This window comes from Cibotium barometz, chromosome 34, assembly GCF_041138505.1.
Source record: "Cibotium barometz isolate CiBa-2024 chromosome 34, ASM4113850v1, whole genome shotgun sequence".
NCBI classification, from domain to species: Eukaryota; Viridiplantae; Streptophyta; class Polypodiopsida; order Cyatheales; family Cibotiaceae; genus Cibotium; species Cibotium barometz.
Window position 1 is genome coordinate 26,602,793 of NC_141079.1, and position 72,089 is coordinate 26,674,881.

Sequence of the window (72,089 nt, forward strand, 5' to 3'; positions counted from 1 at the left end):
GGGATTGCAAATCTCAAAGCTATTAGAATTCCACCATCTTATTTGGGCGGCCAATTGGATTGTTTGATAATAGAGAGCAAGGGACACACATAACACGGTTGCAAAGGATAGCAATGCTCAACAAGCTCAAAGTGACAGTGAAGGGCACCACACGGTTCACCTAAATCAAGACGAGGTTTGATCGCTATAATGGTTATGGTTTTTCTTTTTTCGATACATTTTTTATGAGTACCCCCAAGATCTTCATGATTGATCATGGTCCCTTGTTTCCTTTTTAATTTCTATGAGAAAGGCACACAAAACAATGGAATTGATGAGGGGGTAAGGGTGAGCATTTACTAATTTCACCTCTCTACTTTTTCCTATGCTCACTATTTATGGTCATTTCCTTCGAAATTATTGGCATCGATAGCCCCACAAATGACTTCTTCTTCTATGATTACATCAATCATGAGCACCTCATTCAAGATCTGGTCTGCTTCTTGATCCTTATATTCTCTTTCGGGACCTGAACTCTTGTATGTTTTTTCCAGACCCATTCCATGATATGACTTCAGCCTATAACCATTTATCATCTTTGTAGTCTTGTGACATCTAGACTTTCCAATTCAAAAGTTCTTCTGTATCTTTCCAATAGATTTTGTATGGTCCATCCCATCTCATTTTTAGCTTTCTAGGTGTGGTCCCATCCTAGGATTGAACAATAGGACTGCATCGCCTTCCTTATAGATTTTAAATTTTGAGTTCCTATCCACTTGGATCTTTCTTCTTATTTGAACCACTTTAGCCTATCCAAGCATTAAATAGCCCTTTATCTTCTAGTTTTAAGAGGTTTCCTAATCTATGCATCTCCAAATCCTCCAAAGGTAGCCTTTTTGCTCTATAGCTACTCTAAGGCTTGGGACTAGAAACTCCATTGGCACAAAAATCTCTAACCCATACACCATAGAAAAGGGTGTAAGACCTGTGGTGTTGTTATAAACTATCCTAAACCCACAATTCAAAATGCAACTTTGTGTCCTAGTCCGTCAGGTTTTTATTCACTATCTTGATTAGTATTCCCTTAAGGATTCTATTTGTGGATTCTACTTGCCCATAATACATCTTGATCACCATGTACTACTCTATTAGTTTTTTTAATCACTTCATTGAGGAAGTGTGTCTCCCTTGCTAATTCACCAATTCAATTAGCCACTCACCAATTTAATTGGACATCCAAATCTTGTCATTATTATCACCTCATAAATACAAGAACTTAGCCAATTCAATTGGGCACATCCAAATCTTGTCATTATCACCTCATACAAAAATAGGACCTTAGCCACAATATTTGGATGCCCAATTCAATTGGGCAACCAAATCTGATCATTATCACCTCATACAGGAACTTGGCCACAACACTAATGCTACTTTGTAATCCATCATTGCCTTTTCTTCAACCCACTTTATTGATTGCACTAGTATCTAATTATGGGTTTAAAGGTTCCTACAAAATCTAGGCTCCATTTTTTGGAAAGGCTTGAGAGATAGGACAAGATCTAATTATTATCTATTCTTTGGGATGTTCTTTAGGCTATGGGTTTAAAGGTTCCTACAAAATCTAGGCTCCATTTTTGGAAAGGCTTGAGAGATAGGACAAGATTTAATGGCATTATATCTTATGCATTTGTTTGTCTCATCCTTAAACACATATCACATTCTTTTACAAACTTGTAAGCATCCTTGAGTGTTGTTGGCCACCATAGCCCTGCTTGGACACCTTGCTTCTTATTATCTCTTCAGAGAACTATGCCCCACTAACCCCTTGATGTGCTTCTGCCAACACAGCTAGCTAGTCATGTTCCAGAATGCCCTTTCTTCTGAGTTTTTAATCATTGTCCAAAAATTGTAAAGTTGCCTAGTCACCACCATGAATGAGATACTCATGAGTGTGAGCTTCTTTTGGTCTTTTGACATATACTCCGAAAACGACAAATCTAACTAGAAGTGCAGCATCTCTTCATACCAAATTAACTTCTCCCCATGCACCCCAAAGAGTTGTGCATTTAGGAATCATCTTCTACTCTTGTTGGGGCTTCTCTATACTCAAATCTAGACAATAATTTTACCACTGCATGTTGATTACTTGGTGTGTGCTTAATGGTGAAGTCGAACTCTTGAAGCAACAACATCCCTCATGCCAGCTTTCCCACATGATGAAGTTTGTTTTTATCAAATATAGAAGTGCCTTATTATCCATATGAAGTTGAACTCCTAAAACAACAACATGCATCGTGCCAGCTTTCCTGCAAGATCAGGTTTGTTTGCTAGATAAAGAAGTGCCTTGTGATCCACATGGAATTCAAACATGCTTCCTACCAATAGCGGATAGTTCCTGAACTTTTTAATGGAGTAGATCATCCCTAATGACTCCTATTTTGTGGTGGAATGTTTCCTCTCTTCTTTAGATAACCTCCTACTTGTGTACTACATTGGTGGTCAGAACCATCCTTTCCTATGCTTCTTGCATCAGGGCACTTCCTATGGCCATATCTAAACCATCCACAAAGACATGGAAAATGAGGTTATAGTCAGAGGATGGGTGTGGAAGCATTGTAAGACTGCAGCACATCTCTATACAACTTCCCATGTATAATAGACATCCATCCTTGGTCCGAATCTTTTTTTTTTACTGTGTGTCCTCTAACAAGCTTAGCTAGGGAGGCCTTCAATTTCTTCATGAAATCCACTGCATGCTTCTTACATTTCTTCTTCCAAGGTTTTCACTCCTCTTTGGAATTCAACTCTGAATCGTAATCTGTGTTAGAAGTGTCTTCGTTTGATTTTGACACTGAAGATTCTTCTTCTTTCTCCTTTCCTCTCTTGTATTTCTTTTTCTTCTTCTTAGGTTCTTTCTTGTTTTTCCTTAAGATCCTTTTTGCTCTCATTACTCTTGCTACCAGTTGTTTAAATGTCAGAGTTTCTAGATCAGATGAGGCCACTGTTGCTATTTACATTATTGTTCATAAACTACATAAACCATTGGCTTAGGGTAGTAGTTATTGTTGGCTTGTCTGCTTGATCATGTCTCATCAAGAGTGCTTTGAACTCAATAGCATAGTCTTACATAACTATTGTTGGCTTAGGGTAGTAGTTATTGTTAGCTTATCAGCTTGATCTTGTCTCATCAAGAGTGCTTTGAACTCAGCAACATAGTCTTCCTTGAGTCTTTTCTTTTGTGTGAGTCTTTGGCAGCTTCACCAACACTTCTATGGTGGTCTTTTCCTTCCAAAATCTCTTCAAGAATGTACTTTTGAGTTCCTCAAACATCCGGAAGTGCTCCAAACCATTCTATGTACCAACTGGTAGCCTTTCCACTCACAGTGTTATTGTTGCAAAGAACTCTATTTTTTGGGTTATTAGAGCTCTTGTAACTAGAAATGTGGTTTCAAATGAGAACATGTGGGAATCCAAATCTTTATCAATCTTTTCCTTGAACTTTGGGTATTTCAATGCCATTGCTATTGATTAGAGTTCCATTACTTCCCTTTGATCTTCTTGCCCTCTATTTTAATGCTCTAGTTCTTCTTCGTTGTTGCCTTAACTTTCTTGAGCTTTTTATTTTTCTTGAATTCCTTGTTCTTGCTCCTCTTGATCTTGGACCTCAACCTCCCTCACAGCTTCGTTGCTCTAGAACGTGTAATGCAAGTCTTCCCCCTAGAGTTGATGAGCATGTTGTGGCTAGCACCATTTCTTCGTGGTCCCGTTTCTCTGGATTCATCCTCCATGCATCTTCCATGTGCATAGCTTGTAATAGTCCCTTGTTGTTGGAGCACGTATTCAGATACAGTGACCTTACTTTCTTCACTATTGGTCAGGCTACCCCTTTGAGTTCTTTCTAACTTCCTCGCTTCTAATTCATAGTAAACTAATTTCTAGCAATCATCCTCTCAGCTAGATAATCCCTCTGAGAGAGCCAAACTGAACATATCCCCAGCAAGATCATTAAAAGTGTCTCTGTCTAGTTAAGACTCAACACTTTAGTAGTTATAGACCACTTAGCTGACATCGCCTAGCCAATCTATCCAACTATGACCTATAGAGTACGGGGTATGAATTGCACGTATCGACTACATTTCAGGGGAATGTTTGGAAGGTAATCCAAATGACTAGGGTGTAAACCAGTGATCCAGATAGGGGAGTGAAAAACACCTTCCGGAGAAACTACTACTAGAAAAAGCATACATATATACTTAGTTAAATGAACTTAACAACACAGCACTCCAGAATTGATTGACCATTGCATTGTTAATCAAGATAGTACATATATGGTAGGAATAGCATGAACACCAAAATACAACAGTATCTTTTCAGCTAAGCATGAGCTAAGTATCTTTTCAGTACATATATATGCTTCTCCTACTAAGCTCCCTCTAATCTCCCCCCTCTCTGCCTAGCATTCCTCCCATGAAACCTGTTTGGAGAAGTTGGCATTGATTGTTACAAACAAGATTGTTGGCTTGTGCTCATGATGCTTCAATTTTCAATCAAGAAAAACATCGATTCTAGATCCAAGGACTCCAGAACTAGCTCTTTTTGGTGCTTTTTAATAATGGTTACATGTTTACTCACGAAATTTGGCAAGATTTGAGGTTCCTATGATAAGGTCAATGGCAAGACCAAGGCCTTTGTTGGAAAGATCTAAGGTTCATTTATTAGTTCTATGATTGGCTCTAGGATAGGGTCAGGGATATGCTCAAGTGGGGTCCGTCGTCTCATTGAGTGGCAAGTTCAAGGCCTTTGTTGGAAAGATCTGAGGTTCATTTGTTAGTTTTATGATTGGCTCTGGGATAGGGTCAAGGATACACTCAGGTGGGGTTAGTCATTTGTGCTCGACCACTTACTCAAGGATAGGCTCAAGTTTTAGCATGTACCTTCCTAGGTTCAATTTTTAGGATGTACCTTCCTTTACAAGATCTTGGGCTTGTTTCACACTTGTTCCCTCTCCAACATGGAGCTGGGATACTCTTTCAATTTCTTTGTGGAGATTTTCCTAGTCAATGGGTTTTCTTTTCATTGCTCGTGAAGAGTTGGCTTGAGAGATCCCCCAAGGGATGTAGCTTCAGAGCTCTTGGTGATAATCTATCGGTTTCTTTCCCTCATGAAGAGCTGGCTTGAGCAAGAGATTCACCAAGGGAGCAAACTCTCATCCGAACCACTTTCAATGGTCACGTTGTAGTCATTTACAACCAACCATGCATTATGCTTTTTCATGCCTCAACATCTCCTCCTTTTGGACCTTTGGTTCTAGTCCTTTAACCTTTTCCGGGGGGGTGGGGTTGCTCTCTCCACCATGGCTTCTTAGCGTCTTGCTTCGAAGTTAAAGCTTTATTCACATCCTTGGGATGTTCCCTTAGCTGCAACCCTTGTCATGGCTTGGAGCTTTGTGATGTCATTAAGGGGAACTTTATATATGAGTCCTCCTTATACACTCACCAAGTTAAGGCTTATCAAAGTGGTTGATGCTTCTGCCACCATTGGGGTAATTGTCACTCTATTGGGACAATCCTTCTACCACCACTGGGGGGGTGGGGGGGTTGCTCTCCACCACGGCTTCTTAACTTCTTAGCGTCTTGCTTCGAAGTTAAAGCTTTATTCACATCCTTGGGATGTTCCCTTAGCTGCAACCCTTGTCATGGCTTGGAGCTTTGTGATGTCATTAAGGGGAACTTTATATATGAGTCCTCCTTATACACTCACCAAGTTAAGGCTTATCAAAGTGGTTGATGCTTCTGCCACCATTGGGGTAATTGTCACTCTATTGGGACAATCCTTCTACCACCACTGGGGGGGTGGGGGGGTTGCTCTCCACCACGGCTTCTTAGCTTCTTGCTTCAAAGTTAAAGCTTTATTCACATCCTTGGGATGTTCCCTTAGCTGCAACCCTTGTCATGGCTTGGAGCTTTGTGATGTCATTAAGGGGAACTTTATATATGAGTCCTCAACAAGTTAAGGCTTATCAAAGTGGTTGATGCTTCTGCCACCACTGGGGTAATTGTCACTCTATTGGGACAATCCTTATAAGCATGTTTAAATTTGTAATTGAAGCATGTGCCACCATAAGGAATGACATTGGGTTTAGGCACAAGATTCATAGTGATTGCACTCGGGCGACTTGGTGTAAGCAGGTCCTTGTAAGGACCATGCACCAAGTCCCGCACCATATTATGGAGTGTCCTTGTTGTGAGGACACTCCGCAATATAGTGTGGCATTTTGCATAGACAAAGCATACCATATTGTTGAGGCCTCTCGCTCTTTGCTGCACTATGGCTTAGAATAAGGAGATGTTTTAATACACTATCATCCAGTTGTACGTCATTGACTTCAAAAAATCTCGACCTCAACTGCATTAACTTGATTGGTTTAAAAGTGAACCTATCCTTCTCAAAACTCTCACCCATTTATGCCATAGAGATAATCCCAAAAAATTTATGTTTTTATAATTTTACATGTATAAAATGAACCTATCCTTCTCAAAAACTCTCACCCATTTTATGCCATAGAGATAATCCCAAAAATATTATTTTTTTATAATTGTACATGTATAAAATGAATTATTTGACGTTTAGCTACACTTATCTAACGCACACACTTCCAATGGCATGGGTACAAGTGGAAATTGTACCTCATAGGTGGTAGTTTTGTCTCCTATTGATTTATGGGAAGCAAATGTATACAAAATTATTTGTAGGACATATTAGATAAAAACATGTAAAATGATTTGTTGTGGGTTTTTCATTTTACCAAGCCAACAATAGGTGGGCAACACTCATGGAGAGAGTGCTAGCTTGTAATGGTTTGTCTCTTTGTTATATTCACACCAAGAAGCTCCAAGAGAAGTGGGGACCTTGGGAGAGCTCTTTCATTGCGTAGATGGAATTCACATAACTTAATGATAACATTTTCACACAAAAGAAAAGAGAATGCCCTAAGTTTAAAGCATGTACTCTACATGCAAATCTCTATCTAAACATGCAAATCAACACAAACTTTCAAGTGATTGAGAAAGGGAAAGTAAAGAGTGAAAGAAAAAGAGTTCACAAGATTGAGAGAAGGGGAGAGTAAAAAGTTGAAAGAAAGAGAGTTCACAAGATTGAGAAAAAGGGAGAGTAAAGAGTAAGACAAAGAGAGTTCATAAGCTTATCTCAAAGGGAAATGTTACATTATCTCAAAAACATGAGAATGCAAAAAAAAAAATCTCTACAAATTTTTATTATATACATGAAGTTATTTTCACATTTGATTGACTAGAATTAAATAAATAGTACTACTATCACCTTTATTGAAATATAGTGAAGTCAATTGACTTCCCCATTAGCCTTTAATGTGAGGCTACTTCATAGTTCTAAAGATAAAAAAATTACCACTAGACCAATTTTTTGTTGCTTTTATTAGCTCCTCCAACCTATGTTTATCAATATCATATGCATATAACATGACAACATGAATTATCTCAGAGTCACTTTAGTTCATTTATTTACATATAAATGTCAAGGTTAACTATATTGATCATATAAATAGGAGAAGTAACATGTGTGAGTGTTTTAATTAATGTACCTTTAAAACAAACTAGTTAGACTTGGCAAGGTTAACTATGTTGATAATATAAATAGGAGAAGTAACATGTGTGAGTGTTTGAATTCATGTACCTTTATAACAAACTAGTTAGAGTTGGATATCAAAAAACTTCTCTTTGTTTGCATTATCCTTCACAAATGAAAAGAACTTTGAGATGTTCAAACACTCTCTATTTGAGTCCATCTCTCTCTCTCTCTCTCTCTCTCTCTCTCTCTCTCTCTCTCTCTCTCTCTCTCTCTCTCTCTCTCTCTCTCTCTCTCCCATGTTCTTTGTAAATTGAATGAATTTAATAGACATAAATACCGTACCTAAACTGTTCCTTATTTTACAATCTCAACTCTCATTCCCAAAAGATACAGAGACAAAAGAACTACCTATGGTAAGTATATATTCTTTCTACATGCATTAAATCAAATTTAAATACTTTCACATGAGTGTTGCGATACGATTTTAAATGAATATTAGCAAGTAAAATGGATCATTATACCATTTATAAATTTTGTTTAACATAGTTGGATATTTCTCCTTTTGAAGTAAATACATTCCGTACTCTATTGAAAAACTATTGTTTGCTTGAATTTGGTTGCATTCACTTTTCTTTATTTAAAATAGTGTATATTATTAAAATAACCATCAGAGAAGAGTAAATCCACAAATTAAGCCCAATAAGAATAAAATTCATGTGTACTACTACCAAGCCACTAATTAAGAATAAAATTCATGCATATACTGCCAAGCCACTCTTTAGGTCTACATAAGCAATACATCCCATGGATGTTACGTTTTGTTGAAAGGCATGATTTCTTTAAATTTATTCTTTCAATTTCTATAAGGCTAGATTGAAGTATTTTAGTATTAATGTTTAATTTGAGACATAATCAATAAATGTGTATATCAAATATGTGTTCAATAAATTTCTTAACATAAATATTTGTTATGAAATCTCTTTCTTACAAGCCATATGTGTAAAACCTCCATATGGAAATAAATCAAGGATGCACCTAGTATTTGCTTCAATTCACTATATTGTCCATTATTCATCACAAAGCCAATTTAGTTTCTTTATTTCCTCATTCTTCTTCTTGGTTTTTGCAATATCATCAAGTACCCACATAACATATAAAGATATTAAGTATTAATCCACATCTATATAGAGAGAGAGATATCAAGGTCTAAGAAATGAAACAAAATGTTTGTTAGGGCCATGGGAGCACAAATCTATTAGTACATAGCTAAATCCCAATGATGGAATAAATTAGAAAATGTGGTACATGTTTCTCTAAGTTTTAAAAAATAAAATTTTAACATCAAGAAACCTTAAACTAACTTTTTCTATTTATATACTAAGTTAGTCAAAAACATGTTAATAATTTGATGATAAAGAAACATGTTTTCATTATCTACACTCTTGAATCCTAAATTGAAATTTAAAAATGACCTTCATCAAGTTATGATCTTTTCAATTTGTGATGTGATCATAATGCTAGATCCACCATCAAAAGATACATGCTCCTTTATTGAATTTAGAAGGACGGAGTATGTTGAGAGAAACTCATAAACAAGTCTTCAAAAATATGTGAAGTTATAAAAAAATGAGAAATAGAGGGAAAATTAAAGGAATAGATTGGGAGGAAATGGCTAAAATAGAGTGAAATAGCATATAGAGTGGAAACAAAGAGAGATAGTGGTAAAAGAAGAGATATGGAAGGGAGATCATGATAAAAATAGTGGTAAAGAAGAGATATGGGGGAGAGTGTGATTAAAAAAACAAGAATTAGAGTAAAATATGGTGAGAAAGAGTACAATATCAAGTTCTATAACAAAAAATATCAAAATATTTTATTTATTGTTTAAAGTGACATTGGTAAGGAAGAGATATGAAATAGGAATTTTAAAAAAAGGTTTGAAATTTGGTGAAAATATCCACACACACACACACACACACAAAACAAGATTTGGACAAAAAAAAAAGCAAGAAACAGAAAGTTAGCAAACTCTATATATATATATAAGCAAGAAACAGAAAGTTAGCAAACTCTATATATATAAGCACCAAAAAAAAAGATAGTAGTAACATAGGTAAGGAAGAGGATCGAAGGACTCTATGAGTAGAAACTCAAAACATGTGAAATTTTAAAAAAGAGATTTGGAGTGTTAATAGCAGGTAATGGTAAAATAATGAGTTACATCAAAACATTAAAAATTGAAGAAGCCCTTACCAAGATAGAAAACTTGGGGCACCACCTTTTCATGGAAGATATCCTCTTGCAACCATTTGCCAAGAACATTAAAAATTTAAGTTAGAAAGGGGGAAAAACATTAAAAATTTTAAGTTTAGAAGAGGACAAACATCAAGAATATTTAAAAAATTAAGTTTATATACAAAAACATCAAAATATCAAAAAATTTAAGAAAAAAATATATAAAACTTTGAAAAAGATAAAGAGTGCAAAAAAAGCATGTTGTTAAAAAAGTGGTAATAGCTTGCAAATGTTAACTTTATTTCATTCCTCTATCATGTGGACCAAGACGCAAGGATAAAAGATATTAAAGTGTTATGAGGATAAAGCAAGGAAGAACCAAGGACAAATCATGTCCTTGTAAAATTTATATGGAATGTAAGTTTCATCAATTACACATCATTGGGGATTTAGAGAAATGAACAAGTACAAAAACAAGGATTAAAGTCCAATATTCATTTCTATAAATATATGTGTTGTGTTTACCATTTGTATTACAAAACATGTTACATTATGTAACCTTCACACTTAAACAAAGTAAAGTCATAGACATTATTGGCTTTTTCTTCTACATTATAGATGATAAAGTAACAAATTTTGGTCTTGTTTGATGGCCATATGAACGTTATAAGCATGATTCCTAATATATTTAACATACAAACATGAATACGGCAAGATTTGTAGAGGATGATAATGAAGAAAAATAATAATGATAATATAGATGATGATTTCATGAGCACAAGCTTTGAGAAATCAACAAGGATTTCAAAAAAATGACAATGCTAGTATATTTTTTTCATTGATGATGGAAGATTTCTAGAAACCATTGCATGTTGGATGCAACCTATAGATTGGCAGATTGTGCTTCATGGAAACATGCTGATAATAAATGGCTTGATGTAGCTCTTGAACCACAAAATGTTTGTTTGAGAGTAGAAATAGATAGTTTTAATCAATCTAAAAATCCTAGTGCACATGGCCTATCTTAATTTATTTGCTATAATTTTCCTCCTTGGCTTATAACAAAGGAATTTTTTAAATCATGCTTCTGTTATTGTTCTTGAATCCTAGTTAAGTGAAGCCAAAACATATTAACATCTACCTATAAGTACCATATATATTAATTGTTGAATATGAATATGAATTTATTGAATTGTTTTAAGATTCATGAATAGGTGTAAGATCTTTAATCATCATTTGGTAAACTAGAACGAATTTTGATCCATGCACTTGTACATAGGTTGTTATTGATGAGTTATAAGATCTATGGAAGAATCTTATGGTATCAGTATAGAGAGAAGAAATACCTTAAAGGGAATTTCAATATGGACAATTCATGACCTTTTTGCTTATGGTCTCATTAGTGGTCATAGTATAAAGGGTAAGTTAAAGTGGATACTATGTCTGTTAAATAAACATCAAGAAAAGATGGTATCAATGGTTAAGAAAATGTATATATAAAGGGTTAAAGTGGATACTATGTGCACGAAATAAACATCAAGAAAATGTATATTTATTGATTTTTTTTTTCACACAGTATCCACTTTAACCCTTTATATACATTTTCTTGCTAATGGTGAACCATAGGTTTCAAAAGATGCAAAAAGCATATTTTGAAAAGGCATTTGACTTTCCTCTATGTGACACCATCAAATACAATGCAATCTTGTGACAAATAAATCACAAATCCAAATCGTATAAAATGAAAAGATTCTACAAAGAAACCCCCTGGAAAATACTAAGTGCTTTTTATTCATTGCCATACCAAAAGATGCACTTTATTTTTAAGTATCCCAATACAATTGATATAAATCATGTGGGGAAAAGGACTTTTGATAATATTTTAAAAACAATATCAAAGGTTGGAGACAAAGATACAATGATAGTAAGATCGAGAAATCAACGTTTACCTATGACTTTTACCAAGGTATGTGAAAGGAAAAATCTTCTCGTAGCTATAGCATCCTATATCTTCACTAAGGAGATGAGAAATACTTCTTCCTTACGTCAAAAGCTTTTTTGTACCATTGGAACATAGTAGCTAGATATAGTATATTTATAAAGAAATGAGTATCACGCAACAAGCTTTTTAGAATAAAATTGCATGATCATTATAATTTCATAAAACATCTTCTTTTCCTTGTCTTCTGGCATTTGTTACTCTCCAAGGACTTGATTAGCAATAATAAGAATAAGCAATCCCTTAAGAATAATCCCTACAAAACTCATTAACTCGTCAAGCTTTGATATATTGCAAGATGTCGCATAATTCTAGTCTTTTAACATATCCCCTATTTTGTTTTACATCTATCTACTCATTATTAAACACAATTTACGTGGGAAGAAAAAGGGAGAAGGAAAAAGAAGGATTTTTGGATCTTTGAAATTTGAAATGAATGTATAATTTTTCACGCTTGGCTCACACTTGGGAAAGTATTTTTTGTTGTATAGCACAACAATGCCCAAGTCACCTACTTGTACAATACACTTGCCCAAGTCACCTACTTATACAATACATTTATCACATACTTATACAATACATTTACTTATTTACATGAGGACAAAATAAAGATTTGTGGGCTTTTCAAATCATCTATCTCTTTGGGCAAAAAATGAAGAGGATAAAAAAGCTATGTCAAATTCCATATAAGGCATATTGCAAAAATATGCTATGGAAGAAGCACTTGGATTCTCAACAAAGTATTGGCACGAATTTCAACAAAACACAAAGTATGAGATACAAAGAGAAAATTTGATGGACCTTCATATAAGGAAGATTTTAAAGGAAGGTGTGTTGAAAATCCAAGAAAGCACAACTTTGTGTGTGAGAACTTTTAAAATCTTTCATTTTTTAATATCCTTTCATGGGCATAATTTTATTTTTTTGTGCTTGGGCACAATGTAACATGTGATTAGGATGTTTGATTATGGGACAAAGTCATAGTAAATTATTCCACTGACTCGTATTTTCAAAAATATTTTTCTAAATGGTTCTTTCCAAAAGCAAGTGAAATCCACATATATAGTATTTCATTTGTTTATTCTCATAATAATAAATGTCTCAGTTACATATTCTTCAAGTCAGTGATCTTTTAAAAGTGGATAAATTTGTTGATCCTATGCTATTTGACATTAAATGAGGACCCATGGAATTAATGTATAGTCACTCAAATTTTACCATTAATGATATCATTTGCAAGCACACGTTGTTGCTAACATAGGCAAGGTCACACAACATACTTGTGACTTGGACAATGCCAAGAATGAAGACATAATGAAAATTGCTTCTATGATAAATCTCTTTTAAAAGAGTTTATTATGAATATATTCAAGGAGGTTTCCGATCTATCTTCTTTTTGACTTCAAGAAGCAAAAAAAATGATCAAAGGGCTGGTGTGACATCCAAATCCAAAAAAAGAACATTACTTAGCTTTAGCTCTAGCATATACTTATGCAGTAGGTGTACTAGAACACTCTATATTGATGATACAAGGTCACTGAGTTGTGTACTTGGAACATACTGTATTCACGTTACTAAATTGAACGCTACACCTTGTACATGCAAGGGACACATATAGGCAACTCCTCAGAACAAAACCACTCTTACTCATGGGGATTTATCCATGTTGACCACAACTCTCAAGGGTGAGAACAAATACATGGGACTGGACCATTACATTCCTCGGCATTCTCTTTCAGGTTCAAGAGGGCTACGTAAATATAGGCATACACAACCAAACTCACAGTACATGTTTCGCCACCATAGACACAGCTAGTGTTCAACAACAGGATCCTGGATTTGCCACAATGACAAAACACAAGAGAGTCTCATCCAACCAAAAAGAGCATACATTAGCATTGCAAGTCAGAAACAAAGAAAGCATTCTGTGTAGTAGTGCAAATGAGCATAAGAGGAGAAAAAGATAACATTTCAAAATCTCAGATCAAGGCATTGACTTTGTCTTTAGACCACCTACGATAGGCTTGAACATAAAGACTAGCGAACTCAGGTTGCCAAGTTCGCCTTCTATTACATATCAAATAGGAAATCCGCTATTCCCTGAGCTGCATCAGAGCAAAAAGTAAGGAAACAATGCATACAAGTCACATATAAAAATCCTGGAGTCTTTGAAGGATACTGACAAGGATACAGACACAACACAAAGCTTGTGACCGCCTCCTTGAGCCATAATCTCTACTTGAAGGTTGCAAATAGAAATTAACTTACAGAAAAAGAATAAGGGAGAAGAAAAGTGAGTGGAGCTTTCAAGGATACTGACGAGGATACAGACACAACACAAAGCTTGTGGCCGCCTCCTTGAGCCATAATCTCTACTTGAAGGTTGCAAATAGAAATTAACTTACAGAAAAAGAATAAGGGAGAAAAAAAAGTGAGTGGAGCTTTGAAGGATACTGACAAGGATACAGACACAACACAAAGCTTGTGGCCGCCTCCTTGAGCCATAATCTCTACTTGAAGGTTGCAAATAGAAATTAACTTACAGAAAAAGAATAAGGGAGAAAAAAAGCGAGTGGAGCTTGGAGGATACTGACAAGGATACAACGTTGGAGCACATGTTCCTTCAGCCCAAAGACCCCGCTGCCTGCTGAACATTAGTTCCAAGGAGGAGGTAAAACCTTGAGTACATAAGAATAACAGCTGACACCTTCCATGCCCACTGTGTCTCCATCACATATGAGATTGTAGTTCACGAGTTCTACTGCGGTGCCTGCCGTAGTGCCGCTCATCACCATGAGAGCTCTTATGTCCCACCCCCCCCTCCAACTTGCTCTCCCATCTGCTGTACTTCCTGTCAGACTCATATTTGCTATCTAAAGGACCATCATCAGGATTCGGCCTCCGATAATCATGCCGTTTTAGGTAATCTGAATCACCCTTGTAGTGATCATGGTGGCTCCGACTGCTACTGTTTAAGGGTGCTGAGACAGATCCATGTCTATCCCCCCTGCATTTTCCATCTAAGTACTCAACTCTGCTTCCAGATCTTGAATATCTGCTGTAGTCAACCTGAGGTTTACCCGATTCTCTGTCTCGAGCTTCTCGACTGCTACACCTCATTTCTTGAGCAGTATCAGTACAGTCCTTGGTTCCTGCAAAAAACTGCTTATCAGCATGAAATGGTTTTCTATGCTTGGAAATACTGTTGTAAACTCACTTTTACAGTACAAAGCCTGATGTGGTAGACCTATTTCTGATGGCTCAGTCTCTGATTGTGAAAGCAAATCTCCTGGCTTTCGACCAAAGGAACCAATTCCACCAGCAGCAACAATCTCCTCCATGTGGCCTTCAATTATGTCCTGTAAAACCTGCAAGAAAATAAGATGTTAGAAGGGAAATAAAAAGAGACCCCCACACCTGCAAAGACACACTAAGCATAAAGACCATCATAGTAACCATAGCTCTGTCCAGAACACCACCAAGCCTGAGGCTAGACCAACATCGGGCCATGCACCCTGGCATCTCATACCACCAGAGCCCACTATCCGAGTGCATGGCTTAGAGCACAACCAAGGCCACGCTTGAGTCTCTGTTCTCTGGGAATCTTCCCATGGGGAATCCTCATTATGAGCTAATGACTCATAGGCAGTGGGTTACAATAAAAGCACACCTAATGATGATTAGGTCCTTTCACACTTGTCCAAGATCAAGTAACCAATAAGTCACTTACAACAGTAGATGTCCCTATCAGGGCCATCCCTAGGCCTAAGTCCAAAAGCTGCCCATGTTATGACCTTTAGGTCCAAACAGGAAACAGCAAGGCACAGCATGCATGAATTTGATTGAAATTTTGTTTTACACTACCTGTGTGGGAGTCCGCTTAACTTTCTTTCCACGGTAAGACATTCGGCGCCGCTTGTAATCTCTCTCCTCAGCTAAAATCTCTTCTTTGGTCTTGTTTTTCTTGGACTCCTGCAGAGGCATGAAACAGAGTTATATACATATATATATAGACAGAGAGAGAGAGAGAGAGAGCTCACGTGGGCACACATACACCCAAAAAAATACTCCAACCCCCTAAAAATAGTATGTAAACTTGTTGGACCTTGTATAACCAACACACGGGCACAGTACATACAGAAATGCATGGCTTAAGGATATTGAGTAGCTGTATCGATTGAAAGATCTTTAAAAAGCCTCATCATTTCTTGTCCTCTGCCCTTCAGGTTCATTAGATATTTTAAAACAAGTCACTCATTGGTTCTAAAAGTTTCCATGATCTTTAGGTTGATCTGATCTTCTACACTACATTCATAGCTACTGAAAATTATCAATCATGCAAAGCTACTTAAAGCTAACAAGATTTGATGCTTCAAATGGTACAGCCCTTTGGTGGTCCACTAGCATCCCATGGCAGCAATGAAACTAGGCGCCCACAGGCCCGGTTCCTTTCACTAGAAGGTGGCCAGAAGTGAGGCAGCCAGGTGGTGTTCATGGGCGGCCAAAAGAGGGGTGTGTGCAGCCAGAAGGGGGTGTTCATAAGCAGCCAGAAGGTGCATAGGGCTGGCCAGTCATGGATGATGAGGCCCAGTCATAGAGAGACAGCTGCACTAGGAAAAGCACGCCTTAAAGCAGATCCATATATGGCTTGGATGATCTCTTCTGGCTGCTGCTTCTCGTCGTTGGAGGTAGAAGAAGTGGAGTTTGCAAAGTCTTCACCAGCTTTCAGCTTTGCAAGCCTCTTCCAACACTCTTCGACGTAGTGCCCTAGCTTGTGGCAGTAATGACACTTTCCTTTCTTCTTCTCGGTGTTACCCCGTGACGAGTCCACTTTGCCTTTGTCCCTAGAGAAGCAGGCTTGGTCTGCTCTGCTTGCATCACCCCTAGATCTGCTCTTCCTTATCTGGTCCTCATGGAGAAGTAATCCAACCAGCACATCAAAGGATATAGGATTGCCTCCTCCTCTCATAGAGAGATTCAGATAAGTATGGAAACTCTCATAGAATTCAGGTAAGGAGTTGAGAATGGTGGTGACCATCTTTCTGTTATCAACTACCTCATCTATATTCAGCAACTGTTCTTTTAGGTCTATTACCTTGGTGAGATGATCTACAATGGAATCACCCTCGCTCATGGTCAAGTTGTCCAACCCTGCATCAGGTACATGACTCATGCTTCACTAAGAGACTGGAACATAGTCTCAAGGGCCACCCAAGCAGCCCTTGCAGAGCTCTAGGATCGGATGCGAGGAACAATTGATTGCTTGACTGAAAGAGCAATCATGCCATTGCTTGAGCATCCCGGGCATCCCATCGTCTTTGATCTTCAGTGGGTCCAGGTGTCACCAATTGGCCGACCATTTGGTCCATCTCCAGATTTGTGTCTCGTTCACTTGAGGCCAGGCCAGTGTCTCATGTGAAGGGGCCAATATTTTTTGCATAACATGGACGGGAGCCAGACTGGTGCCACCCATGTCTTAGCAGGATGGTGTCATATGGATAGGAGCAAGATTGGTGCCACCCGTGTATGACCTGGACTGTGTTCTATCCATGGGATTGTCACGCCATGGAAGAGCCAGTATTTGTGCCGTGTCTTGCCTATGGGACTGTCACTCCATAGGGAGGCTCGTGCCTCGATCTGTGTCTTACCTATGGGACTGTCACTCCATAGGAAGACCGGGATTTGTGTTTTCTGTCGTGCCATCATTGTGCTCGACAGATGTTTAGTACTTGTTCCATGAACGGGAGATATGTCCATGATACTGTTTGCACATGCATTCATGTTTTGCATGTTTGGAACTGTTTTCGCATGACTTGTATTTTTGTGTTTGCCTGTTTGATGTGCCACTTACTGAGCGGGGACGCCTGCCAGTGAGTCGTGAAGTTTGCTCTGTCTTCTGACGAGTTTTGTTGCGTGTGAACAGGTGATAAGTGTATTGCACTTGTTTGTTTTATAGTTTTCTTTCTAACCCTTATTTTTTTTATAAGGTTGTAAGTTCACATTCATTTAAGAGTGGGCACCCTCCCTAATAATTAATGATGTCCTTGATAGGGTGGGCACCCACGTATGGGCCAAGGTGGGGAGGAAAACCCCACTCTTAATCCTATGTGTGGGGGTGGGTGCATGGCCACCTGCCCACACCCCACCTTGGAACTGGCCGCCTCCATGCAAGCTAGGGGGCCGGCCAGCTGTTGGACGTATGCCTTCTCCAATACCTTCATATTGGCGACCACCTCACCAGCTTGGATACACACGACTGTGCAGGCGATCATATCTCTCCGCTTGCCCTCAAGTTGCTGCACGTTGGTGGCCTGCGTTCTCTACACAGGCATCTACGCCTCCCCTCTGCTGCAGGCGGCTGCGCTTCCCTTCCATAGGCGGCTGCACTCTCCTCTACAGGCTGCGTGGGGCTGCTCTCTCCTATACAAGCGGCTGCATGGGGCTGCGCTTCTCTTCCACAGGCGGCTCTGCGCCTCCCCTCTTCAGGCGGCTACGCTCTCTACACAGGCGGTTGCGCCTCCTCTTTGCAAGAGGCTGCGCTCTCCTCCTCAGGCGGCTGCGCCCTCTTCCACAGGCGGCTACACCCCCAGATCTCCACAGGTGGCTGCACCCAGGCCTCCTCTCCATTCAGCAGTCGGCTGCGCTCAGAACTCCAGGCGGCTGCGTGCTCTTCCCTCTTGCCAGTAGGCTGGTGCGCCTTGGTGTCCATCTCTAGTAGCTGCACCTAGATGCATCGGGTATTTGTCTTCTACTAACGGGCTACAGGTAAGTGGATTGAGATTTAAGTAAAGGACTTTGATGTAAATCTGATAAAGGTTACTCTCTGCTGCTAACACCCGTTCGGTGCCCGGTAGTCCAAGCTTCTGGAGAACCACGTCCATGGGTGCCGAGATCGGGAGAGCCAGGTGTTAGTACGGGAGCGCCTGTTTGTGCGTGGTCCTGGAGCACCAGTGGGGCACTCTCTACGGATTCCAGTGAAGGCACAGGACCGTAGAGACTAGACTACTCAATTGGGTTGCTCTCCTTCGAACGTCTACTTCGAGTCTCTTATTTGGTAACTGTATTCATCTCAATTGTACATGGACATTATCTGGTTCATTGAACCCATGGAGCATTGTATCTTTTAAATACTCCCAATAATATATCATATATAGAGGGGGGGTCGGCTCGTTCCGGTCCCAGTGCTGGTTTCCATTGATCAACATTTCATTTCCTTTTAGTTTTCAGTTTTGTTATTAAGTTGTCCATTCAAATTGTGATATTTAAGTTGTGCTATTACGCGTGTGGGTGTCCAACGGAGTCTATTCCCACTTGACGGGATCGATTTCATTGGTATCAGAGCATGGTTAGTTCCCTCTTCTTAGTGGGGAAACGAACCTGTGTATTGGACACCACGCTTCTAGCACACTTAACACAATGGACAGCCAAGGCAACCCTTTGGAAGTGCCTGATTCGAGGGGCCCATCAAGTGCCTCGCATGGTTCTGATGCTTTACAAGGAAGGCACAAGCCCCTTGAGAGGGTAAATGATAGTGATTCAAGGGGACAACTGTCTCGAGGAAAGACAGTCATGCAAAAAGAAGAGCCTGATGCAATGAGGGCTGAATTGGAGCATATGAGAAAGCTTTTGCAGGCACAAGAGCAAGAGCTGAAATTTTTGCATGAAGATCCCCATGTGCAAAGTGCCATTGAAGCAACGAAAGCCGATGCAATGGTAGACGTGACTTATGAGTCCATGGCATGGGAAGTGGGCAAGAAGCCAAGGGAGTTGGCACTTACCTACCTCCTCCGCAAAGGTGATATCAAAGAGGGTGTGACATGAGAGAGCTTATGACCGTAGTAATCACAACCTTAGTCTGACTAAACTGCACTTAATGATGTTTAAGAGATAGACAGATATGTGTCAATGCAATGCAGCTATATTATATGAATGAATAATGTTACAATGAGATCCAAATGGATCTGTACTGCTGAATATGCTGCCTATATGCTGAATATGCGGGATGAACTGCTGTCCACTCTTTCCCTTGTCTCTTGGGAAGGAAACGCTGAAGGGAGACTTTGGAACAGATGCTGAATGCTGATGGGATGATGAAACGCAGACCTGATGGCTGAACTGAGCTGAATGATGCTGCGTTTGCTGAAGATGATGCTGATGGTGATGCGTTAACTGATTATGCTGATGCTGATGATGATGCGTTAACTGAATGCTGCTGATGATGATATGCTGAAACGCATGATGATCCAGAGGAGGCTGCGTTTGCTAATTATGCTGCTGAGGATGATATGCTGAAACGCCAGATGATGAGGATGCGCTTCACCGATGAGCCTGTATGGCTGAATGGATGAGGCGCCTGAATATATATGTGTGAGAGCTGCTGGTCGGCCAGATGTCAGAAGCCCACGACTGGATAATAGCATAAATGCTAGTCGGCTGCCCCAAAAATGCCTATTAAAATGCATAAAATGCCTGATGATATCTGTGATGCTAATATGATGCCATGTCACTGTACACCTGACTGGTGTGCACGTGACAGAGGGGGAAGATGGAGAGCTGAAATTCAGAAATCCACCTCGCTTGAAGCATGGAGATCCCGCATCTCAAAGGTTGAGGTCATTTATGCAAAGGGAAGAGGTGACAGTCACCTCTCGTCATGCATCTTCTCCACAAGGCACAAAGGCTGACACGTATACGTATGCTAGTGCTCATGGAGGGCATGATGGTCACATGCATTCAAGACATGTATCCCATGGAAGGGGTGACAGGTCTGCCACTAGAAGAGCTTTGCCTACTGAGTTGTCTCATGCAGAGACATTCCCTTATGCAGGAAAGTCACATGCATCTGATTCTCAAGTTTGTGGAGCACATGCCACCGTGCTTCATGAAACTTCCGTGATGGCCCATGGAGCCCATGCAGATAGGGCTGCCCCGTTAGAAAAGGGAAAAAGAAAAAAGAGAGGACCATGAGCCTCATGCCAGAAAGCTCAAGGAATTTAAAGCAGGAGACAAGTCCATTAAGTTTGATGTTTTTCATGGAGAGCATGATGCTTCCAAAGTGTTAGCATTTGTGGCACAGTTTGACATTGCTTTTAGCGATGAGGACTTCACTGAGAAGTCTAAAGTACGCCATGCTAGCATGTTCTTGAAGGGGACCGCTGCTCATTGGTGGATCACTGAAAAGATCACCAAAGACCCCATTTGCACCTGGAAAGAGTTTAAGGACAGATTTTATGCTCAGTTCTTGCCACCAAATGCGGAGCAAACTCTCACCCAAAAGTGGAATAGACTTGAGCAAAGAGATAATGAAAGTGTGCAACAGTATGTCAATAAGTTTTGGAAAGTGTTGCTTGAGGTAACTCCTTTTATGCAAATCACTGAGGATGAAAGAAAAGAGGAAGTTTCGCTCCGGATTGCAACCAGCTTATCGTTCGGGCATTGAATCGCACCCGAAACATACTTTGCAACAGCTTATAGCCTCTGCTCTTGCTACGGAGCAATTAGTGCTCAAAATTAAGCAAGATCAAGGCGGTTCAAAAGGCATAGACAAGGCTGTCCCAAATCTGCAAAAAGGTGGACAGCCACCTAAAAAGAACTTCTAGGAGACCCAGAAGGGAGATAAAGCTGAAAATACCTCATCTAAAGATCATGGGCCGAAGAAGAACAAATTTGGCTTGACCCCCGAGCAAAGGGAGCAATATGCCAAGGAGGAAAAATGTTTTTCTTGTGGCAGCAAAGAGCACATGTTTCACAATGCCCTGACCGCAAACCAAAGCATGAGGATAAGCATACCAAGGCTAATGTGCATGCAGTTCCCGATGTGCAGGGAAACACAAAACATGATGCCAAAGAGCGGATGGTATGCAAAGCATGGGGTCAAATCAAGGATCAGCCCGCCTTATTCATGTTTGATGATTGTGCAACCGATAACTTCATCTCTATTCAAATGGCAGCTGCCTTGGGTATTGAGGTTGAGAACATGGGACCTCAGATTGTAGCAGAAGCTACCTTTGTTGGTAAAGAGGTGCAGGTTACCCCACTAATAAGGAAGTTGCGCATACATATCCAGGGTTACCTCGATAATGAACATTTCTTAGTTACACCACTTAATGGATGTGATGTATTGCTGGACAAGCCATGGCATCATAGGCTTGAGCCCCGCAAAGAGTACAAGACAGACATGATTTCTTTTATGCATAGAGGCCGCATGCATTTCATTGATGCCGGCAAGGAAGGGGATTCCATCCCACTTGTATCTCACATCCAGATTAATAAAGCAATGAAAAAGAGTCTTTCTGCATACTTGGTTTTTGTTCGTGATGGCATTGTACCAAGTCATCAAAATGTGGATGCTATGACTTACGATAGGCTGAATTTTCTTCATGCATTCAACGATTGTTTTGCTTATGCATTGCCAGGTGAATTACCTCCCCACAGGCCCGACGATCATCATATAGATCTTGTGCCAGGCAGTTCACCACCTAGCAAACCCGCATACCGTGTGAGTGCCGCACAACAAGAAGAGATCATGAAGCAAAAAAGTAAATGAGCTTTTAGAGAAAGGTTTGGTTCAGCCTAGTTCCTCACCTTATTGCTCTCCCGTGCTTCTTGTTCCCAATTCCGCGTATTGATGACATTTTGGATAAGCTTGATGGTTCGGCTTGTTTCAGCCGTCTTGATTTGAAGAGTGGTTATCACCAAATACGAGTGGTGCCACAAGATGTCCATAAAACTGCATTCAGGACAGCTTTTGGATTATATGAATTTTTGGTGATGCCTTTTGGTCTCACCAATGCTCCTGCCACATTTAATCGTATGATGGATAGGATATTCCGACCCCATCGCAAATTCACGGGTGTATTCTTTGATGACATCTTGGTTTTCTCCAAGAACGAGCAGGAACATAGAACTCATTTGGTCATAGTGTTCGAAGAGTTGCGGAAGCATACACTTTTTATTAATGCCAAGAAAACTGAGTTTTTCCTTTCAGAGATACATTATTTGGGTCACATTGTATCCAAGGATGGAGTAACAATGGATCCTGCAAAGTAGAAACCATTCGGAATTGGCCAGAATTGCAAAACGTACATCAAGTACGTAGTTTTCTAGGATTATGTTCATATTATAGACGTTTCATAAGGCATTTTGCTATGATAGCCACCCCTCGACATGATCTCACAAAGAAGAAAACCACTTTCAAATGGACTCCAAAAGAACAGAATGCCTTCTTGCAGCTCAAGCATGCTATCATATGTGGACCCGTATTGATTGTTCCTGACTTGCAAAGGTCATTCGTAGTAGAAAGTGATGCTTGTGGCGATTGTATAGGGACTGTCCTAAGTCAAGAAGGGCATGCAGTTGCATATGAGAGCCGTCGTTTGCATGATGCTAAGCTTCATATGGATATCTATGAGAAAGAGCTCTTGGCTGTAATTCATGCCTTAAAGATATGGAAACATTATCTTCTTGGGACTGAATTTGTAGTCAAGACAGATCATCAAAGCTTGAGATACTTTCTATCTCAAACAAAGCTTTCAGAGAGGCAGATGAGAAAGGCAAACTTTCTTTCCATGTTTCATTTTCAGATTGTGCATACTCCGGGAAAGAAAAATGTGGTGGCAGATGCATTATCCAGGAGGCCTTATGTGGCTGCAGTTTCAGTAGTTCTTCATCATGCCTTTGGATGGCTGTGATGTTTTGTTGGGGATGCCATGGTGCCACAGAGTACATGCGGTGGTGGATACTTACAATAGGAAGATCACTCTGACTCATAAAGGGAAAGAACATGTATTGGATGTAAAACTCAAAGGGGAATCTGTTCCTATTATATCCGCTTCGGCGATTTCATCAGTAATGAAAAAGCATCTTTCCGCGTACTTGATTTATGTAAAGGATGCACAGGATGATGAGTCTAAGTCCAATTTGTCTATGTTAGATAAGGACAGGACTGATTTCTTATGTGGGTTTCAAGACTGTTTTTCCGAGTCATTGCCAGGAGAATTACCTCCTGAGAGGCCAGAAGATCATGCCATAGATCTGATTCCTGGTAGTACTCCACCGAATAGACCGCCGTACAGTGTTAGTGCAGCCCAACAGGAAGAGATTATGAGTCAGGTGCAGGAGCTTTTGAATAAAGGGTTGATACAGCCTAGTTCGTCACCATTTTGCTCACCTGTGCTCTTAGTGCAGAAGAAGGATGGTTCTTGGCACATGTGTATTGATTACAGGGCGCTGAACAAGAATACCATCAAGAATCGATTCCCCATACCGAGGATCGATGACATCTTGGATTGCTTACAGGGCTCCACAGTTTTTAGTCGTATTGACTTGAAAAGTGGGTATCATCAGATACGCATTAGACCCGAGGATGTGCATAAGACAGCATTCCGAACCACATTTGGATTGTATGAGTTTTTTGTTATGCCCTTTGGTTTGACGAATGTGCCTGCCACATTTAACAGAATGATGGACAGGATTTTCAGGCCTCATAGAGAGTTTGTGGGCACATTCTTTGATGATATGATTGTGCATTCACAAACTGAGGAAGAGCATAGAAGGCATTTGGCCATTGTGTTTGCAGAACTCAGAAACCATAGGTTGGTTGTTAATGGCAAGAAGAGTGAGTTCTTTTTGCAAGAGATACATTTCTTGGGGCATATTGTGTCTGCGCATGGAGTCCGTATGGATCCAGCAAAGGTGGAAGCAATACTTAATTGGCCAGCTTTGAGGACCGTGCATGATGTACGCAGTTTTCTAGGATTGTGTTCCTATTACAGGCGTTACATACGGCACTTTGCTGAAATTGCTTCGCCTCTTCATGGTTTAACGAAGAAAGCAACTCCGTTTAGATGGGCTGATCGGGAAATTACAGCATTCAAAAAGCTCAAAGAAAAGCTTACTTCGGACCCAGTATTGGTGTTACCGGACCTCCGAAAGGCTTTTGTTGTCCACTGTGATGCATGTGGAAGTAGCATTGGTGCAGTTCTCATGCAAGAGGGACATGTGATAGCCTATGAGAGTAGAGTATTGCAAGATGCTGAGAAGCATTTACAGGTTTATGAGAAAGCGATGTTGGCTGTAATTCACGCTCTTTCTACATGGAAACACTACTTGCTTGGGGCTGATTTCACTGTACAGACAGATCATCAGACCTTGCGTTATTTCCTCACGCAGACTAAGCTTTCAGAGAAGCATATGCGTTGGGCAAACTTTTTGTCAATGTTTCACTTCCAGATTGTGCATGTGGAAGGCAAAAAGAATGTAGTGGCAGATGCTTTGTCACGCAAGCCACATGTCTCTGCAGTTTCACTTGCTTATCATCATGAGCTTGATGAAATGAAAGAGCAATATGCCCATGATGAGGACTTTGAAAGGTTGTATGATCAGATGTCTGAAGGTCAACGGCATGAGCACTATACTCTCAGAGATGGGTTTTTATTGATGCATGGCAGACTGTGTGTTACTAGGCCATTGCGACTCAAGGTTATGATTGAAAGTCATGCTCCACCGTATGCAGGTCATAGAGGTATTGACGCCACGGTCAAAGCAGTGGAGACTTTCTTTTATTGGCCAACCTTGAGAAGAGATGTTGATGCCTTTGTGAGGCAATGCATCGTATGTCAGAAGGTAAAATTTGACCATCAGAAGACACCAAGGTTATTACAGCCTTTACCTATTCCGGATAGACCTTGGGAGAGCATTGCCATGGATTTTGTATTTGATCTTCCACGGACACAAACGGGAAATGATGGCATCTGGACTATCATATGCAGGTTCAGTAAGCAGGCACATTTCATTCCCGTGCGTAAGACGATCAAAGTGGATCATATGGTGAAGTTGTTCATGGCGAACATCTTCAAGTATCATGGCTTGCCTACGTCTATCATTAGTGACCGTGATCCACGGATGACGAGTTTGTTCTGGAGAGGGTTGTTTGACAACATGGATACAACTCTCAAGTTTTCATCGTCATTTCATCCACAGACAGATGGTCAATCAGAAGAGGCTAACTCTATAGTGTTGGATCTTCTCAAGAGTTATGTGTCAGAGCACAAGCAACAATGGGAAAAGTATCTTCCTCTGGTGGAGTTTGCATATAACAACACTGTACATACCTCGACAGGCAAAGCGCCTTTTGAGATTGTGGAAGGAGGGAAGAAGGTTCCACCCATTTTGCATACAAAGGATAAGATCTTTGAGGCTGATCAGTATGTGGAGAGTCTGGATGACGCTTATCGGAGAGTTAAGTTGGCCCTCCAGAAAACTCAGCAGAAGTAAAAGAAAGCCGCAGACCGTCACAGACGTGATTTACAGTTTGCATTGGGTGATTGGGTTCTTTTGCGCTTTGAAAAGGCTAGACTCAAGAAGATGAAGGGTAAAGAGCGCTTATTCCCTAAGTTGAGCATGCGTTATTATGGGCCTTTTCAGGTATTGGAAAAGATTGGTGAGGTAGCCTATCGCTTGAAGCTACCAGATCACTGGAGGATTCACAATGCTTTTCACGTGAGTCTCCTTAGACCTTTCCGTGGGGATGTGCCTGAGGATGTATCAGATGAGGCTCAGCCGGAAGTTGAGGAACTTGATGAGGTTCTGATTCCAGAGCAGATACTGGCACATAAAGAAAGGAAGGTACGAGGTAAAGTTTCCCGTCGCATATATCTTGTGAAGTTCAAGAACTATTCACCGATGGATGCGAAGTGGATGGAGGAAGGTGACTTAACACATTCACCTCAGGTTTTGCAGCTTTATCTCGATGCCTTTGAGTTAGAGCTGACTCTTATTGTGGCTCATTCAGGTTCAGCAGAGCATGGGTCTGGAGCATTACCTGATGCTCAAGAGGGGGGTAGCACCTCCACTCCCTTGATACAGACAGGCTCAGATGACATCTAGAGGTCGCTTGGTGCAGTTTTTATCTCACCCGAAGGTACTGAGGCTGACAATACATCTGTTTATGGGACTTCTATGATATATGTGTACTAGTCACATGAGATTTTGTGGATATGTATGGTTCACAGTGGTATACAACTTGGACTATTACTATGCCATTGGTTTGCAGTGAATGATGTTACATGTACATGGCTTAGAGAGATTGGGACGCTGATCTTGCCATATTGTATATTTCACTTTGGATATTTTGCTGTATCACCAGAATGCCATCGAGGACGCTTGCCATTTTTCAAGAGGGGGGTATGTCATGGCCCTGTGAAAATGGAACAGCACAAGTGTGGGCATGGTGGTTGCAGAGTCAGAATATTGAATGATTCACATGGGGGGTGCCCGGACAGAGTTAATGATGTGTGGACATCCCTAGGTGTGAAGGGGGAAACTAGAACATGAAACTTTTAATGTTTATTAAAGTTGCCCCTAGGCCTTAGTGGCCCCTAGGGACTTTTAAAGTTTGGGGCCTTAGGATTATTTTGGGGAGGAGGCCACTCCACTTTTGGAGTGTGTGCTTCTCTCTCCTCCCTCTCTCTAGCTTTTGGGAAAAAGAGTCGTGGGGCAAACTTGCTGGTGCTTATGCGTGGAAAAGCTGAAGAGAAGGGGTCGACTGCTGATTAAGGGCTGCTGCTGCTGACCTCTGTGTGCTGGAGCAGGCCGTACAGCAGCCGTACAGTGCTGTACGACAACAGGTACTGCTGTGGACAGGGACGGCGCAGAGCTGTGGGACAGAAACAGGCTACAACAGGCGGCTGCAGCTACTGAATTCAGGCTGTACAGGCTGTACGACTGCAAGTACAGTTTTGTACTTCTGCAAGTACACTGTACGGCCAGATCTGGTGCAAGTACAGGTGCTAGGCAACACTGTTGCAGGCGGCGCAGGCAACCAGCAGCAAATCAACAGGCGGCTACTACTGGCTGCGCAAGTACAGGTGTGTACAAGTGCTGGCTGCAGGCAAGTACAACTCCTGGCACGTATCCCGAGGTAGTACAGACGGGTACGGGGCTGTTTTTCAGATCTGTATAGTCAAAGACAGCATAGAAGTGAACACAAGGAGGAGGGTACAGACAAGTACGTGCATGCGTGTGAAGCAGGGTTGTGGAAACAAGTGCCTGCAAGTACAGATTGGTACCGTTGCTTCCTCCAGTGCTGATTCACGAGCTGATTTTGGTAAGCTCCTCATCTGTTCATCTATCTCTCTTTCTACTGCTTGATGTCTGTTGCAGATATGAGCTATCTGGCCCCTTGTGAGAGGAGGGGTATGGCAGATTGACAAGGGTTGAGACAGAGGTTGAACAGTACATGTATGTATGAACTGAGATGTTGAATCATGTACTTGAGTTATGCCAGATGTATGCTCGTGGCTGCCCTACTTAGTGGTCTTGGCTGATCAGAGGGAGGCACAGTGTGTTATTTTGTGACACAGATCTGTGTGCGTGGATCCTCTGTGCTAAGAGGTATTGTGGGCCGTCAGATTGGACATACACGTGTAATCTCTTGGCTGATTTTTTTTGTTGTACTCAGCCATTCATATTTTTGGAATTGAATAAAGAAATACCGCAAGGGGCGCCAAGCTTTGGGGCCAACAGGTGTCGCCTTGTTTTCAGATTTGGGCACTCTAGTTCCAATCTGTTTTGTTTTCATATCTAGACTACAAGTGGACGGGTGACTGCTAGTCTACCGCACTCTGGTTTCTATCAGAGGCCGGTTTCAGTAAGTGTATTGCACTTGTTTGTTTTATAGTTTTCTTTCTAACCCTTATTTTTTTTATAAGGTTGTAAGTTCACATTCATTTAAGAGTGGGCACCCTCCCTAATAATTAATGATGTCCTTGATAGGTGGGCACCCATTATGGGCACCCACGTATGGGCCAAGGTGGGGAGGAAAACCCCACTCTTAATCCTATGTGTGGGGGTGGGTGCATGGCCACCTACCCACACCCCACCTTGGAACTGGCCGCCTCCATGCAAGCTAGGGGGACGGCCAGCTGTTGGACGTATGCCTTCTCCAATACCTTCATATTGGCGACCACCTCACCAGCTTGGATACACACGACTGTGCAGGCCATCATATCTCTCCACTTGCCCTCAGGTTGCTCCACGTTGGTGGCCTGCGTTCTCTACACAGGTAGCTACGCCTCCCCTCTGCTCTGCAGAGGCGGCTGCGCTTCCCTTCCATAGGCGGCTGCACTCTCCTCTGCAGGCTGCGTGGGGCTGCTCTCTCCTCTGCAAGCGGCGTGGGGCTGCTCTCTCCTATACAGGCGGCTGCGTGGAACTGCGCTTCTCTTCCCACAGGCGGCTACAGGCGGCTACAGGCCTCCCCTCTTCAGGCGGCTACGCTCTCTACACAGGCGGCTGCGCTTTCCTCCTCATGGGGCTGCGCTCTCCTCTACAGGCGGCTGCACAAGCGGCTGCGCCCTCTTCCACAGGCGGCTGCGCCCCCAGACCTCCACAGGTGGCTGCACCCAGGCCTCCTCTCCATTCAGCAGGCAGCTGCGCTCAGAACTCCAGGCGGCTGCATGCTCTTCCCTCTTGCCAGTAGGCTGCTGCGCCTTGGTGTCCATCTCTAGTAGCTGCACCTAGATGCATCGGGTATTTGTCTTCCACTAGCGGGCTACAGGTAAGTGGATTGAGATTTAAGTAAAGGACTTTGATGTAAATCTGATAAAGGTTACTCTCTGCTGCTAACACCCGTTCGGTGCCCGGTAGTCCAAGCTTCTGGAGAACCACGGTCCATGGATGCCGAGATCGGGAGAGCCAGGCGTTAGTACGGGAGCGCCTGTTTGTGCGTGGTCCTGGAACACCAGTGGGACGCTCTCTGTGGATTCCAGTGAAGGCACAGGACCGTAGAGACTAGACTACTCAATTGGGTTGCTCTCCTTCGAACGTCTACTTTGAGTCTCTTGTTTGGTAACTGTATTCATCTCAGTTGTACATGGACATCATCTGGTTCATTGAACCCATGGAGCATTGTATCTTTTAAATACTCCCAATAATATACCATATATAGAGGGAGGGGTCGGCTCGTTCCGGCCCTAGTGCTTGTGTCCATTGATCAACATTTCATTTCATTTCAGTTTTCAGTTGTTATTAAGTTGTCCATTCAAATTGTGATATTTAAGTTGTGCTATTACGCGTGTGGGTGTCCAACGCAGTCTATTCCCACTTGACGGAATCGGTTTCACCAGGAGGTGGTGCTGAAATGCCTGACACAACTTGTGCCACAATTTGAGTCCCCCCTTGATGCTCCCACGGAGGTGCCAGGAGTTGGTGCTGTAGGACGAGACTCTTGCCTCGAGCCCCTTTGCTATTAGCAAACTCTTCACCATGAAGCTCCATAATAAATAGTTGGGACCATCAAGCCGATCTTCAATTGTCATGAACCCACCAAACTCGGAAAGTTTAATGGAAGCAGCTCTTTGTGACATCCTCACAGTAGTACGGAATTTTCCAAAGCTGGAGAGGGAACTAGGAACAGGAAAGCTCCCTTTGATGTGAGCTCTTGGGAAGAAGAGAGAGTTAGGGAGTGTACACACAAGGCACCGGGATATGATAGGATTGAAGGTGCGATCGCCGAAGTATACCAAAAAACAGGGTGTCTACTTGAATGAGTTAACACAAGACTCCGAGAGCGTTGCACAAGAACAAGAGTACCTTCAAATTACAAGAGTGCCTAAACATGCTTTCACTTCACAAATCTTCCCCTTATGAACAAGAATCCCCAAATATGCAGCACAGGCTTTGAATTTGTCAAAAAAAAGTGTGTGAAAAAGAAAGCCCCAAAATACATGTACCTATCACATGCGGGCACATGTAATACACATGTACCTATCACATGCGGGCACGTGTAATACAAAAAACCAATGGCCCGAATCACAGCATACATTCAACATACATCTCAACATAAGCATGAATCAACACGTATGTCACGTACATCATGTACATATACATCCTTAAACCACATATGATAATCTTGCACATGACACAGCACTAGGAGCTGAAGTTGGGCCAACCTCCCAAGAGGTATCTTTATTACCAACAGAGTAATCTCTTGTACAAAATGCGGGTGCCCAAGAGTCCCACTCCTCTGATGGCACCAGATTTATCCAAGTCTGTGTAAAACAAAGCAATACAAGCTCTCGGTCACCACTCGGAACAAGGCAGTCACCAACTGCCCAATAGAGAAAACAATCCTCAGTCACCAACCAAGGCCAAAGTTGTAACTATTTGGCCCTCTGATCATCTCCTAAATTTTAGGGAAAGTTGCTATTTTTGGCAATCTCCGATGGAATTTCCGTTCGCATCATTACCTCCGAAATTCGACAGAGATCGAGTATTACCGAAGCGCCGATGTGAAATTAGCTATCATCTAGGATATTTTTAGAGCTAAAGATTGTGGAATTTTTGGCCTTTGGATTTGGGACATGTGGCAGATAAGAGGATAAAAGTGAGACAAATGTCCTCACACTTGTCAACACTTGGAAGGACATGTTGGATAGCTATATTGGATGAAGGACAGGTTCATGATTGTATATGGATAATCCGGCATCTCCCGTGGGGAGAGTAAGGCCCTCAAAGCTTGTACATGTTATATTTCTCCTTGGATAATGAAATACTCCAAGGGAGGGGTCGGCCCATTCCGGCCTCTATGCGGTGTTATATGTGCAAATTTTACTTTCAGCTTTGTGGATTGTGTAATGGCTATGATTAAATGCCGAAATGTTTAATTATGCTCATGGTCAAGTGATGCACGCCCACTCCCGCGCTTCCCGGGCGAGTTACACCAACTTCAACCCGCCATCGACATCGGCACTCTTGCTTGATATTGTATTCATTTGTTGTATTGGTCCTGGCTTGGAAGAACCCGTGGATTGTTCTTGAAATAAATTCCTGAAAAGGGGACGGGGCTTGTTCCCCACTCACCGTGGTGTACTGTCACCAGCCTGGACATTTCCCAGTATGAAAGAGGTCTGGTGGACTCCAGGATGTCTAAATATTTGGAAAGTACAAGCTTTGGGAATGGGGGATTATCCTAGAATACAAAGGACCACACTCCTAAAATTTAGGAGAGTTGCTATTTTTTGCCCGACTCCGATGGAAATTCTCTTCGCGTCATTACATCTGGAATTGAGCAGATACCAAGAGTTGGCAAAGTGCCTATGACAGAATGTCTACCACTTGGGATATTTTTAGAGATATTTTTAGAGATAAAGTTTATGGAAGGACCCATCTCTTAGATTGGGACATGTGGCAAGAAAGTGGACCAAAGTGAGACAAGTGGCCTGACACTTGTTAGAAAGTGGATCAAAGTGAGACAAGTGGCCTCACACTTGTCACTTCGGCTATTGTGTGGCTCTCCACTTGTCATTGTAGCCTTCTCTTGCCATTTTAGCTCATGGGAGGCCCAAATCTATAAATTGGAGCCCTCTCTCTTCATTAAGAGAGGCTCTCTTGCTGCACACTAGCCTCTACCACCGTTACAGGCTGCCCTAATGATGGCTACTCTCTTTCTCTCTCTCTTGAAGGCTGCCCATGAAGAATATCGGCTGTTGGTGGGGACTGTTTTGGAGGCTTCCATCGCGAAGAAATACTGAAGGCAAGGGTATTTAATCATTAATTATGATTTCTAGCCATTGTACTTGTTGTAAGCCTTTGTACCTGCTGTACCAACCATTGTATTAACTGTACAATCCTTGTACTTGTTGTACTTGTTGTACTTGCTGTACCACCCATTGTATCGACTGTACCAGCTTCTGTACTTGCTGTACCAACCACTGTACCTGCTGTACTAGTACCCACACGGAGGTATATGGATTATGTTGAAGGCTCGGCATTTCTACAACCTATGTTCTGGCTTGGTTGCCTCGTGTTGGGCTGTGTTAAAGCATTTGTATATGGATAATCCGGCATCTCCCGTGGGGAGAGTAAGGCCCTCAAAGCTTGTACATGATATTATTCTCCTTGGGTAATAAAATACTCCAAGGGGGAGGGGGGGGGCGGCCCATTCCGGCCTCTATGTGGTGTCACGTGTGCAAGCTCCATTTTCAGCATTTGTGGATGTTTTATCGCTTTTATGTTTTATGCAAAGTGAAGATGGATATGTGTTAAGGATGTGGCTATGTTTAAATGTTTTAATATGCATTGATGGTATCAACAAGTGTGTCAAAGGCCCTAGTCCCCCGGGCACCCGCCGCGAGTTACATGTACTAATACCAATGTAACGGGAGGCGGACGCATGTATTGGAATCGTATAAATGTGTACAAGATTCTGAGCACTTAACACTTGAGCCATTTCTCTCTCCCCCCCTCTCTCTATTTACATCTCTTGGACACGTGGTTGAATCTATCACTGCATGCTCCGTTGGGCTTACAAAAGCAATCACCAGCTCCTGTCCAAATAAAGCCAACCCTCGGTCACCAACCAAGGCCAAAGCAGTCACCAACTGCTGTCCAATGAAACCAAGCCCTTGGTCACCAACCTGGGCTTAACAATCACCAATTGTTCCTTAGTTTCACAGCTGTCCACATGATTGTGCAATTCAGCAACTCCAAATAGGCCAAAACAGCTCCGAATCGTTTTGCATCCCATGAAGCTATGTTGAAGCTCGGCACAACCTATGTCTGTTCCATCTCAAGGAAACCCATGAAGTATGGCTGAGATTTGCCGTAATTAATTACAGCCAGCCAAAAGAGAAGCAGTAGAGGAAGTCGACCAGCTTTAGGGAGCAATTATGCAACTCGACTTGCACCTGCAGCCTATATACATTCAGGCCAGCACTAGATAAAAGAGCAAACGTTGTCGGCCAGCCTTGTAGCTGATGTTTCAACAGTTGACCAGCCACATATTCACTGTTCCATGAGTCGGCCAGCTGTCTGGCAGCAGTAGATGGAGTCGGCCAGCCACGCAAGTCTCTTCCTTGTTGTTCAACAGCCCTGTGTTCCCTAGAGCAGCAGTAGACCGCTGCCCTTCCTTCCTCCACATCCCAAGCACCCAGAAAAGCAACTCGTGTCTAGCAAAAATAGCCCCCACGGTCACTTTTAGCAACTCGTGGATTTTTGGTCCATGCCCGGGCGCCCAAACCTAAAAATTGGTCCCGGTTCATTAAAATAGTCCAGCCCGATGTAAACTCTCTTATAAATTATAAGTCTATCCACCCAAACTTTAATGAATGTGAACCTACAACCATAGACTTTAGTAAACAAAGAAATAATAATTAAATAAGGTTGAGTAGGCATCCCCGATGCCCGTGGACATTCACAGGCAAAATACCATGCAATGTCCAGGCAAACAAAACAAGTCACACATGCAAGTGCACTTCTCAGGCAAATGCTTGTGCGCGATGATTTGGATTAGATCTCTCAACTTGCCATCTTGTACACAAAAACTGTCGCAACCATGGGCACCACCCATGCTGGATCCAAATGCTATACTCACTAGAGCCATTGCCCTTGCATGTGCCAAGTCAACTCACCAGGATCACCAACCCTTCCATGAGTTAACATACTCACTGAACAGAGTCACAACTCTTTCATGAGTTTATGCAAACACTAGGGTCACCAACCCTTGCATGAATGCATAACTATAGTAGTCAGAGTCACCAACTCTTCTTACTGACTTCGAGTCACCAACTCTAATTACTCATTAAAGTCGCCAACTCTTACGTGAGAGAATCCATCATGCTCCAGGAAATCCTTCTGCATGGCACAGATCTCTGGAGGATTGTGACATCCCCCTCGGCTTCTAATAAATATTTCATCCTTGGTGCATAGGATAGGAGGCAAAACCACTTTACCATACACAATTTCAAACGGTGCCTTACCCGTAGAAGTATGCACTGATTTGCGGACAGAAACATAAGATTTCGGCAAATCAAGCACCGTTGAATTTGCAAATTCACTCTACCCATCCGTTTGTGAATAATATGTGGAAAAAAAAATCAGCTTGATTCCCATATTATCAAATAGTGCGCGCCAAAAGAGACTAGTGGTGCGAGGATCACGGTCCCCCGCAATTGTCTTTGGCATGCCATGATGCTTAAAGATTTGGATCCAAAATAGCTTTGCCATGTGCTCTGGTTTTATGGTCTTCCGCACTCGAATAAAATGTGTTTGTTTACTGAACCTGTCAAAAATAGCTTCGCTATATGCTCTGGCTTTATGGACTTCCACACTGGAATGAAATGTGCTTGTTTACTGAACCTGTCCACAGCATAGTTGCAATGAAACGAAACGTTTCATTGGAATGAAACGCGTTTCTTTCATGCTGCCTGGAAAAACCTACGTTTTTTAACGTTTTCTATCCAGAGAGCACGTTTTTCGAACGTCTACAAGCGACTGGGAAACTGATTGAAGAAGCTCCTGCCTTGAACAAATCAGCTCCTCTAGTTTACTATTTGTCATCATTCATGCATGATTGCATCTATCAAGCTTCAGCATGCTTCACTTTGTGTATTTCAGACTTCAGTTTACCTTTTTTGTATCAGCTCAAGATTCAAACTTTTTGTGATCACTTTGAGTGCCATTATTGAGTAGTTGCCATTATTGATGATGAAATCCAAATCTTAATTCTTGATGTTGCCAGTTTATTTATGCCAATTGGTCAGTGACTCAATTGGGTGCACACTGTAACTGGGTCACCCAGATTCTTTAGTTTTAGCTTGTAAACATGTTTTAATGTGTAAATGATGCATGTTTAATATTGTTTTGCAAGGAAGGCAACATATTGTTAACATATTATAAACCTGTAAATAAATTTTGAGGCCTGTATCCCCCCTTTTTGTATGAAACGTTTTTGAAACTTCTGGAAAATGAATGAAACGTTTCTGAAACGTTTATGAAACATGTTTCATGAAATGCCTGGCAACTATGGTCCATAGTAGTCCAAATAGCATCATTCCCTTGCTGCGTTTTCGGAGGATCCATGATAAAATCCATGGCAATACTTTCCCAAGGCTGATTCGGAATCGACAAAGGTTGAAGCAACCTTGGAGTCTTATGCCTGTCAAATTTCACCTTCTGGCAAACCAAACAATGGCGAACATAATCATCAATGTCTTTATGCATCTTAGGCCAACAGAAATACTTTTTCAAAGCGTGCGTAGTGGTAAGAATGCCTCTATGCCTTGCATAAGATGATACATGACATTCTTCCAACACTTTTTGCCTTAAGTTTTTATGCACACAAAGGCGGTTGTGCATCATCAAATACCCATCACCTATGGAATAATTCGGGAATGAATTACCCTGCTGTAAATCAGCCATCAGCCCATATCTGCATGAATAATCATCTTAATTTTGGTGATATAATGGATTCTTCTTTGTATACTGCTTTCCATTGTGTATTGATTTCACTTTCTTCGTTTCTCATACCTCCTATGGATGTCAATGAATTAAGTGTATTTGAAAGCAAAGAATTACAGAAGATACTTAATTCGTTTCAAGATGTATTTCCTAAGAAACTGCCATCGGGCTTACCACATGAAAGGGCAGTAGATCATCGTATTGACCTGATCCCTGGTGCTCACCCTGTTAGTATTCCACCGTACAAGATGAGTCAAGCTGAGGAAAATGAGTTCGCCAAACAATGGTATTTCCTAAGAAACTGCCATCGGGCTTACCACCTGAAAGGGCAGTAGATCATCGTATTAACCTGATGATTGATCCCTGGTGCTCACCCTGTTAGTATTCCACCGTACAAGATGAGTCAAGCTGAGGAAGATGAGTTGGCCAAACAACTCGAAGATTATTTGAGGATGGGCCAGATCTGTCCAAGTAAATCACCTTGGGGTGCACCTGTGTTGCTTAGGAGAAAGAAGGACAACACCTAGAGAATGTGTATAGATTACAAGAGATTGAACAAGCTGACAATTAAGAACCGTTATCCTCTCCCTAGATCAGATGACCTGATTGACCGGTTAGCAAGAGCGAAATATTTCACGAAGATAGATTTACGTACTGGCTATCACCAGATATGTATTCATGAAAGGCATATCGAAAGAACCGCCTTTCAGACTAGGTATAGCCATTACAAGTTTCTCGTATTACCTTTTGGATTAACCAATGCTCCAGCCACTTTCCAACAAACGATGAACGATCTTTTTCGTGAACATTTGGGAAAATTTGTGGTTGTGTTCCTGGATGATATTTTGATATATAGTCGTACTCTTGAGGATCACGTTAGACATCTCATGATTGTCTTAACTATTTTAAGACAGAATCGACTATATGCTAAATTAAGTAAATGTGAGTTTTTCATGACAAACATCATTTACTTGGGACACAAAATCACTAGAGATGGATTGAGCATTGACTATGACCAAATTCAGAAGGTTCTGGCCTGGCCAATATCGCTAACAGTGAAACAACTTCGTTCTTTTCTCGATTTTGTTGTTTTTCTTCGAAAATCTGTGTGGGAGTACTCTCAGCTCACACTACCGATGATTGACTTGTTGAAAGGTCGTGGACGTAAGTCAAATCAGCCATCACTTGGAATATCGATCCGAATATGGCCTTCAGACTTTTGAAAGATAAAGTCAAGGAAGCACCTATCTTAGCATTCCCGATCCTAGTTGGCCTTATGTTCTTGAAACTGATGCCAGTGACTATGCCATCGGGACTGCTCTATTTCAAGATGGTAGACCTGTTGCTTTTGAAAGTAAAAAGCTAGACGACACTCAATCTCGTTGGCCAACCCTTGAGAAGGAGCTTTATGCTGTGATTCACGCTCTCAAGGTTTGGAGACATTATTTATATGGCTCCAAGTTTGTGGTATTGACTGATCATCAGTCAATCAAGTATGTGTGTGATGCGGATGATTTGAGAGGAAGGAAAGCTCGATGGGCTGAATTAATGCAAGATTTTGATTTTGAGATTCGTTATAGAAAAGGGTCCATGAATAGTCTTGCAGATGCGCTTAGTCGAATTAGAGAGGTGAATGCTTTGTCGTTCACCGAGATTTCTACTGATTTATTTCAATCATTGAGAGGGCTTTGCAGGACTGATAGTTATTTTGGTCCATTTTGGCAGAAGATCCAGGACGGGAGCTCATTGATTGATCCAAGACTCAATGACTGAGCAGCCTACCATTCAGGCTGCAGGAGGCCAGTAGATGATTCGGAATGGTTTACTATTCCGTAATGACAAAATTTGTGTACCACAGATCCCGGACATTAGGTCCAAGATTCTTAAGGAGTGTCACGACGCCCCTTCTGCTGGACACCCTGGGGTACACAGGACATAATCGTTAGTGAAACACACTTTTTATTGGCCAAAGATGAAAGGGTATGTAGAAGATTATGTTCTCAAGTGTCAAGTTTGTCAAGCAAATAAAGCTGAACGTTTTAGACAGGCTGGGTTGTTGCATCCTTTGCAAATCCCAAGTAATAAATGGAAAAGTATTTCCATGGATTTTATTACTGGATTGACACATCAAGGCCACAATTCTATTTGGGTTGTGGTAGATCGCTTGACAAAAATGGCTAGATTTTTACCAACCCGGAAGACCATTACAGCTACGCAATTAGCAAGGCAGTTTATAGAGCAATTGTTTAGACTGTACGGGTTACCGCAAGACACAGTCAGTGATAGGAATTGTCACCAGCCTGGACATTTCCCAGTCTGAAATGGGTCTGGTGGACTCCAGGATGTTTAAATATTTGGAAAGTACAAGCTTTGGGAATGGGGGATTATCCTAGAATACAAAGGACCACACTCCTAAAATTTAGGAGAGTTGCTATTTTTGGCTCGACTCCAATGGAAATTCTGTTCGCGTCATTACATCTGAAATTGAGCAAATACCAAGAGTTGGCAAAGTGCCTATGACAGAATGTCTACCAGTTGGGATATTTTTAGAGATAAAGTATATGGAAGGACCCATCTCTTAGATTGGGACATGTGGCAAGAAAGTGGACCAAAGTGAGACAAGTGGCTTGACACTTGTTAGAAAGTGGATCAAAGTGAGACAAGTGGCCTCACACTTGTCACTTCGGCTATTGTGTGGCTCTCCACTTGTCATTGTAGCCTTCTCTTGCCATTTTAGCTCATGGGAGGCCCAAATCTATAAACTGGAGCCCTCTCTCTTCATTAATAGAGGCTCTCTTGCTGCACACTAGCCTCTACCACCGTTACAGGCTGTCCTAATGATGGCTACTCTCTTTCTCTCTCTCTTGAAGGCTGCCCATGAAGAATACCGACTGTTGGGGACTGTTTTGGAGGCTTCCATCGCGAAGAAATACTGAAGACAAGGGTATTTAATCATTTATTATGATTTCTAGCCATTGTACTTGTTGTACCAGCATTTGTACTTGCTGTACTGGCTGTACCAACTTCTGTACTTGCTGTACCATCCATTGTACCTGCTGTACCAACTTCTATACTTGTTGTACCTGCTGTACCAACCACCGTACCGACTGTACCAGCCACTGTACCGACTGTACCAGCCATTGTATCTGCTGTACCGGCTGAATGGAGAGTTGTACTTGTTGTACCCTTTCTATTGCATGAAGACCCGTGGTTTTTGGGGAAGAATCAGTACCCACACGGAGGTATATGGATTATATTGTTGGCTCGACATTTCTACAGTCTATGTTCCGGCTTGGTTGCCTCGTGTTGGGCTGTGTTATGGCATTTGTATAGGGATAATCCAGCATCTCCCGTGGGGAGAGTAAGGTCCTCAAAGCTTGTACATGATATTATTCTCCTTGGGTAATAAAATACTCCAAGGGGGGGTCGGCCCACTCCGGCCTCTATGTGGTGTCACACGTGCAAGCTCCATTTTCAGCATTTGTGGATGTTATGTCCAGCTTTATGTTTTAACTTTTATGCAAAGTGATGATGGATATGTGTTAAGGCTGTGGCCATGTTTAAGTGTTTTAACATGCATTGATGGTATCAACAAGTGTGTAAAAGGCCCTAGTCCCCCGGGCACTGCCGCCGCGAGTTTCATTGGTATCAGAGCATAGGCTTTCTTGGAAGCGGAGGCTTCCTTCTATCAATAAGGATGAGAAAAAATCTCAAGTGGGGACCACACTTACCATCATTGCTGTTAAGCATGGCCAGCCACTTCAGAGCCTATGAAGCAAGAGCATGAGCAATAGACAGCTTGGTCTAAGGATTTATGAATTCACAAAATTTATCTTGAAAGTATGGAGTTGGCTTTATGTGCACACGTTTAGCACTCTTTCCATATGGATATTGTGGATTATATTATCAAGCTTACAGGCAAGCTATATGGAGATATATCTCAGGATATCTTAAGGATATGGTGACGAGATATTTCTTTTGGCTTCATGACCAACCTGGCAAAGAAAAGCTAAGTATACTTTGAGTTTGCAAAGTTGGTGCTTTGGCTATTTACTATGAAGTGTTTTTGATGTTCACTAACCCTTGTATAGCTATGCAAGGAGAAAGGTGGTGTTTTTGCCTTGAGATGGTTTCAGGAAAACATTGTTTATGGCTCCCTTTATTGGGATGGATTATATCCATGGAGATTTCTTTCTTGGACGAGATTTATATAGATATTGGGCTTCACAAGCAATTTCTATGGACGAATATGTCCGAGTTTATAGAAAAGAAATCTTTGGATATCTCATGGATATGATGCTTTTATGGATAAAATCCACCTCTACTACAAGGTCTGTGGTTAGCACGGTGTATGTGGTAAGAGTTATGGTATACAAGGATTATGGTATACAGGTCTATGGATTCCTGGACTTCTTTTCTAGGGATTTGAATTCATCCTCAGGTTTATGGATTATGTTTATGACTCCCTTTTACTGGGATGGATTATTCTTTATGGCTCCCTTTATTTGGGATGCACTGGACTTATGGAACTCATGATTCACATACCCTGTGTAGTGTTCTCTTGTCCTACGTGCTCTCTTGAAGATTGTTTCTACCTTGTGTGGGTGGAACAATAGAGAGCAGATGGAAGGGAACATGGGCACTTCAAAGGGTAGTGACAAGCACAACATACCCTGTGTAGTGTTCTCTTGTCCTACGTGCTCTCTTGAAGATTGTTTCTACCATGTGTGGGAAGAACAATAGAGAGCAGACGGAAGGGAACATGGGCACTTGAGAGGGTAGTGTGAGTTGGTGGCCGAAATGCCTATAAACTATCTGTAGCAGAAATGCTTATGGAACACCAGGTTATCTATGCCTGCGAGTGATTGTTTTATCTTGTTACTTGAGCCCACCTCTCAGCCAAGGTGTGTGGTCAGAGTACCAACACAGAGTGCAAGTGGTAAAGTGGACATGATACCTGATTGGCACGGGACTTATGTCTATGCCAAGGGTCATGTGGACCGCTGTCTTGTTGGCAGGAGACTTATTTTGTCTCGCCCATTTACTTGGGACATGGATTATGATATCTGGACTTATGGCCCATGGGACTGATTTGTCTCGCCCATTTATCTTGGGACATGATTATGATATCTGGACTTATGGGACTCTTTTTGTCTCGCCCATTTATCTTGGGACATGATTTTGATATTGGTATTATGGAGACTTATTTAGTCTCGCCCATTGCTTTGGGACATGGATTCTTCAGTTATATTGGATTTCTGAGACTGTCTCGTCTCGCCCAATCGATGGGACATGATTATATCTTGCATATATGGCTTGAAGCTTAAAGTTGCGGACAACTTTTAAGAAGCTGGGAAGGATGTCACCAGCCTGGACATTTCCAGGTCTGAAAGGGGTCTGGTGGACTCCAGGATGTTTAAATATTTGGAAAGTACAAGCTTTGGGAATGGGGGATTATCCTAGAATACAAAGGACCACACTCCTAAAATTTAGGAGAGTTGCTATTTTTGGCTCGACTCCGATGGAAATTCTGTTCGCGTCATTACATCTGAAATTGAGCAAATACCAAGAGTTGGCAAAGTGCCTATGACAGAATGTCTACCAGTTGGGATATTTTTAGAGATAAAGTATATGGAAGGACCCATCTCTTAGATTGGGACATGTGGCAAGAAAGTGGACCAAAGTGAGACAAGTGGCTTGACACTTGTTAGAAAGTGGATCAAAGTGAGACAAGTGGCCTCGCACTTATCACTTCAGCTATTGTGTGGCTCTCCACTTGTCATTGTAGCCTTCTCTTGCCATTTTAGCTCATGGGAGGCCCAAATCTATAAACTGGAGCCCTCTCTCTTCATTAATAGAAAAAATTCATTGTCTTTCAACAAAGACAAGGCAAAGGTAATCTTTTTGGCATTGGTGAGCACTGGGGTATAGGGATTCAAAGTACAAGCAGAGCTTGTACAACCATTGGTCAAGAGTACGCTTATTGCGTTGGTCGGAATAAGAATCAAGGAGTTTAATGTCTAGTTTCTTTGTTTTAGATGCTTGTAAAAGATGATAAATAACTTTAATCATCGGCCTCTACATCTAAAAGGATATAATGTCAGTATCCGAAATTGGTACGTCAAACGAAGCCGTTGAACTTGCAGGTTAAAAGCAACGTGACTGCATCTATGAAATAGAGTCTCCAAAGTCTTGCGGAATTGAGTTCGCATTGCCACCATATGGGTTAGTGTCTCCTGCTACCATCGAGAGAGAACATTCGTCTTCCAAATTTGTCCTTCTACCATGGTAGCGGATGGAACCTGGTCGCATTGCTGAAGCTCTTGGAGACACTATTGCACCCTAGTGAGAACCATCGCTGGAAGAGCAAGTCATATAATAAGTAATAAGGTTGCAACAAGGCTATCAATGGAGGAGCAACAATAGACCACCCAATATAGCGTGGGAGATCAGCACGACCCATGGTCACGCTAGAACTCTGGGATACTAGAGACTCGAGAGGGTGTCGATGTCAAATAAGAATAGTCTAGTGTCGGATCACGCGCAGAAAAACCAACGTGGCACCTTAGAATAAAGACCGATCTCGTGGAAGAGGATACAGCAAAATAGAATGAAAAGGCCCACGTACAAGCACCGCCACTGCAAAAGGAAAGTGTAATGGTGCAGTTACTCCTAGGCAATAGTCACGGCAAAGATCCACACGTTGAATTGGTGAGGCATGGCGTGAGGTATTAGATACGGGAGAAAACACTAGAGTCATCTCTAGAGAAAGTTCCCGAGGAGGAGAATCGTGGAGATAATTAAGCTTGTAAATTTCATCGGCCATGAGCCACCTCAGCAAAAGGATTTACTGAAAGATGATGAAGTGTGCCTAGCGAATGCAAGTAAGTGCCTTCAGTCCATAAAATGTAAAATTGTTACCCAAGGAGTGATGTGCCCATAAGGTCATGAAACGATGGGTTTTCCTAACATGGAAATTCCACATGTTGTGTGTTTATTTTTTGACGTGTCTATTTTAATGGAAAGAGCACACATGGTGGTTTAATAAAAATAGGCTGAATTCTCTTGTTGTAGGAACCGAACAAGACTACACTCCTGATTGCGGAAGCATGCTCATCAACACATGCAAGTACTACACCATCGTGCTAGCGCTAGGGAGGAGGTCAATTTGTAGAAAGGGGCTGATGTTGTGCAACAGAGGGCCTCGAAACTGCATGTGCAGAGAAGAGGGGGGAGTGACGGTTTGCTCTCAATGAGTATAGCTGGCTGTTTATAGAGCTGTGGGCTGATTTTGATGTGGTTTTAGGTACTAAGGTCATGAACCTTATTGTATAAAGGCAGTTTAGAATAAAAAAGGAAAGAGTCAGTGACTCTGTAAGGGGTCACCATTTCAGCCTCTGAAGAGGTACAATCTTCACGAATTGATGACAAGAAGAGGCTTCAAGCAAGGCAGCCCAGCAGGTGTCTCCTGCCTCAATTTAGGGGTTTCTGATTTTTTCTTATATCCGCTTGAATAGGAAAAAACTAGGGCAAATAGGCAAAATTGAATAAAATTGGCTTTGGCATTCTCTCATGCTCTTCCATACGACACTAACTAGGGCTAATTTTAGGTTTTTTGTCTGATTTTAGGATTGTGGGTATAAGCCTTAACATTCTCACAGAGCGAAACTTGAGAGCTCTAATACCATTGTAAGGACTTCTTAGTCTATTAATACTTTATAAGACATGATTAGAGACATAATACTGAAAGTAAAGACAAGTAGAGTGGAAAGTTGAGTGTTGTTGCATTGAGACACAAGGCCTTCTTAAATACGGTCCGAAGAGGTACAAGCGAAGAGTCACATCTTGAATGCAAGGGTGTGGCTCTTGATCAAAGAGTTATGTCTTTAGATGACAATTTGTGTCTCTTGAATGAGATGTGTCCTTTCACAATAACCCTTGTAACGGGTTGTGACCTTTCCTTTCACTAATAATCACTGGTTAGGCTGTGATTAAGAGAAATTAAGAGAGATTAACCACAAATTGTGACAGGCGTACACCAAAGGGAACACATGAATGAACTCACCTGATTTTGCTGTCGCTGCCATATCAAACCATCATGCTCAAGAACTGCTCTATAATTAGCTCGGGCTGCACGCACTTCTTCAGCCCTTTTAACGACTGTGCTGTGTAAAGCTGACCTGTAGCAAATCAAATCAGCTAAAGGTCAACCAGCCGAATCAAAATCCTCCCTTGATGTTCTAGCAAATGACTGGTTTCCTCACCTTTGAGATGAAGAAGCATGAAAAAAGTGAGAATCAGTGTTTCTGTGTTTCTTGAGAGCTACTTGCTCTTGAATGGCTAGAACTGCTGCTGCTAAATGCTGCAAAGACAAGTTTCCTTCACCGACAAAAAGTGCCTCATTGCTTGTGTTGCTGTTGGTTTCCAACAGAGAGCAGCTACTATAATCTGCTTTTTTCTCAGGGCTAGCCCCACCTGCTGTTGTGGAATCAACCCATGATGACCCTCCGTCTGAATCACCATTAGCGCCTGTTTGTGAGAATGCAAGACAGTAAGCAGCACCCTCCAGTGCATGCCTGTATAAACGTAAAACCAGGTTCTTACTAGCAGCTGCATCACAAAGTAGAGAGAGCTGAGAAGACAGCCAGCAAGCACTGTCAGACAAAACCCTGCAATCAATCATTTGTGATACTGAAGCACCAGCTTTCTCCTGAGATTCTGCATAATTCTTTCCGTGACTACCTACATCAAATGAGCTGTCATTGCGCACATACTCTGAAGTACACAATCTTGAAGTAATCATGGTAGCTTCCCTGTGAGCAGCTCTCAGACAGAAGACTACCAACACAAGAATATGACCTGCTAAAGCCCTGTCTGGGACTACACCAGAAGAAGGCAAATGCGTGAGAAGCCATCTCTTAAGATCTGCCCTTTTAAGCCTTGCCAGAGCCAATGCTGCTTCTAGCTGAGTCAATGTGTATTTCAAGGGAAGGTCTTTCCACATGTCAATTTCTTTTTTCAATAACCAAAACCTAGATGGCAGCAGTGATCTTTGAACCTGTGCATTGTTAGTAGGCAAATCTCCTTCAGATCTGTTCCATGGTAAAAGCTCCACCCATGTTTCCCCCATAGCAAAACTCGGCAATATAAAGCCGTCGGCCCTTGCAACATCCATATGAGCTGGCACCTGTACCACACCAGGAGCATCCTTGTAGAAGAGGTCATTTGAAACATCTTCCTGATCCTTCAAATTTTTCAGCATGTCATTAAGAAGCTTGTTTGCTTTCAACAGGTCATCAGATCTCTCTGCACCTTCAAAAGAAACTTTTGTGTGTGTAATATCCCCAGTTACTGTCTTAGAGACCGCTAGTTTAAGGCCCGGTCCCATATTAGCAACCACTGCTGGATCCAGACCTTTCTGTGGCAAAGAGCTATGTTTCATTTTCACCAAGTTGATGATCTCACGAACAGACTGATTTGCCTGAGTGATGAGTCCTCTCAAGTTCGAAATGAGGTTAGTAACATCAATTTTGTCCGCTGTTGTTGGATGAGCACCATCACTAAGATGCATGGGATTGGCTTTGACAGCAGGCGACAACGACAAGGTTGGCCTCAAAGGAGGAGCTTGTGCACTTGATGTGAAGATAGATCCTGGGACATGAGGGGGCATAAAGCTCCCTCCATAGCTAGTATTTGTATGTCCTCCATAGCTCTGACTGGTGTGTACATTCGGATAGACGGGAACATTCTGTGCATACGGTCCCACAATGATTCTGGGGCTGCAAAAACTTGGTATTTGCGCCCAGGGTGCATTGCCAGCAACTGAAGCTGGGATTACCACGGGAGAACTCCATGCAAGACCAGAGGTTTGTGACAGCAAAGACGCGCTGGGGTTTGGAAAGACACCCGGCGGGGGTGCATTATTATGTTCATTTGAGAGCTGAGAAAAACCAGAGGTTGCAGGCCATGCCACAGGAGAAAAAGGGGGCCCTGACATACCAGCTATGAACTACACCAATTTCGATTTGGCCATTGCAGAAACTTTTTCTCCCAATGCAGAAGATGATAGGGCAGGTTGCAGACAAAACCCTTGAAATTTCACATTACCACCCTCTATGGTACAGGAAAATCAGTAAAACCCATGTGCAAGAAACACCCTAAACCATCCACAAGAAAACCTGTTGATGTTGCAACAAGTACTGTAGAAAACCGCCGTTGTTTACCCCGATGTGAAGCTCTTCAATACCAAGCCTGTAACCCTAAAAACGCTTTCAGAAAACCCTAGCGCGCAGCTCAGCATAAGAGATCGTCCCAATCGACAAAACCGCTCAGGAAAACCCTAATCTGCAATCAGACGATAAGAAATCTTGCACTGTATCGGTTTCGCGCGCAGATCGTATCGGGCCAAGGCAACGCAAAGACCCTCAAAGTGTGCAAAGACCGCCCAAGTGTGCCAAGACCCTCAAAGTATGTACTCAAGTGAACCCCCTGTCTTTTTTCATCCCTTATATGTGCCAAAAGATGTAAAGAAATTAGATATCGTCTTGAGAAATGCCATCAAACTCTTAACCACACTTGAGAAATGCCATCAAACTCTTAACCACACTTGTGTTTAATACATATTTGCTGCTAGTTCGCCTTGCGGACGAGTGCATGAAGAAGCACCTCTTCCAGCAATACTATCCCCGTAGGGATTGCTAGTACCTATTGCACATAATCACCACAAGGGTTTTAAAAAATAAATTTTGAATTTTTCAATTGGCTCGTGTTTGAATGCACCTAATGGCACCCAACCACGTCTTACATTCCATGTATCACGAAAGGGGATGAAGCGGTTATAGGGGGTACGTGGGAGCCTCCTCTACACTACCTTCTCGTCCTCCAACCTAGACGATAGAGCAACATCATTGGAGATCACCTCATTCTATGGAGCCATCTTTGCCTCTTGCTACAACCTCTATAGCCCCACACATGCCACACTATGAGGACCAACCCTAAGTCTAAGTCTAGAAGAAAACGTCTCAAAATAGTTGAGTACCTCATCACCATGCTTATGTTCAATATATCCATAGATTTGTAAGTCCACACGATAAAATCTCAAACAAGGAGCGCTTCTTACATTTGGACCAAAGCTCATTTCAATTTTCAACAAGAACACGTTTTCACAATGACCATTTCCTACATCTTATACTAATATATTCATTCAAAGCCCAAGGAATTTATAGATACATGATGTCACCAAATCATTGTCATTAGGAAAGTTCTTTTTACTGAGGATTTTGCCTATCCTATGATGGAATTCCATAAATATATACCTATGCTGATTCCTTGGACATATTTGATGGTTTGTTACCAGTGTTGATACTCAATAGATTTTGCTTACTAATCCTCATTTGTTGTTGCAAGGGGGAATGCTCAAGAAATTGGCGCACCGAATTTTCTAATCAGTTATTAGAAGATACATTAAATTTTGATAGATCCCCAAAAATGAGTCTAGGCTTATGCCTAAATGGGTTAGAAGCACCTTGCAACATAGCAAATTATATACTCCTTTGTAGAGTAGAACCAGATACGGTGCTAAGACCATCTCCTTTCATTTCTTAGTTCTCTACATGATGTAGATGAACCTAAGTCTTTTAAAGAGGCTCAAGAAGATCCAATTTGGGTTAAAGCCACATGTAGGATGAAATTCAAGCCATAAGAAAAATGGTACTTGGGATTTAGTAGATCTACCTCTTGGTAAGAAAGCAATTGGTGCTAAGTGGGTTTACAAAGCCAAGAGAAAGACTAATGGATCTGTGGGCAGGTTCAAGGCCATACTTGTTGCAAAAGGTTATGCCCAAGAGAAAGGGACCGATTATGATGAAATTTTTACCTCCACTTCTTGTATAACTACTATCAGATTTGTTACTACTTTGGCAGCCCACCATGGATGAAAAGTGCACGAATTAGACATCAAAATAGAATTCTTGAATGGTGACTTATAGGAAGAAATTTATGTGAGTCAACCAGCTGTATTTGCCCAATTCAGTCAAGAGTACAAGGTATGTAAACTTAAGAAAGCTTTATATGGTTTAAAACAAGCTCTTATGGCTTGGTACTAGAAGATTCATGCCTATTGGCTGGATAAGGATTTCAAAGTAGTCATATAGAAATCACTTTATATGTCAAAAAAGGACAAGCAAGATTTGCTAGTTGATGACATATTGTTGACTGGCACCAAATGAGGGTTTGATCATAGCCTTTAAGGCTAACCTTGCCTGAAATTTTGAGAAGTCAAATTTTGGTCTTTTGCACTACTATCTGGGTATGTAGTTTATACACCAAGATGATGGTATAGTCATTAAGCAGTCCAAGTATATCGAGGCACTGCTCAAAAGGTTCAATATGAAAAGTTACAAACTAATCTCTACACTAATGGAACTTGGTGTAAAGCTCAGTCTATAGGATCTCGGAGAACCATTCAACGTAATCACTTATGATCAAGCTATTGGATGCCTTATATATTTGTGCAACTCACAGCTAGACATTTAGTTTAGTGTGTCACAACTTTCAAAGTTTATGCATTGCCCATGCACTAAGCATTGAGCAGATAGTTAAATGTATCTTTAGATACTTACAAGGCACATAAGACCCCTTGCCGAGGGGGATGCTTTAAAACTGCACGCCTTGATTCTGACTGGGCAAGTGATTATGATACATGACAGTGTACATCTAAAAACTGCTTCTTTCTTGGTAACTCATGCATCTCTTGGCTAAGCAAGAAGCAACCAACTATGGCAATCTCATCTTGTGAAACTAAATATAGAGCAACATTCACTGTGATAGTTGAATATATATAATTGAGAATATTGATGGAGGATCTTTATGTCTCAACAGACACCCCTACAATTCTCATTGACAATCAAAGTGCAATGGTAGTAGCCAAGAATTTTGTCTTTCATGCCAAGACTAAGCACGTTAAATTTCACTATGTTCGAGAGAGACTCCATGTAGGTTGAGATCAATCTCATCTATTATAGTACACATGACAATGTGGTATAACTTTTCACTAAAGACTTTTCACGTGAAAAGTTTAAGGCCTTTCGCAAAGCTATGGGCCTCATTCCTTTCAGAATCTGTACTAATCGTTGTAAACCTCACATTTGTACTAAGGGGGGTTTGTTAAATAGTTATGGTAGTACTATAGTGAGGCCATGTATTGATGCCATGGGCACTTTTGTCCCACTGAGTTTTTCATCCAGGTGTGAATGGACACCTTATGGTTAGCTAGTATATAAGCAACCTCATCCATTGTTTAGAGTTGTTGATCATATTGGCACCTTAGCTACATCCCTAGATATAAAAAGATCCAAGAAACAAACTTGAGGAGAGAGAGTGAAGAAATAAAATTAATGAAGCAAAGATTGCATGATATATAAATTACTTGATTATAGACTCAAGAACAACGCTTCTTTTGTAAGCTAGAGAGCCTTATCTTTTGACTCGAGGAAATTACACACTCACATAGGATGAGTGACACATGGCTTACTTATGCTATCCATCAATCCCTGAGGGTGGGTTCACACAAGCACATTTAGCCCTTTTTAGGGACTGTACACACACATAAGGCTCCGAATTCCAACAAACCCCCCCTCGGAGTGAAGCGGATGTGAAGTGGAGATATATTGGATAGCCTTCAATATATATTCCAACACTAGCAAAGAAACGAGACATGGCTCATAGGCCAGTGAGCATAGGCCAGTGAGCATGGCAAAAAAGTCTTAGATGCTCAACAAGCATGGCTCATAGGCTTAGCAAGCATGGTCTTAGCAAAAGACTCAGAGGTCATGTCCTGCCTTGGGAGTCAAAAGATAGCCTACGTTAGCCAACTAAAACACCCCCTTAACCTAAGTAGGGATATGTGAAATTCATGGAGCTTATTATAGAACACATGGCTTACATAAATTAAATATACAAGATTATTTATAAGATTTTGGGGGACATTTCGGCAGAGAACCCTTGCATCATACAAAGTCAAATAACTAGAGGGCTTAGTCATAATCTTCCTCAATCATCAAGAGAAAGATTAGCCATTATAGAGAGGGCTTTATCCATCGATATGGTGGATGTCGCTGCTTCATCTTCATCTTCTCCTTCCATGAGATTAGTGTGGTCTTTATCTTGTTGTTTTGCCATTTGTTTAAAATCTTCAGTATGTCCAAGCTTCTTGGCAATAGGTACACTTTTTGTTTTTGCTTGGTTTTCTCTTGCCTTTCATGTTTAACATGAAGGCCTTCTCTACTTCAAGTTGTTTGTTTGCAATCTCTTTGGTATGGTGACTCGTCAATGAGGATGATAATTGCATCGTGGTAAGTCATCTCATGGGATAACCTCATGTCTTTGTAAATTTGGGAATATCTATGCTAGATAGAAGAGTCTCTTTCATATCATTTTCATCAACTTTCACCTTGAGGGCTGTGAGTTGTTGAAGGACTAAGCCTATGTTATTGAGATATTCTTGCAAAGATTGAAGAGTCTCTTTCATATCATTTTCATCAACTTTCACCTTGAGGGCAGCGAGTTGTTGAAGGACTAAGCCTATGCTATTGAGATATTCTTGCAAAGATTGAAAAAAAAACATCTCTCATTTTGTTCTTGAACTCCAACCAAGTGGTGATAACATAGCCATCTTCTTGTACATGCCACCACCACATGTGTGCATGCCCTTCCAATTGTAGAGTAGTAAAATACACCTTAGCATGCACACTTCTAGGATTGAGCTCAAAGTACAAGTCAAGTTTGTTTGCCCATTCTTCAAACTCCTCATTATGCTAGTGTTCTCTCTCTTGAACTTTATAAACACCACTTTATCCTTGATGCCCTTAAACTCATTATTGTTCTCATGAGCATTACCAACACACCCTCTTGGTGTAGGTTTATCGAACCTTCCATTTACATGCATGTCATCAAATTTTTAATGGTATAGTCATCTTCATCATCATCCATGAGCATGGTGGTATTGGTTGACTTCAAGTTGACTTTTGGTTGTTTTGAAGACCGACCAATGTGTAATTTATTACTCTCTTTCCACATGAGTGCCTCTCTCAATCTTGTCCCCAACTAAAGAAAAAACACCTTTGATCTCTTTAAGCATCTCTCTTTGACTGACTTGGAAGCTCTCTATCATAGTCTATTGAGAGTTAGAAAAATTATCCATTTTGACCTAAACATCATTACAACATATTGCATCTCATTGCTCAATCAAGCATTAGGCACATTTGTAACACACTCATTGACATCCATAACATTCACTTGAGCTTGTTCCATATGTGTCTCCTCACTTTGAGCCTTCAAATTGTCCTTTTCCCCTTGTATATTGGCCAATTTGCGTGCTCATCTTCCAAATTTGCCATTGCCTCTTGCCCAAGTGATGTCAAAAGAGGGATTTTTCTCATGCCTTTTGTTATGGCAAATATGCAATTTCACCAAGAAAATGACCTCCAATTGTAGTGCCCAATAGCTCCCCATGAAGCCCTTGAGATAAGCTTCACAAAGATGCAAAATTCATCCACAAATGAAGCTCCATTTACTCTCTATTTTTTTCTACCTATATGACATAAAATCGGCTATAAATTCTTAGTAGAAACTTCGATTTGAGTAGTCTTTAGCTTGTTGGAGAGGTAATGGAATGGGGAACAAAATGGTATAATCAATTTAGGTTCAATCCATCCCTTACTCACTGTCTGGTACCTTCTATGGCTAAATTTTGGCAATTTGACCACAAAAAAAGATGTCAAAATCTGATGATTGACGGCTTGTTAGAAAGACCTCAACATGGCCTTTCCGAGCATGTGATCAAAATAGGTTCAAGTCATAGCAAAATAGGCTCAAGTCATAGCATGACTAAATTAACTTCTTAGATTTGGCCAAAACTAGCCCCAAAGCATGAACCACTTTTGTTGCCAAATATTCAAATACATATGTTTCCAACACCATTGAGCATCAAAATCAATTGCCAAAGCACCTTTGAATGCATTATTCCAAGTGATCCCTTTGTCCATAAATACATCTCATGAGCATGGCCTAATGTACACAATTCATTGGCAAAACCATTAGCCATACATCAATCCTTTGATTCCATCGCCATATGTTTGCTCAATGTAAATCAATTCTTCTAAGAGAGACCTAGTCTTCCTACTACCACCTATTCCAAGGCACTTGGTGGTAGAAGATAAGAAGAATATCTCCCTTTGCTCCTTCTTCCTCCTCTTGCCAAGGTTACTCCTCATCACAACAAACTAGATTCTACAAACTTGAATTACAATTGATGGAGATTTGCAATAGTAAGATTGAGGCCATTTACAACCACCACTTACAAGTTTTTATACATTCCACCTAGCATGGACTCATGTTATAACATTCCCATCACCATAGCAACTCCAAAATTTGCCTTCTTTACATATTCATGTATGTAGAAATCATTGTACCTCTCTATGCCCTACTGGTATGTTTTTATGGATCGAAGAATGCGAGGAAGCATTCCACAAGCTAAAACAAGCTTTGATCTCAGCTCCGATTTTGAAAGCACCAAGGTGGGATGTTACCTTCCATGTACACATTGATGTCAACTTATGCCATAAGGTGTGTATTAACTTAACCAAGAGAAAAGTGGCATGGACTTTCCAATCTACTATGCTAGTAGACATTTGAATGAGGTGGAGAAGAATTATATGACCACTGAGAGAAAAGGATTGTCGATGGTTTATGTTGTGAAGAAGTCTTATTATTATCTTTTAGCCAAATAAGTTTGTATTTTACATTTACCACCAAGCCTTGCTTTATCTAGTGAACAAACCATGCACCGCAGGGTGAATCACAAAGTGGTTACTGCTTCTTCTTGAGTTTGATTTTATCATCTCGGGCGGTGAGAAAAGGGTCAACACATGTAAGAGCTGACCATTTGTCAAGAATCTTGAGTGGAGAACCACCAAAAAGAGTTGAGGTTGATCTTCTGGATGCTCCTCTATTAAAATCAGCCTAGTGCCAAGATGGACCTATGAAATTGCTCAATTCTTGAGCCACAGAGTCTTGATGGAGAAATCAATGTCCTTAAATAGAAAAAGATAACTTGTAAAGGTAGCATCCCCTTACACACTCATCTCAAGGTAGCTCTATAAAAAGGGAAGAGATGATTCTTAAGACTCTATGTGTGCCAGGATGAGTATGTTGATGTTCTTAAACAAGCTCATGTAGTAGTTGTTGGAAGACATTTTGGAAGTAAAATCACCGTTTGAAAAGTCCTCTATGCTAGGTTGTAATGGTTGACACTCTTTGGAGATGCCCTAGAATATGTCAAAAGACGCAATGAGTGGTGCCAACGCTTCATAATACCCCAACGAAGAGACATAATGCCTTTACAACATCCGCAAACTAAAGCCACACAAGGTTGGATGACTACTGAATGCTCCTTAAAAGCCCAAGGATATTACCAAAACAAGGATAATGATTAATATGGGTGGTGCCAAATATGAATAAAGAAGGATAAAGATTAATATGGGTGGTGCCAAATATGAAGCCAACTTAAAGTTACCACCAATAGAGTACAAGAACTAAAGTGCATCAAAAATCATCATCGTATGCAAAGGGAATACACCAACATGCTTCACCGAAGTATGTATGGCAAGGCCAAGGTAGAAGAGATATGGACTAAGGGAGAATTGAAAAAACTCTAGAGATAAATTCAAGAACTCTCATCATCAACCTCTTGCTTAGAGGAGATTCTTGTAAAATAGGCCCCAACAAAAGAGCCGATTGATGAGCAAACTTCTCCTCTAAGAAGCCCCAAGACCCATTGAGTCTTCTATTCTTAGAAGAAGTTGTTACTTACCCAATAGCAACACAAACTAGAAAGAAAAGACAGATACTAATAACCCGCTGCCATGTCAAGTCGTCGGAGGCCAAAATTTTCCAAGGATATGAGAGTCAAGAGCTGGGTTGCAAAAAGGCCAAAAAGAGCCTAAGTGTAAATCCTAAGCACAACACATTGTGTCACTCACAATATCTTCAAAGTTAAGTTGCTTGTGTTGGTGAAGTAAGCATAATTTTCAAATTGATTCGCCTATGTGGTATGCTATAGGCATAAGGGTCAATTCCAAGTTCGGGTTGAAGGAGTGAAGAATTATGTCCCACTCACGCACTAATCACAAAAAATCCCTTAAGTGAAACTTGACTCGAAGAGCATCTCATATATGTTTCCGGATGAGGGGGCACTAGTGAGATGATGGAAGGGAAACCTTTCTTTGCTTGGCCTAGTGTATCATCCATCACTTGAGAATTTCTTGTTTATTCCTTTCTCACACTGCAGGACTATGATAGAAAATTAACAAAATACCTAGGGTAAATACTCATCGGTCAAATAACCCATGGACCCTCATACTGAGCATTCTCGCACTGCATGTTTATTTATTCAAATAATGCATTCCTAGGTGTGCCTATATAACATAAACACATGCATTAAGCATATTGGAATTGTTGGGACCCATGCATTGACACCTTGGTCAAGGTAGAAGAAAAATCAGTAATACCATGTTTTGGATCACCCATCCAAATCTATACCGACAATCCCAAATTTTGAATCGTCATCAAATCTGGATCACTGATCCCAAAATTCACAATTCCGCCAATCCCAATGTTCACCATTATGAGCTGATCCCAAATTTCACCATTCCGATTTGCTAATCCCAAAATACATCATTTTGTTGATAGTCGATCATGAATTATACTCTTTTGTTTGCCAATATCAAGCATTAGATTGTTACGCTTTCAAATCACCGATCCTTATTTTTAGATCATGTGATTTTTATTTTTATTTTCCTTTTAGATCATCCAATTCTAAATTGTCTAGATTTTCAAATGGCTACACAATTTGGATCACCAATTTGACCCACTTGCTATGTTGACAATCTAACTAGGATTTTTATACGAACCCGAGAGTTTTATGTGCAGTCATTTCATATGATGATCCGAAGTAGAGGATAGCCTACATGCTAGAGCTGACATGCTATCAAAATCATGCCGATTATATAGATCACTAGTAATAAGCACAAGCAAGCTGTCTCTATGACTAGCATCGTGCCCTTAGTGCTCCACCTGTTAATAATCCCACATCAAACTATAGTGCATGGATCTGCATTCGAGTCTTAGATCGCCTTAAGCTATTCACCTACACAACCTCACTTTGCAAATTGAAACTTTAGCATAGCTCCCAAGAATAACGTGGTTAGAGATTTTGCCAGGTAGGCCTAGGGTTATGCAGGTTGTTATGTGTGATTGCATTCTATGTCCAAAAATTATGCCCAACACTAGAGGTCCAAAAGAAGAAGACCTTAAAGAGCACCCCGTAAAGAGAGCTTTAAAGCTGCCTCCCTTGTGGAGATAGCCAACGATCTCCTACTCAAACTCACCCTTCCTAAAGAAAAGAAACCCATAGACTATAAGAACCTTCTGAAGCAACTCAAGGAGTATCCCAACCCCATGTTGGAGCAAGAGAGAATGATATAAGCCCAAGATCTTGTGAGAAAGATATAGGCTAAACTAGAGCTAGTATTAGAGTAAGTGGGTGAGTACGAACCACGAACCGCACTTGAGTATATATGCCCAAGATCTTGTGAGAAAGATATAGGCTAAACTACAGCTAGTATTAGAGTAAGTGGGTGAGTACGAACCACAAACCATGAACCATGAACCACACTTGAGTGTATCTTAGACCCTATCCAAATCCAATTATAGAACCAGTGAGGGATACTTAGACTTTTCCCAAGGCCTTAGATAGACTCGTATCCATTCTTAAGAGGCCAAAAACAAAACTAGTTTTGGAGCCTCTTCCTTTGGAACCAACCTAAGCAAGCCCTATATTATTGGATACAGTGAGGGAGGACTCAGTGGGAGGTGGAAGCTAGCCTTCAATGGGTCACCATAGCCATTGTAACATCTTTTTCGAGGTGATCGGTGATGACTTTATCTTGTCCCCTTTAGAGACACCACCTCTTAGGGAAGGATTAATGTGCACATACCTTGCCATGGGATTGAGGGCTTTAGCCATGGGTCTTCCTCTCATGAACAACCATTTGGAAAGGCTTTGGGTATTCTAAATGGTCTTTGGTTTGATAATGCTAAGGCTTATGTTGCTTTCTTTATGGGGCTTGTGGGGGAGATGGTAGATCCTAGAAATCAAATAAGTGTAGTTGCTCGGGATGTTCCCCCTTGTTTTGGTGTTTCTTGACCTTCAGGATTTGGCGATTCTTGTGTAGACTTATCAGACTGATGGCCTTAGCCTCTTTCTAGCTCGTATTTCTTATCTTGTTGGCCCTAGGAGTCTTTCTATGTCTATGGATCTAGTCTTTGATAGCATAACCCTTGGTCATCTTTGTCCTTGTCCTATTCTTCTTTCCCCTCTTTGGAGCTATAGACTAAGACAGCGGTCTATAAAAGTGATGAGGAGCCCACGAGCTTTGAGTAAACCAAGCTCTGCCAAGCTATCAGACGCAAGCTTAATAAGGTTAAGGTGAGGCACAGAAGGAAGCAAAACTCAAAGAGCTTGTCAAGCATCACGACCACATGAACCCCTCCAAGTTGGTTGGTTTTCCATGGTGCTTTTGGTGAAAAAATTATCCTTGAGCAGTTTGTGCTAGCCCACCCTCTCATGTTCTAAATGATCCATATTCCACTATTGCTACCATCGTGACTCCAGGTACTCTTTCAGTAGAGGCAACTCTATTTTGTAGATGTTGGGCACGTCACAGGAGATTGCGCTCTTTTAGCAGAGGTAGCTCCATTTTGTAGAAGACTCTAGGTACTACTTTAGAGCAAAGATAGCTCCGTTTTATAAATGTTAGAGGCATCAGAGGAGACTACACTCTATGATGGGCTATGGTTGGCATAAATGATTTTTTTATACTTGAGAATCTCTCTTTTATTACAGAGAAGGTCAACTTTTGAGGTTCTAAGTAGTTCCCCCTCATTTGAACTATCTTCTCCTGCACTTTCCTCATGTTCTAGTAATAGTCTATGCCATGGGATTGAGGGCTTTAGCCATGGGTCTTCCTCATGAACAACCATTTGGAAATGCTTTGGGTATTCTAAATGGTCTTTGGTTTGATAATGCTAAGGCTTATGTTGCTTTCTTTGTGGGGCTTGTGGGGGAGATGGTAGATCCTTGAAATCAAATAAGCGTAGTTGCTCGGGATGTTCCCCTTGTTTTGGTGTTTCTTGACCTTCAAGATTTGGCGATTCTTGTGTAGACTTATCAGACTCGTGGCCTTAGCCTCTTTCTAGCTAGTATTTCTTATCTTGTTGGCCCTAGGAGTCTTTCTGTGTCTATGGATCTAGTCTTTGATAGCGTAACCCTTGGCCATCCTTGTCCTTGTCCTATTCTAAGCTGTCTAAATCTTTTAGGCCTTTGTGTTTCTTTGAACGCTCTAGGTCCTCAAGGAAGTCTTCTACATCTCTATGCTCTTCCTGTGGGATGGTTTTGGGATATGGTATGTGCTTCATCCCGAAGAAGAAAGCATCCTCTTCTATTTGTAATGTGAGCCGCCTATGGACTTTATGATAAAGCATCAAAAAATGGGCAGGCTCATATGTCAAGTATGCCATTTTTATTAGCTTTCGGTAAGCCTTGGTGGTCAACTTCTTCCCTATACCTTCAAGAAACTTGAGATCCACTTAGTATATGGCCATGTCCCTTGGCACTGTAGCTGGGTAATCCTTGGCTATCAGCTCAATGTGGCACCTTGTTCTAAATCCATAGGTGCCTTTTCAAATAAGAACCATGCAATGAAATTTGTTATCATGGGGTGCATTTTCTTGATGCAAATCTATAAAGTTTCCAAGGCCAAGGTCCCTTGAAAGAACATCATGGTGACATGAGCTTCTAGTGCTTGGTATATCTACCTATATAGCTTGGCAAATTGCAAATGGGAGAGGGGCTTGTCGAATGACATTCCTTGGCAAATAAACGCAAGGCCCAAGGTATATCTACTCCGCTTCATATAGTCCTTAGCTGCTACATCTAGTCTTTGAGCATGATGCATTCCACATGGAGGGCCTTAGCCCCTTGCGCATGTTTTTTCTCTATGATTTATGCATATGTCAATGGAGTTTCTTACATCTACACCTTTGCTGCATGTGACTATAAAAGCTACAGTGTATTGTACATTTGCATGAATAGTGGTGGTGTGGTTATGTTGGAGGCTTTAGGGTTGGTTTTGGGCTCGATGTGTCTTGCTGCTTCTCTCTTTAGTCTCGGCGGCCACGACCCCCTTGTCCATTTTTTCTTTTCCTTTACCTTTATTTTTCTCCTTCTAGGCTTCTGTATATGCAGTGTTAGTCTCAAGCTCTGACCTAGACTTAACCATGATATTCTTGTGCTTGGTGGCAATTTTTTTATTTTTAGGATGTGGTTGCTCATTGTTATTATGCCTAGGTCTCTTTTCCTTCTTGTCCTTGGGGTGGTGTTTTTAGTTGGGAACTTGCGTCTGCTGCTATTTGGAAGTGTTTTTCGAGTCCACTAAAACCGTATCATAGGAATAGTCATTGTCTCTAATACTTCAACTATCTCAGGATCTATTTTCATGACGTTTGTATTGAGCCTTTTCATTTAATCCTTCCAACTAGAGCATAACTCCTTAATTGTCTCCAAGGCAGGTCTTTGGCTCTAATTTTTGGTGATTTCTCAGTTCTTTTTAGTAGAGCTTCTCTTTCGTTGGTTTCTTGGCTCTTTTGAGTAGAGCTTCTCTCTTTTCGAGGAATTATCATGGTGTTCTCCTTCTTTATGTTCACTATCTTTGCTAATCAGAGGAGCTATTTAGTGCAAGACTTGCACTTAAGCCCCTGATTGGTAAAATTTTTGGTTCTTCAAAAGACATTTCTTCATGTTTTTGGTTCCTCCTTCCTTGGTAGAACCAATGTCTCAGTTTTTGGAAGCACTAGGGTCACAGTCTAAATTGGAATTATGTCCCTACCGTTCTTATCATAAAACTGTGCTCCCATGGGTGTGGGATATACATCCATTGTATCTAGTAAGTGCATCCAGTTTTCCTCCTCTTTAGGATAAAGCTTTGTCTTCTGACTTGCATCTTCTGCCACTTTGTTCATTGAAGTGGTGCATATGTATTAAGTTCAAGCATGAGCTATTGTATATCTGACTCCCAGTCAATAGGCATTCTGGTGACTGCTTTATACTTATGGTCCTTCAGGTTACCTTAATGGTATTTTCATCTTGATACGGAGGTAAATAATGTCATAACCCCAATTATGATAATCATAGACAATTGGCGCATGAATGGTCTTCCCAAAATTACATCGCAATTAGTGTTGGGCCTTCTAAAGTTGACAACAACAAATATGTACTCGTAGGTCAGGCCACCTAATGTTACCTCTATGTCCCTTAGGATTAGCTTGAGGGCTTAATTACCCATCTTTGCCACGTGTCTTTGGTTGTAATGCTCACTCCTGCTCCTGCATCAAGAATTGCACTAATGTGGTTACTCCTCCCAATTTGATTGGAATGGTGGCATTCATATCATCTCCTTCGTAGTACTTCCCAACTCCACTGAGTGCACATCCTTGAATGTTTGTCGTGGATTATCTTTTTCATCTTGGTTTATCTCCTCAATTTCTCTAGTAGGTTTAAGCTTTTCTTTCATTCATTTGATGGAATTTATCCCAAGCTTCCAACTTGAATGTTTGTCATGGATTATCTTGTTCATCTTGGTCTATCTCCTCAATTTCTCTAACAGGTTTAAGCTTTTCTTTCATTCATTTGATAGACTTGTTGGAATTAGGGTTGCAAGACAGCACACAAAGCTTGGAGAAGAAGAAGCAAGAATGCACATAACACACAATGTATTAGATTGTGTCAATGTACAAAAGATAAGTTAGCCCTAGAAGGATGGACGTATATACAAGCCGGCGGAAAAGACCTCCTAAAGAGGGAAAAAGTGCCCCGGCGGTCCAAAGTGTGTTCACGCACATCACTGCCTATATATATATAGCAACAAATCCCCCCTGGGAGTGATGGTGTGAACGAGAGCTGGCACTCATGTATAGGGGAGTGCCATGCCCGAAGTAGATCAGTCCACAAAGGGGAGCAAGCCCAAAGCTTTGCGGAAAGCTTCGAACTTCTCACAAGGAAGCGCCTTTGTGAAAAGATTGGCGAGGTTGTGTTGGCACATAGGCCAAGCTGATCTCTCCTGTTGAGAGTCTCTCCCTGACATAGTGATAATGCACCTCAATGTGCTTTGTGCGAGCATGAAAAACTGGGTTTCTCGCAACTGCCAACAATGCACTCTGACTGTCAGTGAAGATAGAGGTGGCAGACTCCTGTCCAACACCCAAGTCAGCCAGAAGCCGTCTGAGCCACACACACTCAACCGTAGCTGTGAAAGCTGCCCTGTACTCACCTTCACAACTAGAAGTGGCCACAGTAGGTTGCTTCTTGCTCAACCAAGATATGCATGAGCTACCGAGAGCATGAAACAAAAACCACTTGTGGACACTCTTGTGTCATAGCAACCAGCCCAATCTGAGTCCGAAAAAGCATGTAAATCTGGCGGCAACGATGCCCCCTTGGGATAAAACAACCCAAGATGTATGGTGCCACTCAAGTAGCGAAAGATGCGTTTAACTGCCTTTCAATGCTGAGACCCTGGGCTATGCATAAACCTGCTCACCTGTGAGACTGCAAACTGAATGTTTGGCCTCGTAATGCATACATAAATGAGGCAACCAACAGCTGTCTGATAGAGTGTGACATCAAAGTGATCTCCAGCATCATGAAGACTCAACTTCAAACCTGTCTCCATTGGAGTAGCAATAGGCTTGCAGTCTTCAAGGCCAAGTCTCCGCAACAATGTCTCAATATACTTTGTCTGACACAAAGCAATACCTCCATCACACTGCTTAAATTGTATCCCCAAATAATGATGCAAATGCCCCAAATCTGACATCTTAAAAGAGGCATTCAAATCAGTCTTAAAATCAGCAATATGACTTTCATTTGGTCCTGTGAGCAGCATGTCATTGACATAGAGAGCAATGATTAGATGTACATCATCCACACATTTAACATAGAAAGTGCTTTCTGTTGGACTATTCTGAAAACCATGTGCAGTCAAATATGCATGTATCTTTTCATACCAAGCTCGTGGAGCTTTCTTTAAACCATATAAAGCCTTTTTCAACCTGCACACTTTGTTTTCCTGCCCTTTTTGAACAAAACCACGAGGCTGCGATACATACACCTCCTCATGCAAATCTCCATTCAAGAACGCAGTCTTTATGTCCAACTGATGTACATTCTAACCATTATGAGCTGCCAATGCACAAATGCTACGAATGGTAGTCATACGACAAGTGGGAGCAAAGGTCTCATCAAAATAAATGCCCTTTTCTTGAGCATAACCCTTTGCAACAAGTCTAGCCTTATAGCGATCAACACTGCCATCTGGCTTTCGTTTCAACTTAAAAACCCACTTACATCCAATGGCCTTTTTACCAATAGGCAAATCACATAAAGACCATGTACCATTCTTCATTATAGCATCATATTCACTTTGCATTGCAGCCAACCAATTTTTTGATTTTTGTGCCTCATCAAATGAAAGAGATTCTTCCTCTTCACACATACTAGACACAGCCAAAGCATAACAATCTGATGCATAAGAGGCATGCTGAAAACCTGAACGAGTACAACTAGATATAGGTGCATCAATTTTACTATCACGCAAGGTTTGCACCAGCCATTTGGGCATATTTCTAACCTGCTCATTTTCAGCCCTATCCTCAGAAATTACATCCTGTAAATATGCATTAGAAATAGACTGATCTATGATGTCGTTTGAAATCTGCATAGGCTGAATATTTGCCTCATTAGGACTTACATTTGAATTCCCACCTATAAACAGAGGCAACAATGTATCAAATACATCCCGTGAGCTCACACCTGTCTCTTTGGTACATGATAACAAAGGCTGCACAACATCTTCCACAAAAACAACATCTCGACTAATCAAGATACGCTTTGACTGCGGATGATACAATCTGTAACCCTTGCTCTCAGCACTGTAACCAACAAAAATGCATTTGACAGCCTTATCATCCAATTTTTTGCGTTGTTGCACAGGCACTAAAGCATAGGCCAAGCAACCAAAGACACGCAAGTGACCAATAGAAGGCTTCTTACCATGCCAAGCTTCGTATGGAGTAATGGACTGCAACGCCTTAGTGGGACACCTATTGAGTACATATGCAGCACACATGACAGCTTCAAACCAAAACGCATGTGGCAAAGCTTGGCTCTTGACCATACATCGTGCCATCTCCATAAGTGACCTATTTTTTCTCTCAGCAACACCATTTTGCTGAGGGGTATATGGCACTGTACATTGGTGTTTTATCCCACGACTAGCCAGAAATGCATCAAACTCTTTAGACAAGTACTCTCCCCCTTGATCAGAACGGAGGGTGTCCACAGTATAATTGGATACATTTCACAATGTTCCACACTCCTTTTGCAACCAAAACATGCTGCATCATGTATGCCCAAAGTGGGTAGTTGCTGTCTCCATCCAGTTTGTCTTCAGCAAACAACATGCGAAATACATCATTGCTGTTATCAGCCATGGCCACTGACTGAAACTGATACAAAAGCTGCCTATAATGAAGCAAAGACTGAACAGAAAACAACTCGTGCTATGTAGCACGGTCCACAATAGAATACGTATGCCTGTTTTGCAGAAAACTGCACTGTCAAAATTTCTGCAGAAAATGACGAAAACACCTGTGCAGAACTTGAAATGCAAAAACGGAGCCCGAAACGACCTCAAATGCCATTTCTGAGAACGCAAAGCCCTACAGGGCATATTTGCAGAGTATAGGGACCTGCAAAGCGATCGTGAAAGCTCACCTCAATCGGAGAACGTGAGTCGGAGGGTGCTGGCGGCGTAGCCCTGGGAGCCGATGCCTGCTCTGATACCAATTGTTGGAATTAGGGTTGCAGGAAAGCACACAAAGCTTGGAGAAGAAGAAGCAAGAATGCACACAACACATAATGTATTAGATTGTGTCAATGTACAAAAGATAAGTTAGCCCTATAAGGATGGGCGTATATACAAGCCGGGGGAAAAAACCTCCTAAAGAGGGAAAAAGTGCCCCGGCGGTCCTAAGTGTGTTCACACACATCATTGCCTATATATATATGGCAACAAGACTTTATCCCAAGCTTCCAACTTGTATGCCAAGTATTCGGCTATGGTTATCGTGGACTAGGCTGAGAGGATTACTCTCAAGGCTCTCGTTTCTCCGTAGTGCAAGCCTTAGAGATGGCAAATTTGCGATTGTCATCCATACCCATGTAGGATGGTACAGTTAATAAATAAGCTAGGCTTCAATTTACGTGGTACCCATGCCCATTCACAAGGTTCTCTCGATGTATCCTAGGGATTCTTTGAGGGCATATTGCCTCTCTTGGTCAAGTTTCTCTTTTATGATGTGCTCATGGAGAAACCTCATATTCTTTATTTCTGCAAGCTCCTAGAGCTCTTCTAATGTTTTTGATTCATTTTAAAGCTCTTTGTGAGGCTCAAGTGTTTCTATAAGCAACTTTGATTTTGCCTCCCTTGATGTTTCCTCCTTTGGTTCCTTACTATAGACACTCCCCTCATGTGATTCCTCTCTTTGATAGGCTCTAACAACGTTGTAATAGTGTTTCTCTATAAATTGGTCCTATTGGCCCTCCTATTTCTATTGGGGTCTGCTGTTGCACCAATTCCCGTGTGTCAATCAACCTCTAGATTTCCTCCCTTGGGTTAGGGTAAGCTTGTAACTTCTTGGGAAGAGGTTCTTTTAGTCTTCTGAACTTGTACTTCCCTTCCATGGCTTTCTTGGCCATTTCAAGAAGCTCATCCTTTCTATCCATTATGATCGATCCGTCATCACTTTCCTCACCTCGTTCTTCATCAAGAGTGATTTGAAATGGCGGTTCAAGGATAATTTTTATTCCTACATAGCTCGATCATCAATTGGGTTTAACCCCGGGGTTATTCATTCCTACATAGCTCGATTATCAATTGAGTTTAACCCCGGGGTTATTCATTCCTCCCTATGAGCTTGTGAATCTCTTTTAGCTTTCTCCCACATTTATGGGGTTCTCTCTATCAATATAGGGCCGTTGGGACCATTTAATCTTTTCTCTTCATCCAAGGTTATTTGACTTACTGAATATAGAACATCCTCGATCTCAACGTAATCTAGATGGTCTTTTGGATCCTTTTCCATTATCTCATTACCACTAGGACTTTTTGAGGTCCCTGGACAACTAGGTACTTTTGTTAGCTTTGAGGAGGGCAATGTAGCTTTCCCTTGCTACCCACGGTCCTTGCCTCATTTCTTGTTTTTAATTCTCTTATAAGGTTTTAGTGCTTGGGTCTTAGATTGAGGACTAGCATGATCTTGCTTTGTTGGGCTTGTGTCCTAGTCATAATCCTTGTGGTGCTTCCTATTCTTCTTATGAAGAAGACTAGCATATGACACTGACTATACCAAAACTTGTTGGAGGTGGCTGTAGTGTAATGGTAGATGTATACGGAGCATGGGCTTATGTGGGTAGTCTCACTGATCAAGTGATTTATGCCACACCTAATACACCATTTATTTAAGGGTGGTGGCTTTGTTTTGTTTTACCACTTTAGGATTTGCCTTCATAGGGCATTATGTCACTCCGTGGGGTCCTTGACATCTAAAACAAGCAAGAGGTGCTCTCCTTGGACCATTAATATCCCATGGCATGTAAGCTCTTGATGTTATTTGCATTAAGGTAGTCAATTATTGTGTATCCCACATCACTGGTCCTAGTCAAATGGTATTGACTTGTGGGTGGGCTCCCAAGGATTGAATCTAAATAGTTAATGTATAATTTTGACGTGCTAGGGGGTTTGTTGGAATGTGATCAGTATTAAACAAGCCTCATCGACATGGTTCCTTCGCGGCATTGGCTGTGGTGGTAACATCGAAGGTGGAACATCTGATGTTCTATATGGGTTCCTTGCCAATGTAGGGTTCATTGCTACATGAGTAGCATCTAGTCCAAGTGTAGGTGGGGCTGATAAAGCCAGTGGCTGAGCAGTTATTGGTAATTCTTGCACTCCTATCATTCTTGCCATTTATTGTTTGTGGTAGTAGTTAGATGACTCACAGTTTCCATACCTCCTACAATACCCACACCACTGGTTCCCTCTTGCTCTTAAGATTGGGCTTCTCTTGCTCTCATGACTAGGCACTTATGCATCGTGTGGTTGCTTTTACAAACTGCACACCAAGTCATTTCTTGTCTTGCAGCTAAATACAAATGGCTTGTCTAGGAGAGGCTTTCGATACTTCTTCTAGCCCTTTGAGATCACTGCCTTAGCAATGTCTTCTCTATGCTCTTGGGCTCTTCTATTTTTCTAGTGGCTTGGCTTTTAACACTAGGTTCTATTTTGACCAATGAGTTTGGTCTTTTGCTTTTAGTGGAAGGGATGCGTGTAAAGTTTATCATCAAAATCTACCACATCTAGACAACACTCCACTAATGTCATGTGCCTTCTTGTATACAGTATATCACGCAATTGTTTGCTTCTGTCAAACCCTCTAAGAACAATGAGACGAGCTTGTTTTAACTTGGTTTCTCCTCATTAGGACATCTGCTATTCAAGTTCTTAAGGTGATTTATACAATCTCTCATTGACTCGTGGTTGCCTTGTTTGAATTGATTCAATTGTGTGATGGAGTTGTGCTTGACACCAATCTTCGAGAAGTCCATGGTAAATGCTAGCTCAAGATTCTCCATGGTAAATGCTAGCTCAAGATTCTCCATGGTCCCTCTTCCAACATTTGAAACCAAACAAAGCTTTACCAAAAGGTCAATCCAAAGGCATCAATCTTAGTTCTAGGATTGGTTACTCTCTCAGCCGGTAAATTTTTCTAAATGCAGCTAGGTGGCTATAGGGATCCCCTAATCCGTCAAAAATTTGACACTAGCTTGGATATATGTGAGGCTCTAATCCTTGAATGTCCATGATCATATTCGTCTCTCATTTGTTTAGGTGGTCTAACCACCATGAGAATGGCATCTAGCACTCTTTTGGTTTCATCAAGAATACGAGCTCGTGCTCTAGGTTCTGTAGGCTCAACTATTAGTTCTAAAGCCATTCATGCTACGTATCTTAGTTTAGCTTTCGGATGTACATGTGTATAGGATGGTATTCCAATTGATGCTTATGGTGAAGGTTATGAGAGCACATTGGGCCATATGTGTCATTGGGTATCCCATTAGCTAATGGTAGGCTTATAGCTCTCCATTCGTGACTATATGGTCTTTTAGTTTCCCATGCTCCTTAAGTTGGTACTCTGGGCTCTAAGGGGGTAGCTACCCTTTCTCTTTTGAAAGGTATTGCCTCTCTTTTGGATGGCAATGTTTTCCCTCATCCTTTCTTCCCTGATTGGGTCTCGCGCGAGGAGGAAGGAATTTGAAAGTTGCAGCGTCCTCCTATATAGAATGAGAATTCTTGTTCTTCCCACTGGATTGCCGCTTTGAAGGGACTTCCTCTTGAGAGGTTCTTCCTTCTCTTCCTCCTGCTATCCTTTCTATGGTAGGCTTCGGGTGGTGTCACTTCCCCCTGTCTAGACCTCTCTATATCCTTGCCTCCTCATGAAATCTTGGGGTATATGTGTTACCTTCTTCATCGATTTCATGGCTGGCTGGTAAACCTTACTCACTAGGGGTGCTTCAGGGAATCAAAATGATCTATGCATGTCCCTAGGAATATTAGTGATTATGTAGAGGTTTCCCAAGGCGGCATCCTTGTATGGTGTTATTCTCTCATTGTCAACTCTAAGCCTCCTTAAGAAGAATTTTTGTTAATCACATTAGGGAGTTGAGTCCTTATCAGCTTTGTTTGAGCTCTGATAGCTTCTTGAAATCTCCTGGGCCTTTCTATCTTAACAATGGCCACGGCTAGATGTCTAACCCTCTCAATGTCTCTTGTTGGGGTATACATTGTTCCATTGTTGGAGTCCATAAGAACTAGTTTCCACTAGGAGCTGTCAATACCACTTAGCGGTTATCCAAGAGGTCTAGCTCAATTTTGCACAATGACAACACTAGCCATCCCTCCAAGAGTATCTTGATTGCATCAATGAAGATTGGAACTTGGTTAGCTATATGGAAGCCGTAGGATTGTAAAATGTATGCTTCTCTGGTTCTTGTGTTACTAGCTTTGGCCTCTAACTTGTTCGCTCATGGCTCTTCTTTCATCCATTGGTCTTCCATCTTGGGGACTTTTGACTCCTTCTGATTAATCTCTTATAAATATTCCATGGTCTTGTTTGGCCATTGTTGTGTTTGGACATTGAATTGTGCCAATACGTCACAATCCTAATCTTGTATCCTCTGTTGTGAAAGGTTCCTTGTCTGCTTCTCCGAACTAGAATCTAGAGCTACTAAGGTGGTTAGATTGATTCTTGGTTCTATCTCACTTCCTAGTGTTGGTACATATGATAAGGTTTGGTGCTCAAATGTTGGGTTCGAGAATGAAGTCGCAATGATTCGACTCGAACATAAATGCATAAGTACTTGGTCTAATGCCAAAATCAATTGTTGGGATTCTTTTTATCATTTTTTCTTGGTTTTTTGATCTTTTTTTTATTTTCTATGCTTTTTCTATTTTTATGGCTTTTTGGGTAAATTTTTAGTATTTTTTCAATGTTTTGGGGTTTTTAGAAGGTTTTGTATTTTTAATGGTTTTTCTCTAGGACAAAGGCCAAGGTTATGGTCAAATCCTCGACATTAATAAGTTTTTTTTTTATTTTTTTAATGCCTATGGAATTTTGTCTCAAGTAGAATCAGTGATCCTACTTGGGTGATTCACCTCTGATGAGAGTACTACTACAGAATGATTCATATCGAAAACTATTCCACTATAAACGATTCTAGTTAGAATAATTCTTGACAGAGTAATTCTTGTTGAAACGATTCCAGTCAAAATGATTCGACTAAAACGATTCAACAATTGGGTGATTCAAGAAACTAGGTAGTCCTACTTTTGGGATGATCGGAATGATCAGACTTGATGATTTTAGATTTTGGATGATTTAACTCTTAGATCGTAGCAATTTGAGTTGACCCATGATCTGAAACTTGGATTGGGTGATTGTGCTTCTAGGATCAGTCTTGATTTGACTATGTGCCAACTATCAATGTTACAGTCAGGTGGTCCCTTGACTGTAGTGCAATTATTACACGTCAAGAAAATATTCCCTGTAGATTTGGCAAGTACACTGGCATAAACTCCTGTGTTCATGATCATTATTGCTAATTAAAATCTCATTAATGCACCTATATATGATTCCAGATGTTAGGTCAATGATCGTGCCAGCCTAGTCAAAATAACTCGGCTCTAGGACTTGGATTATGCGATCCTACCCCAAATGATCCTACTTCTAAGATTGGAATGATTCAACTAGAATGGGCCAATTTTTATCCTTTGGACATAGTGGAAAGTTCCTAGTTTAGCCTAATTAACTTAATCTATTACTTATGATGTTAATGGAAAAGCCTAACAAAAGAGATTGCTAACCTCAATGTTATAAGGGGGAGCTCAACTCAACCATCCATCTTCACCAATAAAGTAAAAACAACAAAAACATAAAAGAAGGGTTATGAGTTAGAAAAATGTCAATCTAATTACACATACTTCACTCCTAATCACTCAAACAAACCTTCAACTCCACACACAATCACTCTACCACAAGTTTTATAACTCATGGGCAAGAAAAACAAACAACGGATCAATAAAGTGTATCCTAATCCACTCCTAGAATTGGTTGTGAACTTGCCAAACTAGCCCAGCCTAATATCTTCATCTGTGTCAGCAATATGGCTCATGTTATTCTATCAAGGATATGTGCCTTGGACCAGCCTCTCACCTTCCACATGTTTATAGAGCTATGTCGTAAAGTGCCAATGGAAAATATGCATCTAGTAAACATGCTGATTTTTAAGGAGACATCTGCCTTTAGCAATCGAATGTGTAACAGACATTTATATTTAAAAGGTGTATCCACAAACTACCAGGATTGGTGCTCGTTATTGAATAATCCATGTGTAAAGGTCGTAGTGCTGAATATGCTAATCAATTTATTGAGCCCACTGCCTTCCACAATGACACGATGGACCATGCAAAAAGATGAGCTTAACGATCGGTTCTTAGAGAAGGCCTTGCTCTCATGTGAGCTACTTATTACAAAGCACTGCAAACTAGTCTAATGGCTACTACTTATAACCGAATTGGTGTTGTAGTTATCTACCACCGGATTATGACTCAATTTGAAGTGCAAAAGGTAGCTAATTCCTTCTTCCTTACCACAACACATGTTGCTTACCCTACCTTTGACAACATGGAAGGGGATGAGGCCCTTAACTTTATTGATGAACTTGACAAGAAAGATTACTTTGATAAGTATCACAAGTCAAGAGGACAAGACCCCAAAGGCTCGGGTAAAGCCGTTAGGGATGTGGGTAAAGATATTGGAGAATCAGATAGGGAGAGCCGCCCTCAGGTAAAGATGCTGGGGATGTAGGCAAAGATACTAGAGAATGGGATAGGGAGAGCCACCCTCTATCATAGTCACACTAAAGAACAACCAAAAGATGCCAAGACATCCCAGAGAGAGCTAAATATAACAAGGAGAGGAGCCCCAAGATGTTGACTTCCACAACCTTAACGCCAATGCCTTTGTGATGATCCACCATAGCCACATGAAGCCTAGAAGCCTAAGAGGGATGTGAGGTTGTACCAATTCCTCTTGATTAGAAAACCACACTACAATAGGTGTGCAACCCACGTAACCTATTCTTTAAAGCAAAAGAAAGGTTACTAGAGGACATCCCAAGGGACCTCTCACACCTACTAACTATCCATGATTATGATAATATACAGGTTGGCAAAGAACCTTACATGTAGAGAGCCAACCCATAGTATACATAGACTCAAGGTCCTATTGATGCGATTGTACCTAGAACAACCTTTCAAGAAGTGGTTTCAGAGTACCCCAATAGAAGAAAGAGGTGGATACATGCTAGTTGATGAGACAAGGCCTTCAATACTATTGAAAGAGGTGGATACCTGCCGGTTGATGAGACAAGGCCTTCAATACTGCTGAAATGAAGAGCCAACCAAGATGGTGGTTCCACTACCTTAGGAACCCAAATTGGTGGGAAACTTTTTACATAGCACCAGTAAATCAAAGGATCAATTTGATGTACATACCAGTGCATAGGTGCATGCCGTGGAAAGTATGAAGTAAAAAATAAGATCAATGCTTTTCTACTTAACTACTTAGAATTCAAATCCCCACCTTTAGCATGGTCCCAACAACAATGGATTGGATATGTAGGTAGATACACAATTTATTGCTTCCTATTAAGAAGTCCCACATTGTAATCCAAGCATCCATTAAGTTCTTGGATATACCATCAAAATCCATATGATTTCAAAGAAGAGAAAGGATACATGTAGCATCGGCACAAATATGATGAATCCCACGTGCAGAGCCTCGCCATTTGACATCAACATTGGGCCCACTCTGAGGAAAATGTATGGGCTATTCACACACATCCAGTTCTGGAAGCCTTTTGGTTACATGTTGTTATAACCACACCATTGGTTAACATGGTTTTACCTGCTTAACCTATCGTAAAGTGCTTTGCCATCTTACTCACGCAAGAGTAGACACTTAAATATTGTAAGACAAAACTATAACATATAAAGGGGCCTTACCATGAGATCAATGGGGGGAAACTCTACGACCTTAGTGTACATAATTGCTTAAAACTAGTAATAGAGGCCTGACCATTTTTAAGTTTGGTTGGCCTAGTGTGAAAACTAATATAAGCCATTTTTGACAATAACACAATCATTTTGTTGTAATAATTTTCTTATAAGCTCTCTTTATTTCCTCTTCTTTCTTGCTTACTTGCTATTGAATCTTACTTACTTAATGGATGAATGCTAGATAGGTTTGATTGTAGGTCTTCTTCTTACATTATCTTCCTCTTCGTCCCCCACATTTTGTTAGAGATAACACCATGAACATGGATCTCTTATTGCCTCCATCAAGGCATAGAGAGTTCTCCCTTCACCCCTTTGTTAAGGAGCATTCCAATGTGACAATGGAGTGAGGATGCGACGGATGAGCTAGCACACCCATACAAGAAGTTGCAGATTGTTACAGATTATGCCTCTAAGGCAAGACCCAATGACACATGATTCAGCAAGGCAGGTGTTAGATATCCGTAACGCCGCTACGGGTGTTACCACAGGAGGGGACGGCCTCTGGCTCACCACCCAGCCATAGAGGAAGAATGAGGATTGCCCCTCATCCCCCAGGCTATATAGTGTGTGCCTGCCGTCCACACTAGCCTGGCCACCCATGACTCCGCATAGGCGTCCTCTCCTGCTGAACCTCGGACATGGCCATCCGGTTTGCCATCGGTCACAGGCGTTACAGCCTACGTAACATTACCCCCCCCTTAAGAAGAGTTTTCGTCCTCGAAAACAAACTGGGGAAACCTTTTGGAAATTGCACTACGGCATTCCCAGGTAGCTACCTCCTCATCCCTATTTGTCCATTTAACATGTACCTCCTGGTACACTTTATGTCGGGTTTGTCTGTCACACGATATTGTAGAATCTTTTCATGTTCATGTGGTATCTTTGGTGGCTCTATCAAGTCCACCAAAATCTCTGGAGAAACTGCGTTCTCTAACTTGTGAACTGATTTCTTCAGTTTACTGACATGGAAGACAGGATGGACTTGAGAACGCTCCGGTAACTCAAGTTTATATGCTACGTCCCCAATCTTCTTAAGGATTTTAAAAGGACCACAATATCTCAGAGAAAGTTTATCACACTTTTCCGTTTTCATGGTTTCTGACTGCGCAGGAACCTTGAGGAATACA

At 41.3% G+C, this 72,089-nt stretch overlaps 1 protein-coding gene across 2 annotated transcripts; it reads right to left on the bottom strand.

Moving 5' to 3' along the window:
• Positions 1 to 13,689: 13,689 nt before the first annotated feature.
• On the bottom strand, positions 13,690 to 46,575 carry LOC147618843 (U11/U12 small nuclear ribonucleoprotein). 2 transcript variants are annotated; one of them, XM_086773922.1, is made up of 5 exons: positions 44,317 to 46,575; positions 44,118 to 44,232; positions 15,683 to 15,790; positions 15,066 to 15,186; positions 13,690 to 14,970 (listed from the first exon to the last, which is right to left on the bottom strand). In XM_086773922.1, exons 1-5 carry the CDS (start codon positions 46,047 to 46,049, stop codon positions 14,549 to 14,551), a joined length of 2,499 nt encoding a protein of 832 aa, XP_086630048.1. In that variant the 5' UTR covers positions 46,050 to 46,575; the 3' UTR covers positions 13,690 to 14,548. The 2 variants fall into 2 exon arrangements, with proteins under 2 accessions (XP_086630048.1, XP_086630047.1); XM_086773921.1 differs by having other exon boundaries at positions 15,036 to 15,186.
• Positions 46,576 to 72,089: the final 25,514 nt, after the last annotated feature.

Excerpts from the sequence above, each read along its gene's own strand:
- LOC147618843 (XM_086773921.1), bottom strand. The coding sequence starts at position 46,049 with ATGTCAGGGCCCCCTTTTTCTCCTGTGGCATGGCCTGCAACCTCTGGT. Across the intron at positions 44,233-44,316 it reads CATGCTTCTTCATCTCAAAG|GTCAGCTTTACACAGCACAG; the intron begins GTGAGGAAACCA and ends GATTTGCTACAG. Across the intron at positions 14,971-15,035 it reads TCAGGCTTTGTACTGTAAAA|GAACCAAGGACTGTACTGAT; the intron begins GTGAGTTTACAA and ends AGTTTTTTGCAG.